This window comes from Bos indicus x Bos taurus, unplaced genomic scaffold (assembly GCF_003369695.1).
Source record: "Bos indicus x Bos taurus breed Angus x Brahman F1 hybrid unplaced genomic scaffold, Bos_hybrid_MaternalHap_v2.0 SuperScaffold_100278, whole genome shotgun sequence".
Classification (NCBI taxonomy): Eukaryota; Metazoa; Chordata; class Mammalia; order Artiodactyla; family Bovidae; genus Bos; species Bos indicus x Bos taurus.
In genome coordinates, this window is record NW_020867079.1 from 15,504 (window position 1) to 87,592 (window position 72,089).

Here is a 72,089-nt window from a genome sequence, read left to right on the forward strand (position 1 = left end):
GAGAGTTTGGTTTTATAAGATTCAGAACACCCTTGTATTATAAGCCATAACTAAAGAAGATGTAAAATACAATTTAAAGCAACTGCCCCCAGACAGAAGGATAAATAGAAAGTATTCTGCTGCACAGTGGCTGCATGCAAGGGGCAAAGAAGAGGCAAGTGAAGCAGAAAACAGAACCTCTTCTGAGCCTAAGAGGAAAGGTGGCAGCAAGAATGGAAGCCCAGGTAGATTGGGTGCACAGAGCCAAGCAGAAGGGTCTGATGTCCAATGTGGCCATTGCTGCCTTGTTCTGTTTCCACTGATCAGAGAAGCTCCCAGATGCTTTCCAGAAAGTAGCCCGGGGATGAGTATAGAGACTGAGTAGGGCCGTAAATGATGCAAGATAGAGCTCCCCCATTGAAATTCAAGGTCACTAACATACTGCCTTCATTCCTCATGCTCCCTCAGGCTCAAGATTCCCATGATGCCCCTCTGTGGTCCACACAAACCCACCCTGAGGCCCCGTCACGCTGACTCTCATCATTTCAGCACAAATGTGGGAAGGACCCACCTGTGACACACATGCCCCAGAGTCCCCACCAGAGCTCAGAAACGGCTTCACACCCTTCCCCTCCCACACCTGAGGGCAGCTGTGGACCAGTCCACAGCCCGGTCACATCCCCACTGGGAGAACACCTCATCCTGGTCAGCAGACATAGCTTCTCTGTCCTTGAGACTCAGGTAAATGAAAACGGAGAAAGTTCAATTGAACATATGTTTTTCTCCCTCTAAATATGCTAATATTAATCCATTATTTTACAATAGTCACTTATTTGCCCTGTATTCCTCTGACTTCCAAGCCTCCATCTGTACATGAACCCCATCTCCTCTGGATGCTTAAAACAGTAGTGATAATAACTGATTATAAATATCAAAACCAGAATATAAACTCAGGGACTGGAGTAGGAACAGGATCTGCTCAGTCACTAGAGTCGATGCTCTACTCCCCGTGAGTCCCAGAGTCACCATTCCCTACCCAGTTATGGACTCTGCAGCATCACCAGAAACCACCGGACAAACACCTAGAACACAGGACATGCTTCCTGGAGTCCAGTCATTCCTCCCACAGGATGACACAGGGATGTGTTTAGTGAACCAGGTACACATGATCTCACCTCGGGATTGAGATCTCGTAGGTAACATACTGTTAGGGACTCCATACCCCATTATAAGGATGGAGTGGGCTGGAAGGAGAGGTTAACCCAGGGCTTGCAGGCTGTGTCCAGGCAGAACCCTGTACCCCAGAGCTGGGATGCAGGTCAACATGGACCAACTCACCCTCTGATGAAGGTTTATCTTCTCTGACACATAAGGAAATCTCAGTGTCCCATCTCATCCAAGATTTCAAGGAGGAAAGCTTTAGGGAGGACACTAAACTTGTCCACGTGAACTTCAGGGGTCAGAACAGGCTCAGGAACCAGTCTGCCTGGCCTGACTCAGAGCTCAGCCACATACCATGTGTGTGACCTTGAACAGGATCCTTACACTCTTTGTATAGTGGCTTCGTCTGTAAAAGAAGAGTTATACTTGTGTATAGACGACAGAGTTTTGGTTAGAATTAAATGAGTTGGCATTAGTAAGAGATATAACTAGTCAACAATAGTACATCATCTTGGCAGAAAAGCAATATCAGGGCCCCTCTCTCCATCCCATCCCAGGAACCCCAGGACTCTAGAACAGGAATTTAATTCTGTTACCTGGAGCCTTGACTGGAGCTGTCAGAACTCTCCCAGGAACCACATGCTGTGACGGTGATTGGGGCCAGAGTTGTGAGTCTTCCACACATCGCCCCTTCTCTCTGTGCCCCAGAGAGAGGTTCTACTGCTCATAAACCTCGACCTTATCAACTGTGAACCTCATGAATTAAGTTGTTTACTTGCTAATTTTACTTTATAAATGGACTTGGTAAAGTTCTGTGTCTAATTCACCTCCTTATCCCCGATGCCTGTTAATTAAAAATCCTAAATGATACCTATTGTATACCTGAATGAATGAATGTCAGCCAGGTATTTTACACGAATCATTTCAATCCAAAGAAATCTTTTGAGATATAATTTAACTTGATGTGAGGACTTAACAGCACAATGCAAGTTGTGTCGCTTGTTGTAATGATATTTATATGATTAAATGGTATAAACTATGTATTGGTTAACTTCTACACTTTTCTACAATGAATGCAGTAAATTGAAATACCAGAAACAAGGCTAGCCCCATTCCAAGAGCAGTGCTGAGAGAGCCAGTTCTAAACATGTATAAACACTGCGTCTTTATGTATCTGAAGATAAAGAAGACAAACCTCAGCACACTGACAGGTGAACACCATGAAGCCTCCTGTTCTGGTCTTAATCAGATATGGCCATGTGGTCCGGATGTTTATATATTTATCATTTGGCATATTTTCAGTTCAAACCACACATAACTGTAACAGGAAGAAATTTTGTTATAAAAAATTTTAGTTTAACAGCTCTATATTGAATTAGAAGTGCAGAAGTAAAGAGCAGGAAGAATCCTGTTCTTTAACTTAGACTAACTGTTTATTCAGTCTTATGGATTGTAAAGCAATACAATATGTAGCATTATTATTCCCAAATCACCATGAAAATATGGAGGTTTCAGAGGTTCAGCAATCTCTTTGCTAGGAAAGTTAATAATTAAATATCCTTGGTAGAGGGACATTTTGGGGACCAATCAGAGGGACTAATATACAAAATATTTTTGAATTAAAAAAGAACTATATGACCTTAAAAGGAAACAATTAATTGAGTTGTTACACAAAAGTACTGGAGACCCACCTTACCATCTGTGTTCCTTGCATGGCTGGACCAAGATTTGTAAAGGCTTCTTTACTAAAGACAACTTCTTCACAAGGGCATGTGATGAGCTTGGTCATGAGCTGGTCATGAGCTGACTGAGGTCCAACCCATCATCTCTGTTCAACCCTTTATAATATATGACTGGCAACATCAAACAAAGTGTATGGCACTGAATTGGCCTCATTCATTCCTCCATAGTGCAACATCAAATACCCAGAGACCAGAGCAGATCAAAGCTACTAAATCAAAGACAAGCATATTCTAAGTGGTGAGCAAGCAGACCAAGGGCCCTTCCCTGCTGCTGTTGGAAAGGAAGAAGCCCTCCCACCCCAGACACCATCTGTGGGAGGAGAGACAAGAAGATGCCTCCTGAAATAGAGGAAAACCAGTCTTAGCAGGAGCTGGAACTGGATTTGACAAGATAATTATTAACATAAATCCAAGCTAACTTGGGGGACAAATTTCAAATGGGAGAGTCTATGTTAACTTCATGGAACTTTCAGTCCATGTAAACACCCCTTGCTATTGCACAAGATGAAATCAGTTATAAAAATAGCGAGTATTACATTTATGCATATTTGAATCTAGAGGACACATGTTCAAGCCCACTACAGAAAGAAAATATGTATAACTTCCTTTATTTTTAAAAGCACAGAGCTGTCATTTCTGGAAATACTTTCTAATTCTTCCAGTTCAGAATTACTGCTGTGTCTATTTAATCTGTAAAAACTTTCTTTTTGTCTCTAAAGTGGTATTTTTTGGGAGCAAGTATTGTGTCTTGTTCTTCAATGCCTCCATAAGGTCAAGTAAAGACACATAGAAAGAGCTTAACAAATATCAGATAAGAAATGAATGCATGAACAAATGCTGAACAATCACCCTGCAGTTAGTGATACTGAGTGGGGAAGGGAGAAGGGCAGGGGAGACACAAATCTGATTAATCCCATTCGAACAAGCTGAAGTGGAATAAGGAGTCAGAGACACACCAAAGGAGCCAGATAGAAATTGCCTTCAAATCCCACTCTGAGAGGGTCAGATCACGTTCAATCTCTGCACAAATCTCTGCACAATCTCTGTACCTAAGAAGCTTCTCCAAGGTGAGAAAAAACTGACAGCACTGCTCTCAGGAGTTCTACTGAAGGATGTAGATAGACAGTAATACTTGTCAAATAGCTGTACTTCTACTCCCCGGTGACTCATTGTGGCCAATGAAACGTGGGCGGTGTCACCTGTGTCACTTCTGAGTGGAGGCAGGAAAAGCCCAAGTGTGACTTTCTAGTCTCTCTCTTTTTCCTGCCCCAGAAGCTGCATGTTCCAGATGGTGCATGTGCGAGAGCCTCACAGACCACAGATGTCTGTAGGTTGTGATGAGTGTGTGTGTATGTGTGTGTCTGTATATGAGTTTGTAAGTATGTGTTCACTTGTATATGTGTGTGTGTGTGTGTGTGTGTGTGTGTTGCCCCTGAGATTTGGGGGTCACTTTTTCCAGCAGCAGAACAGAGTCTCTTCTGATGGATACCAAGGAGAAAGAAGACTTGAAGACAGAATCTGTCACATGAAGCAGGTCCTTTCCTAAATCTCTTCCTTCTGTGTCTTCGTCTTAAGCTACTCCCTCTGATCTCACCTTGCTTCCTCTGTTGGGCTTGGTTGTTTCTCAGTCACCATTTCTGATTGACCAACACCTAGATCCAAGTCCTGTTTAAGAGCACCTGCCCCTAGTGCATCTCCTGTTCCCTTTACATCACTCGATGCTGACTATCAGGCTCAGTTTCCCAAATTTGACTCTTGGCATCTCGACATTCATCCTTAAACAGCTCTTCTTTACTCTGAGTTAGCCTATCCATCATCTTTGATCCTGTTTTTGCCTTCTACCAATTCTATACTAATGAAAAGGCAGCATGTATTTCTAAGCCATGTAAGTTTTTTTTTTTTTTTTTGATTTCCTGAACACATCTGATTCCTGAGTTTAGTGCTCCATGCAGATAATTAACTACTTCACCTTTGGTTAAGAAATAATTTTGCTGAATTTTTCCCCTCAACTCAAGAAAATGGCACATTCAAAACCTATATTCTTATGAGCACAGCCCTAGGGCTCCCCTCACAGGACTTGGAAGGGGCACGTGTAAGGAGAGGCTGTTAGCTTCATGATTAATCCACCCTCTGTTCAGAGTTGATGTAATTGCCAACTCCAGAGCTATTGAGTTTTTGTGGGTGGTCATTCTTAAGCCACTTAAATCCAAGATTAGTGCCACTGGAATGGCACTCAGAGTTCAAAGGCTGAGTGGTTGCTCAGATTTGAACTCCATGACCTGATGCTCTATTGCACATGGAGCATTGGTGCAGCTGAGTCCAGTCTGAGGACCAGCCTAAGAACACTGGAAATACAGCAAAATGTGCTCCTTCTTTAACATCTTAAAGTCTGTGAACAGATTCTCTTTTCCTTATTATCGAATCCTTCCCCATCTGGGCATGCTATCCAAGGCTCCTACAGGCTACAGGCATCTGCTGAGGCCCTGCCAGGGCCCAGGATTGGAGTGAGGCCTGTACCTGAGTATAAGCTCTGTATTTCCACTCTCTATAAGTTAATAGATGCTCATCTAAGGTTTATTGAATGATTGAATGGCACTATACTAGATATTTAAGAGAAATTATCTTAACTATGAAGAACTATTTTTGAGGACATTATTTAGCTAATTGACATTTTTGTTTTAAGGATAAATGTTTTCAGCAATTAACAGGCCAAAATTTGATTTTCAAAAAAGAATGTGCATATCACCACCAGATACATCACAACAAACACTATAAACCTCTATCTCTAAGGATACACAAGACAAACCACAACACACTCACATGTGGCTTCTTATTAAGTCTTAATCAGACCCAACAGAGGAGACAGGGTATTTGGATGATTTATCACTTGGAAGTTTTTCAATTAAAACCACACAGGAACATCACAAGAAGAAAATTTGCAATTAAAAAAGCACAGCCACACCATCTATATGACATAAGGAAGGAGATGAGGTGCAGATAGAGTTCTTTGGCTTAAAATAACAAACAGACTACTTAGTCTTTCACTTTGTAAAAGGAAGGTCCTCTGGGGCTGATACTGAAGGATGTTGTAGAGACCACGATAACTTGACTTTTCTGTACAACAGTTAGAACTGTGAACTGATCGTTTTGGATAATGATGTGCTTTGATTTTTCTCTCTCTATTTTTTGTGAATCTCCTGTAGGTTTTTACATGTTTGTTACATGGCTCACATAAAATATCTTAAAGACACAATAGTCTATATTTTACTGATAACAAATTAATTTCAATCGCATACAAAAGCTCTACCTTTTGATCCTCTCCTATACTTTCTGCTTTTGATGTCAGAATTTATCTGTATTTATATTGTATATCACTAATAAAATATTTTTCTCTATAGTTATTTTAATGCTCCCCTTAAACTAGAGCTAACTGGTTAGCACACTACCATGCTCAGTGTTAGAATATTCGGAATTGCATTACATATTTACATTTACACGTCTGCTGTATATTTTCACTTCTTTAATATAATAATTAGTATCCTTCATTTGGGTTTCCCTGGTGGCTCAGAGGTTAAAGCATCTGCCTGCAATGTGGGAGACCTAAGAACTCCCCTCAGCAATCTTCTAAGACAGAACTCTGTTGGTAAACTCCCTCAACTGTTATTTTTGGGGGAAAGTTTTTAACGCATCTTCATTTCTGAAAGACAACCTTCCTGAGAAAAGTATTCTTGGTTTGCAGGTTTTTTTTCTTTCATCAGTTTGAATATATCATCCCTTTCTCTCTTGGCTTGTCAGCTTTCTTCTGAGAAGTCTGCTGATATTCTTAAGGTTCTTCAGAGATTTTGTGTGTGAGAGAGCATTTGCTTTTATCTTGCTGCTTCTAAAATTCTCTCTTTGTGTTGATTACGAAGCAATGTGTCTTGGAGACAATCATTTTGAATGAACTCTGAGGAGTGACCTATTAGCTACATGAACTTGGATGTCTAAATCTCATCAGATGTGGAACTTATCTGGTATTATTTCTTTAAGTACAATCTCTGTCCCTTTCTCCCTCTCTTCTCCTTCTGGGACTCCAATAATGTGCAGGTTGTTACTGTGAATGTTATACCATAGTTCACACAGGTTCTTTCACAATTTTTTCATTCTTTTTTTCTTTGTCCTCTGGCTGGTTAGTTTAAATTTTCTTGTCTTCTGCCTCAAAGATTCTTCTGCTATTGCTGATGCTTTCTGTAGCATTTTCCATTTTGTTGCATTTCATTCATTGTAATCTTAAAAAGAATTTCTGTTTGATTCCTTCTCTTTTTCTGCCTCATTGCACAGCTTCAGGGATCTCAGTTCTCTGACCAGGATTGAATCCAGGCACAGCAGTGAAAGGATCGAATCCTAACCACTAAACCAACAGCAAACTCCCTGTTTGCTTCCTTTTTTTATGATTTCTGTCTCTTTAAAAAAAAAAACAAAAAAAAAAAAACACAAAAACTGAATTTATTCTGTGGAGTGACTCAGAGCCCGTGCACAACAAGTGCTGAGCCCATGCTGTAGGACCCGCAAACCACAAACAGGAACCTGCATTCTGCAAGCACTGAAGCCTGAGCTCCTAGAGCCTGTGCTCCAAACAAGAGAAGCCGCCGCATAGAGAAGCCTGCTGTCCACAAAGAGAAGTAGTGCCTGCTTGCCGCAACTAGAGAAAGCCCATGTGCAGCAACAAAGACCCAGTAAAGCCAAAAATTAAAAACAATAACAATAATTATAATAAATAATTTTAATCTTATTTTGTTCACATATTCTTTACCTGAATTTGATTGTTTATCTGTGTTTTTTGGAGTTCACTGAGCTTCTTGGTGAGTATACTTTATTTCTTTCATCGTATGTCATTTATTTCATTACTTCCCAATGGTGAATAGCTACGTGAGCTGCCCTGGGAGAAGTCCTGGGTATCTTCCCATCCCTAAGAACAGCCTAGAACTATGAAGACTGTAAGCATGACTTGTAGATCTGAGCACTGGACACCATGCAGAGCCATCAACCAGGGACTGGGTCGTTCAGCTCACAACCAGGCCATCACTCTCAGGTCTTATATAAGTTCAGCAGCCTCTCCACATGTCCACAGTAGAATTGGGGGCAAGGGGGTGTTGTGAAATGTAATACTTGGCCACTCCTACATGACAGCTCTCTCTACCCTGAAGAATCACAACAGTATCACATTTACATTTTCAGTAGTAACCAGATTAAAGCAATCTTGAAACAGTGTGTTTTCAGAGAAGCCCATTAGCCTTAAATTCTTTATTTAAGTTCTAGATTTAATTCATCAAGAGATGGGAATATCAGAAAACCTGGCTTGCTTCCTGAGAAATCTATATGCAGGTCAAGAAGCAACAGTTAGAACTGGACATGAAACAACAGACTGGTTCCAAATCCAGAAAGGAGTATGTCAAGGCTGTATATTGTCGCCTTGCTCATTTAACTTATATGCAGAGTATATCATGAGAAATGCTGGACTGGATGAAGCACAAGCTGGAATCAAGATTGCTGGGAGAAATATCAATAACCTCAGATATACAGATGACACCACCCTTATGGCAGAAAGCGAGGAAGAACTAAAGAGCTTCTTGATGAAAGTGAAAGAGGAGAGTGAAAAAGTTGGCTTAAAGCTCAACATTCAGAAAACTAAGATCATGGCATCTGGTCCCATCACTTTATGGGAAATAGATGGGGAAACAGTGGCTGACTTTATTTGGGGGGCTCCAAAATCACTGCAGATGGTGATTGCACCCATGAAATTAAAAGACATTTGCTTCTTGGAAGAAAAGCTGTGACCAACCTAGATAGCATATTAAAAAGCAGAAATATTGCTTTGCCAACAAAGGTCCGTCTAGTCAAGACTATGGTTTTTCCAGTAGACATGTATGGATGTGAGAGTTGGACTATAAAGAAAGCTGAGCGCCAATGTATTAATACTTTTGAAGTGTGGTGTTGGAGAAGACTCTTGAGAGTCCCTGGACAGCAAGGAGATTCAACCAGTCCATCCTAAAGGAAATCAGTCCTGAATGTTCTTTGGAAGGACTGATGCTAAAGCTGAAATTCCAATACTTTGGCCACCTGATGGGAAGAACTGACTCGTTGGAAAAGACCCTGATGCTGGGAAAGATTGAAGGTGGGAGGAAAAGGGGACGACAGAGGATGAGGTGGTTGGATGGCATCACTGACTCAATGAACATGAGTTTGAGTAAGCTCTGGGAGTTGGTGATAAACAGGGAAACCCGGCATGCTGCAGTCCATGGGGTCATAGAGTCGGACACGACTGAGAGACTGAACTGAACTGAACTTCTTTTAAGAATTCAATCATATCAGATCGCTCCATCCACATCTTTGAAACATAAATAGACAAACGTACTTGATCTTCCCATCTATATCCCTTTTTCTAGATCCCCTCTGCCTAGGTCTCCACTTTCTTGCCCTCTTGTCCCACGTGAATACAGGGTGTGGGTGAGCAACAATTTGCCATCCATCAATTAGGGAGAGAGATGAGCTGATATAATTCACTCAGAAGGATAGATAATTGGACAGACAAGAAATGGTAATGTCCTGAAGAAAAAGTACGAAGGTATGGAAAGAATGGATTCATAAGGATTTGATAACCGACTAGACATGGGAGAGAGCAAGGGGGAATCTACATCTGCTTGAGAAATAAACAGATAAAGTAACCTAGGGAATGAGAGATGAAAAAGGGAGAGGTAGTTAGGTAGAGTTAGAGTTTTAATTGGCCCGTGAACACTTAGGCAGGTTAAGGAAAACTGTATCCCTTTTCTCCAAAGAGCAAACTCCAACTTTGAAACTCACATCCAAGTCTGGTGACCAAGAACAGGTTAAAACAGGTGATGTGACATCTCAAGGAGAACATACAGGAATGTTCAGGATTGGGTTTTTTTCATGAGTTTGTGAAATAAAAATATCTCCTGCCATATCAATAAACAAGAAATGTCACAGACATCAATGATTTCTGGTCTCCAGTTGTGAATGAGGGCTCCCAAAACTGATCCAGGGGATGCTGCCACCCCTCCATGGTGATTGCTGAGGAGCTGGGGAAAGCAAGAAGCAGCCATCTGCCACTCCTTAAGGGGAGCAAGGATTGGCCCCAGATAGCTGAGCTGCATATGGAAGGATTGAATCAAGTGAGTCCAGAGGCTTGCATCTTCCCAGAAACAGAATGCTAAATTCCTTAACTTGGTACCTGATCTTTGATGTTCAGACTGCCTCTCCCTTTGTTGCAAACTTGTATATAACCTGACTTCCCTTTCTGCCTGCTTGGAGCAGTTTTCTCAGAGCTACCGAGATGCTGTCTCCAGGGCTTAGACTCCTAAGCATTCCCACCAAATAAAATAACTCTATAAGGTTCTGACTACATTTTCTGGTTGGCAAATTCATCTTGCTAGGAAGGAGAGTGTGAATGTGGACCAAGTTTAGATGCTTTTTCTAGGTAAGGGTGACCTGGAACATTTGTGATCCCAGGCAAAGTCTCATTAGCCTTTGAAGAAGGTGAGAAAATATGGCAGTGCACTCATCGTGTATTTCCTTTGAGGAAAATGGTGTTTGAGGACCAACCATCTAAAAGCATTTGATATGGAACTTGGTAATTATTAACAAGCAAAAGAAAAACTTACTTTAATCAGAATATTTCATTTTGAGCAATTTCCATATAACACCATCACAGGTCAGCCTCTATTGAAATACAGGCAATTAGAATATCTGACGGAGAAGGTAATGGCAGCCCACTCCAGTACTCTTGCCTGGAAAATCTCATGGATGGAGGAGCCCAGTAGGCTGCAGTCCATGGGGTCACAAAGAGTCGGACACGACTGAGTGACTCCCCTTTCACTTTTCACTTTCATGCATTGGAGAAGGAAATGGCAACCCACTCCAGTGTTCTTGCCTGGAGAATCCCAGGGACAGGGGAGCCTGGTGGACTGCCGTCTATGGGGTCACACAGAGTCGGACATGACTGAAGTGACTTAGAAGCAGCAGCAGAACATCTGAGGCATCATCTTGTATTTAATACAACATCACAGGAAAGCCACTGTGGATGTTCCCGGGACACTGAGTTCAACATCATCGTACCCAGGGTCCCCTTTCTCCCCCTGGAGTAGGCAGGGGCTCTGTTCTCCTTTCCCAGGATCAGCTTCCTTTCTAGAGACATTTAGAGAAGAACCTGAAAGAGCAAAGAGAAGCATAATTAGAACGGAGACAAAGGAACTGGACAGTGTGTTGGAAGCCTGTTAAACAAGTGATGATGACAAAGCATCCCTGGGACCCAGGTGTGGGCAGGAGGCTCAGACTATTTCACACCAGTTACAGTGCGGATGGATCCAGGCTGTCCTCTCAGATCCGGTCCATGTGGTCTCTGGGGCCTCAGTTCATATGGAAATTCTGCATCACAGGAGACCTGTGCTCACACAGGAGCTCTGGGAAGATCTGCTTCCAGGCTACACACTAGCAAGGAGATGCCCAGGAACAGTAAGAGCATAACAACAAATTTAAATGTTCTCCTCTCACAGCTGACAGATGTGAAATCACAGTGAGAGGGAGAGTGGACACAGGGAAAATCTGAGTTCCTCACTCATAAACCAACTCTGCTCTTAGTAGCCTTGATGCATGTTCCCAAATGTCCACAAAGAGTATCACAGGAGCATCCACAGATGGCCCCTCCCAGGGACCACACAGGCCCTCAGATGGATAAATACTCTCTTCCAGAGAAAAAGTGTTTTCTCTTGACAACTGAAATATCTGGAGGAAATTAGACCTTAGCTGACCATCAGCTCCGAGTCAATGATCCACCAACATGGCTTAATGTTAAGGCCACCATATACCATAGACTTTGTATATGTCATTGCAACCTTATACACAGACCTCATCTTAAATTATCAGATGACTCACAAATTTCAATACTGCAATACATTTTTAAAATTTCTGTCTTTCATGTTCAGGGCAGCACAGAGATGTTATCAAAACACTTGTCTATTTTTGGATTTGGTAAATATGCTCAATTAATCTGTAAGCTATCTATTTCTTTTGACTACTACACAATGTTTGTGGGATTTTAGTTCCTTGACCAGGGATTGAACCCAGGCCCTAGCAGTGAAAGTGCAGAGTCCTAACCACTGGATTACCAGAAAAGCCCCTAATCTATAAATTTTAATGTAGTTATATCACAAATAAAATGAAAATTTATGTTGCACTATGGGGACATAAATGCCAAAAGTAGAGTGATTCCTCACCCCCGAGGGAGTCTGACAGCATTAAAGATGGCATATGGTTGAGAAGTGAAGTGCTAGTTACTCAGTTGTGTCTGACTCTTTGCAACGCTATGAACTGTAGCCCACCAGGCTCCTCTGTCCCTTGGATTCTCCAGGCAAGAATACTGGAGTGAGTAGACATTCCCTTCTTCAAGGGCTCTTCCTGACCCAGTGATCAAACCCAGGTCTCCTGCAATGCAGTTAGATTCTTTACCATCTGAGCCATCAGGGTGGCTCATCAAATGCATGAGATATCCATATTTTGAAACTGCAGAGAGGCTGGGCATTGAGGAGCTCAAATTCACCTTTTCCAGGACAAAGACCAAAGATTTCAGGGGATCAGCTAATCTCCCCACTCACCTGTCTGAGACCTCATCCCATCTTCCTTCTCTGGGAGCACTTCCTCCTCACTCCCCTGAGAGTCATGAGGAGCCCCAGTCACTGATACCTCTCCACCATCATCGTAATCCTCACCAAGGGCAACAGTCCTCTGATCTGGTGCTTCTGAGGGCAGAGCAAGGGTCAGATGAAACCACAGTAAGGGGGTTGGTCTGAGAAATACCTAAGATCCTTCTGACCCAGAGTTTCTGAGCTGCTAGAGGCACCAGTCACTCCTTGTTTTAAAAGATTTTTTTCTCTAAGACCATGTTTCATTTTGATGTGTCCATAAACCAAAACATGATTTTACATATCTTAATATTTCCTGTTTGAAAAATATATATTCCAAAATAACTGTCTTACCATTGAGCATTACTCAATTATTTTAACAAATTGTGCTTTACAGAAATTACTTTTAAAATCAATGTGTGCCTGTTGTGATTCTGGACACAGAGAGCCCCACCCCAATGTGAGACATCACAGAACAGTCAGAGAAAGGGAAGGACGGACCCCATCTGGACACAATGGATGCCTCTGGTCCATCAAATGAAGACTGCTCCCCTTGCATCTCGTCTCTATGAGGGAAACTCTCCTCCCCAAAGCCCAGCTGAGGTAGGTCTACCTCTATTACCTGGAGCAGATATGGAGTCATTGTTGTCCTCACCATCTGACAGGAGGCCTAAAGTGGAGACAAACATCACACAACACACAGAATGACCCTCCCCACACTCACGGGACCTGTGTTAAGACTGGGAAGGGGCAGACCTGGATCCTGCAGTGTAGATGGGGGCTGGGGGCTCATGAGGCTCTGAGAGGCCACCCTGCCACTTTGGAGAGCTGCCTCTATAAGCCTGGGGCACACCCGTGGGATCTGTGAATGCTGAGAAGATGTTCACAGCCAGTGGGAGGTGACAACCAGAGGTCCCAGGAAGGCAGGCAGAGACACCCACCTGGGCTGCCCTGAAGACCCTCCTTCTGAGTCATGAGGTAATCAGGCTCCTCATACACAGCTTCAGCAAGAGCATCTTCATAGCTGGATAAGGCTGAGAGATCCCCTAGCAGGTCAGAGATGCGGCCCCAGACACCCTGATCCAGCAGACCCACCTTCATCTCCCCTATGCTCACACAGAGGCTGCCTGGACCTCAGCATCATCTCTTACCCTGTGCACCATGTTGGCACCTTCTCCCCTCATCTGACCTGAATCCACAGCTCAGCCCTGACTCTTTCTGGTCTCACAGGAGAGGCCATGACATATGAGAGTTCACACCCCAGTCCTAAGAACCTCTGTATGTTCAGCCCTTAGAGCTCAGCACAGAGCACGTGGAGCTCTACAGACTCAAAACAGAGACCGGCCCAGGTTCCCCTCCTCACACCTGCCCCATCTCCTGCCTGCACACACTCTCCCTGGTCCCCAGTTCGCCCTGCAGCCCCCCTCTGCACTCTGCTCTCCATCTGAGCAGCTGAGTCACCAGGATGATGAGGACCAGGAAGAGAAGAGACCCCAGGATGAGGTAGAGGACCCCAGGCAGGGAGAAGATGCCAGGGAGAGGATTTGAGGCTGGTCTGGCCCCCAAGGAAAGCAGGGCAACAGGGTGTGAAGAAGGCCCTGGGCACAGAGAAACCCCCTGTACCAGCATTTCTGGGGGCTCTGGATGATGGTATCCTAGCCTCAGACACAAATATACCAATAGTGACTGGGCTCCTCCAGGTCTCATCCTGAGACAAGTCAACTCCACTCTGGCTAGTGTGGCCCCGATGCAAAGCCGGGGATTGTCAGGGAGCTGCCCTGCCGAGACAGCCTCTGAGGACCTGGCTCATCTCTTCTCCTTGGGCATCAAACAGTCCTGAGACCCGCACCTCACTGCTGAGGAGCAACACTCAGGGGGAGGTAGGAGAATGGGAGAACTTTAGAATCTGCACCACCGGAACTAGACTCTTGGATCCTGGGCCTGAGAAACATGTGGCCCTGGGAACCAAGGCAGGGGTGTTCCCCATCATAATGCCCCAGCTCCTTCCCAACAGCCAGGACTCCGTAGGCTCTTTCATCTCCGGAGTTGTCAGAGAGCCCACAGAACAGGTTACCAGAATCTGAGTATTCTCCCCTGCCCATGGATGGACCACAGTACCTGCTGTAGTCGAGGGCAATGTTGTCCTTGCACCTAAAGAGAAAAACAGGAGATTGGGTAAAGGGAATTGGCCAGATCACAGGGTAACCCATTTTTCCCTCCTGAGCCCTGAAATCACCACCTCAGTCTCCATGACATCAGTGTCCAGTCCTCCCAGCTTCACTGTGCTAGATCAGAGCCCTAGCACCCAGACACTCTCTGAACACAAACTCCCCACCACCCATGGTCCAGCCCGCTGTCCCCGTGCTGCCCCAGCTCGCCCAGGGTGGACCCCGAGTCCCTCACTCACCAGAGCACCTCACACCAGCATCCTCCTCGTGCTTGCAATCGCTCTGCCCCCAGGGCTACACAGCACAGTCCCAGAGGGAAGACTCCCGGCCCCCGCACCACACCTTGTCCAGCCAGATGCTCCCATTTCCAGGGCCAAATGCTGCAGACCGCATGGCTTCCAGGGCCTGGCCACAGCCCAGCTGCTGACACACCACCTCAGCCTCTGTCAGGCTCCAGGAGTCATCACACACGGTGCCCCCAGGAGCCGCTGTGCCAGACCTCCACCCGCCCTGAGCACTCGCTGTCTCCTCCCCTGAGCCGGAGCTTCTCTCTGTCTGAAAAGGCAGCAGCCCCTCCTGTGACTGCCCTGGTGGGAGGAAGAAGCCCCTGGAAGCCACAGGGGAGGGGGCTGACATACCTGTGCAGGGGACAGCAGTTGGACAGCTCTTTGGTCTTCTTCCTGCACACAACGGGGAAACAGTGGATCAGGGACAGCTGGGGGTGGTCCTGTCCTCACATAAGATTATCTAAGGTCTGACTCAGTGCAAATGACATGTGAAAACACAGGCTCATTATCTACTGGTCTGAGACATTCAGTGCATGTGACCATCAGTTGAAATAACTGTAACTGTTCATCATTTATTGGTCTCCACACTCCACAACAAATACAAACACACACAGACACAGGCACATAGATATTTTGTAGACTCAACTTAAAATCTTCACTTAGACTGGAAAGCATAAATCACTCTAACAACATCCTTTGGGGTTGAGACAGACACAGAAACACAGTAAGTCACCTGCACACGAGATATAGGCTTCCTCCTTTGGAGAGCAGGAACTGTATTTCCAAGGGTCAGAAGGACACTGCCAGAGAGAGGTGTCAGTTTTCTGACACTGGATTCCATCTACCCACCGGGGTCTAGAACCTTCTCTAAGGGCAACAAAAGTGTCGAGGGTTCCACTGTCCCCACAGCCAAGCTGTCTGCAGATCATAGACACAGTGACGTCATATATGGGGTTATGGCAGACACTGCCCCAGGTCCCGTTGTAGGAAACTTCCAGCCACCCAGCACACTGCTGGTCCTTGCTCACCATCCTGAGGGACAGGAACTCTAAGATTGAAAGAGAGGAGACAGGACACAGTGAGCACTCCGCTCAGGGCTCTGGGTCTTCCTGTCTCCCAGAAACTGTGACCATACATCCCTGACCCAACTGCGGAGATGCCCACTAGTTGACAAGACTATTGACAGGGTAACAGGCAGGAAGGCCAGAGGTCTCCAAAAGAGGAAATAGCCTGCAAGTATCAGACATTTTTATCTCTCTTAAGCAGCAGGAGGAAACAAACTAGTGATATTTTTTCCATCTCTATACAAATTTAAAAGGGGGTTTCTCTTAAAATACTGTATTGCCATAAGGACACCTGGTTTTGCCTGAAGTTCTCAAACCTAGAGATAACCAATGCCTTTTTCTTATGGAAATGTTTTTCTTAAGCTTGCAGATGACACCACCCTTATGGCAGACAGTGAAGAGGAACTAAAAAGCTTCTTGATGAAAGTGAAAGTGGAGAGTGAAAAAGTTGGCTTAAAGCTCAACATTCAGAAAATGAAGGTCATGGCATCTGGTCCCATCACTTCATGGGAAATAGATGAGGAAACAGTGGAAACAGTATCAGACTTTATTTTTGGGGGGCTCCAAAATCACTACAGATTGTGACTGCAGCCATGAAATTAAAAGACGCTTACTCCTTGGAAGGAAAGTTATGACCAACCTAGATAGCATATTCAAAAGCAGAGACATTACTTTGCTAACAAGGGTCCATCTACTCAAGGCTATGGTTTTTCCTGTGGTGATGTATGGATGTGAGAGTTGGACTCTGAAGAAGGCTGAGTGCCGAAGAATTGATGCTTTTGAACTGTGGTGTTAGAGAAGACCTTTGAAAGTCCCTTGGACTGCAAGGAGATCCAACCAGTCCATTCTGAAGATCAGCCCTGGGATTTCTTTGGAAGGAATGATGCTGAAGCTGAAACTCCAATACTTTGGCCACCTCATGTGAAGAGTTGACTCACTGGAAAAGACTGATGCTGGGAGGGATTGGGGGCAAGAGGAGAAGGGGACGACAGAGGATGAGATGGCTGGATGGCATCACTGACTCGATGGACGTGAGTCTCAGTGAACTCTGGGAGTTGGTGATGGACAGGGAGGCCTGGCGTGCTGCGATTAATGGGGTCACAAAGAGTCGGACATGACTGAGCAACTGAACTGAACTGATGCTAATATACTATGCATTTACCCCAAGCTCTGTCTTCAAGTTGGTTCCGCCTCTTGGCTCAGAACCTACTTGACAAACCAGTACGTTATACTCAGGTATTGTTCCCCTAATCTATGTAAATGAAACTATTTGTATGGTGGTCTGCCCTTCTTCAAGATTCAAGTTAATCATTTTATGGCCCAGGATAAGCCATTTGGTGCCAAGATTATCCCAAAATGCATCTTATGGGTGAGGGGCCTGGTGCCATTCTGAATTTTAAGACATTCCTTTCTTTCTTTAACAGACTGCTAGTGACTATGTAACATCCAGCTGAAGACTAGCAGAGGGGTACTATTTCTGCCCCCTTCTGATGCCTATGTCAGAAGCTTTCTCTATCTCCTTTATACTTTAATAAAACTTTATTACACAAAAGCTCTGAATGACCAAGCCTCGTCTCTGGCCCCAGATTGAATTCTCCTCCAGGGGCCAAGAATCCCGGCATCTTTGCATGATTCAACAACAACCTTTCACTATCATTGCTTCACTTCTACCTGACTTTGTCCATTTGTGTCTGTCTTTCTATTTCTACCACGATGATGTAGTGGATACAAACAGAGAAAGACCTACCAGGGCACCTGTGGGATGGAGAACTGACTCCTGCCTCCTGAAAACAAACTCTTAAAATGGTTTGTGAATGGAATGTGATGTGGGTATTTGGGGAGGAATGCAAAATAACGGAGCCACAAATGTCCACATACCAATCCTTAGTACCTGTGAATATGTACCTGACCTAGCAAAAGGAACTTTACATATGTAACAAACTTAAGGACCTTGGGATGTTTAGACCCCAGTTTAAACACCTCCTTAGCCGCACTATCCTAGAAATGGACAACCCTTCCCATTTCCAGTCAGAGGGAAATGTAAGTGAGGAAGAATGGTCAGAAGAAGCGCTGTTGTTGAAGAAGTAAGACCCAAGCCAAGGAATGAGACCACACAGAAACCAGGAAAGGCTGGGAAAGGGGTCCTCCAGGAAGAACACAGCCCTGTGGACACTGGGATGTTGGCCCACAGAGATCCTCATCAGACTCCTAGCATACAGAACTGAACAGAGTAAGTCTGTACTTTCATTACATCATCCACAGGATCTCCAGACTGTCCTACCACAGTAGGGAGAGCCCTGCTTTAACGTGGAAACTGTCAGAAACGGCTCTGCCAGGAAACACTGCTGAGAAAAAAGGACCACAGTCTCAGCTGCTGCAGTAGGAAGTGAAAGCACCTCGTCTTCACGTCTGCTGGAAACACAGGCCCCATGGGAGGAAGCCTCCTTCTCTAGTCCTTTCAGCATCTCTCCTTCAGGGCTCAGATCCCCGTCCTCCAGAGCCCCACCCCTCCCCCAAAGTGTGGACAGTGTGAAGTGCTGACCTCAGCAGATGACCCCCGCGTCCTCCTTGTGTCTGCAGTCATGCCGCCCCCAGCCCTGGGAAGGACACCTCCACACATGGGACTCCTTTCCTGTGCACTTCAGGTCGTCCAGCCAGATGGGCCCTGATTCTGCCCCAAAGTGAGCAGACCTCGTGGCATTGAGGGCTTGTCCACAGCCCAGCTGCCTACATACCACGCGGGCATCGTCCAGGTCCCAGCCGTCATCAGAGATGGTGCCCCAGGAGGCCTGGTCAAGGATCTCCACTCTCCCGGCACAGTGACCACCCCCATCAACCAGGCGGAGCTGTCTGCTGTCTGAGGAGAGAGAAATGGGAAAATGGGGTGGTGACGGGGGGTGAGGGGGGTGAGGGGACAGTGGGTAAGAAGGGTCTTCTGTCCTGTGGGACCCTCACCTGAGCAGTAGGGGGCGCTCTCCTCTGAGGCTTCAGAGCCTGCTGGTTCGGACACAGAGTCATTGCACTGGGGAAGCACCTGGGTCTGGTTTCCTGCAGAGACACCAATGATCAGAGGGCTGGGAGGGTTAACGTAAAGAAAACTAAATTAAGGTTAAAAAATGACCTAGCAGTGGAGCCTGAAATGAAAGCTGTGGCATATCAGTAAAGTTATCATAACTTTAGTATCCACTTTCTCTATGGAGAATTCTGCTTCTGACAGTGCCATAATTTGGGTTTAAGCCAAGTGTTGCACTAAGAATGAGTTGAATAAGGTGTGTTACTCCTAAATCTATCCCTAAGTAGAAGCAGCAAAACAAAATCCTTTCTGAAGAATTTCTACAATTTTTCATCTTCAATGTCTATCATTTAAACAAATACAAAAAGAGATTTCTCGGAAACTCAAGAGGCAAAAGGAAACATCGGAAAGAATATCCCAGGGTATCCAGCTATTAGAGTTACCAGACAGAGAATTTATTTGATTTTGTTAATTTATTATTTTTATTACTGGAAGATAATTGCTTTACAATGTTGTGTTAGTTTCTGCTGTACAACAATGTGAATCAGCCAAAAGTATACATATATACGCACCCCCTGAAGCCTCCCTCCCTCCCCATCCACCATCCCACCCTTTTAGGTCATCACAGAGCATCTAGCTGAGCTCCCTGTGCTATATAGCAGCTTCCTGCTACCATCTGTTTCACATGTGACAGTGTATACATGTCAGTGCTACTCTCTCAATTCATCCTGGCCTCTCCTAACCACCACAGTGTGTTCCCATCTGTTCTCTAGGTCTTCATCTCTATTTCTGCCCTGAAAATAGGTTCACCTGTACCCTTTTTCTAGATTCCATTGACAGAGAATTTAAACAGCCATGATTAAAATGCTCATAAAATTAACTCACAAGATATGTATCTTGGAAAGGAAATGATTACAAAAACAAAAATTCTAGAGATAAAAAACTTAATAGCTGGAATTAAGAACTAGAGAACAAGTGTATCTCAGTGGTAGATCAGCATAAGGTAGAAAGAGTACAATGGAAGATCAGAGGACAAATATTTCTCTATTTAGAAATGCTGGTCACATGGTAAGTGTCCCAGTTATAGTGCTGTAAAACAAATTCCCCCCAAAACTTAGCAACTAAAGCAAAACATATATACTTCAGTTTGCTTATGATTTCCTGGGTGTAATCTGAGAAAGACTCAACTTGGCAGTTCTGTCTTGGGGTTTTTCATGTGGTTGCACTTACATGTCATCTGGGGCTGAAGTTTGCTGAGACTTGACTGAACTGTGGTTAATAACTGTGGAAATTCCCTGAAGTATTTTAGGGATAAAGGGACATCATGTCTGCAACCTAATTCAGAAAGAGTTTACATATTTAGGGACAAATGGAAAAGGAGGGGGACAGACAGAAAAAGAGAGGGAGACAAACAGAGAGATAAAGATAAAAGCAAAATAGGACTTGCAATTCAAGATGGCAGAGTAGAAAGAATGAATATGAAATAGAAAAAGTGAAACATACTAGATAAAAGTAAAAGATCATGTTTCACTTTTTCTATTTCATATTCAGTGCTCCCATTTCATTTAGTTTATATTCTCCAATTTCTCCATCTCTTTTTTTTATGTTCTTACTCAAGCCTTTATCAAGTGTAGTAGAAAAGCTTTTGTACACATGTATAATTATGTATAATATGTATATTTTAGAAAACATAAATTTTTGCCTAACTAAAAAGTTTATGACATTTTGATTCCACTTGTTTGACTTAGTATGACTAGAATGCTAGATTTCTAATTTAAAAATAGATATGCAACAAGTAACAGTGGTTTACTGTACAGCATAGGGAACTATAGTCAATATCTTGTAATAACCTATGATGGAAAATAATTTCAAAAATAATAATGTGTATTTGTGTAACTGAATCACTTTGCTGTGCACCTGAAACATTGTAAGTCAACTACACTTCAATAAAAATATATATTTAAAATATATGTATTTTTTAAAAAGATTAAAGCAAAATACTAATATTGGGAAATCCAGGTAAACATCATCTGGGAATTTTTTTTTTTTTTTCCCAAATAGTTTGGGATTTTTTTTTTAACTTTACAAAATTGTATTAGTTTTGCCAGATATCGAAATGAATCCACCACAGGTATACATGTGTTCCCCATCCTGAACCCTCCTCCTTCCTCCCTCCCCATACCATCCCTCTGGGTCGTCCCAGTGCACCAGCCCCAAGCATCCAGTATCGTGCATCAAATTTAGACTGGCAACTCATTTCATACATGATATTATACATGTTTCAATGCCATTCTCCCAAATCTTCCCACCCTCTCCCTCTCCCACAGAGTCCATAAGACTGTTCTATACATCAGTGTCTCTTTTGCTGTCTCATACACAGGGTTATTGTTACCATCTTTCTAAAATCCATATATATGTGTTAGTATACTGTATTGGTGTTTTTCTTTCTGGCTTACTTCACTCTGTATAATAGGCTCCAGTTTCATATTCTTACAACTTTTCTGTAAGTCTCAAAAAAAATATTAAAAGGTGAAACAAGTCCAAAAAATTCATTCTTAGGACACTTTTACACACAAAAAAATATGAATAGCATCAAAAACAAAATGCCTAAGAGAAAACCTAGTAGAAGATGGGCAAAACCTCTGAGAGAAATTCAAGACCTAACTGAATGGAGGGATATATGATGTCAATGAATTGGGAGACTCAAAATTGTTAATCATCCTCAAATTTATACATAGATTCAATCTAGTCACAATCAAAATACATTTAGGGTTTTTTTGGGGGGGAGGTGAAAAGTGACAAGCTGATTCCAAAACTTATACAAAATCCAAAAGGCCTAGAAAGACCAACACAGTTGGCAAGAAAAGAAACAGTGTTAGAGGAGTTAATAAAAAGTAACACTCATAAATTAAAATCATTCAGACAGTGTAAAGATACAATACTTAAGAAATACAGTATTGGTGCCAGGACAGACAAATAATACAATGGAACAGAGTAGACTGTCATAAAGGACAGACACATATGCCCTTCTGCTTATGACAAAGGTGACACTGCAATGGGAAAAGAGCCTGTTCAGTAAAGGATTCTGAGTCAGTTGGATGTCCATATGAATCCTGGAGAAGGAAATGGCAACCTGACCCTTGTCTTACACAGATATCAATCCCAGAAGAAATGTACAATTATATGCAAGAGAAAGTAATTAAATTGCTATAATATTTCACCATGGAATATCTACCTTTTGAGACACAGATGCAAGAACAGACATTTGGACTCACTGGGAGGAGTTGTTGTTCAGTCGCTCAGTCATGTCTGATTCTTTGCGACTTCACGGACTGCAGCACACCAGTCTTCCCTGTGGTTCACCATCTCCCAGAGCTTGCTCAAACTCATGTCCACTGAGTCAGGGATGCTATCCAACCATCTAAACCTCTGTCGTCCCCTTCTTCTCCTGCTTTCACTCTTTCCCAGCATAAGGGTCTTTTCTAATGAGCCAGCTCTTCGAATCAGGTGGCCAAAGTATAGGAGCTTTAGCTTTAGCATCCATCCTTCTAATGAATATTCAGGACTGATTTCCTTTAGGATTGATGGGTTTGATCTCCTTGCAGTCCAGGGGACTCTCAAGAGATTTCTCCAACACCAGAGCTCAAAAGCATCAATTCTTCAGCATTCAGTCTTCTTTATGGTCCAACTCTCACATCCATACATGACTACTGGAAAAACCATAGCCTTGACTAGACAGACCTTTGTTGGCAAAGTAATGTCTCTGCTTTTCAATATGCTATCTATGTTGGTCATAACTTTCCTTCCAAGGAGTAAGTGTCTTTTAATTTCATGGCTGCAGTCACCATCTGCAGTGATTTTGGAGCCCCCCAAAATAAAGTCTGACACAGTTTCCACTGTTTCCCCATCTATTTGCCATGAAGTGATGGGACCAAATGCCATAATCTTCATTTTTTGAATGTTGAGTTTTAAGCCAACTTTTTCACTCTCCTCTGTCACCTTCATCAGGAGGCTCTTTAGTTCCTCTTCACATTCTGCCATAAATGTGGTGTCTCTGCACATCTGAGGTTACTGATATTTCTCCTGGAAATCTTGATTCCAGCTTATGCTTCACCCAGCCTGTCATTTCTCATGATATACTCTGCATATAAGTTAAATAAGCAGGGTGACAATATATGGCCTTGGCACACTCCTTTCCCAATTTGGAACCAGTCCATTGATCCATATCCTGTGGTCACTGCTGAGTTTTCCATATTTTATGGCATATTGAGTGCAGTATTTTCACAGCATCATGTTTTAGGATTTGAAATAGCTCAGCTAGAATTCCATCTAGCTTTGTTGGTAGTGATGCTTTCTAAAGCCCATTTGACTTTGTACTCCAAGATGTCTGGCTCAAGGTGAGTGATTATCTGAGTTATTAAGATTATCTGGGTCATTAAGATTTTTTGTGTAGCTCTTCTGTATATTCTTGCCACCTCTTCTTAATATCCTCTGGTCTGTTAGGTCCATATTATTTCTGTCCTATATTGTGCCCATCTTTGCATGAAATGTTCGCTTGGTATCTCTAATTTTCTAGAAGAGATCTCTAGTCTTCCCCATTCTATTGTTTTCCTCAATTTCTTTGCATTCTTCACTTAGGATGGCTTTCTTATCTCTCCTGGATATACCTTGGACCTCTGCATTCATATGGGTATACCTTTCCTTTTCTCCCTTGCTTTTCACTTCTATTCTTTTTTTTTTTTTTTTAAATAAAAATTTTAACTCGTGGTCCGCGGCGGCTCTGGCCCAGACCGCGACCCCCACGGAACAAAAACGCACTCCCCAGCCGTCTCCTTTCTCTCATCCACTTCTATTCTTTTCTCAGCTATTTGTAAGGCCTCCTCAGACAGCCACTTTGCCTTTTTGCATTTCTTTTTCTTGGGGATGGTTTTGACCACCACCTTCTGTACAATGTCATGAACCTCTATCCATAGTCCTTCAGGCACTCTATCAGATCTAATCTCTTGAATCTATTTGTTAACGGGGGGATGATTTGAGAGAATACCATTGAAACATAATCATTACCATATGCAAAATAGATAGACATTGAGAGTTTGATGTATAATGCAGGGCTCCCAAATCTGGTGATCTGTGACAATCTGGAGGGATGGGGTGGGGAGGAAGATGGGAGGAGGGTACAGGATGGAGGGGACAAATGGATGCCTATGGCCGATCCATACTGATGTATGGTGAAAACCATCACAATACTATAAAGTAGTTATCCTCCAATTAAAATAAATAAATTTTAAAAAGAGAAATTACCTTTTTAAGCCAGTTTTCCCTCACCATCTGCTCTTAGGGACATTTCACTCCAGGAGCATCCTAAGTACCAGTAGCCTTTCCCTCTCTCTTACCTGAGCAGATCACAGAGGCTGTGTTGCCACGGGAAAAGTCAGGATGACTCAGAGCAGTCACAGGGCAACTCCACAGGAAGGACTCAGCCCCTGAGCAGTGAAATCGGGCTGTTGATATCCTATCACCTCCTTCCACCAAGTGTGATCCTCCGGGGGTGGAGATGGCCACTCCACAGCCAGGCTGACGACAGACAACATTGGCATTGGCCAAACTCCAGTGGGAGGCACAGAGCACTCTCCATTGTCCAGAAATCTTCATCTCCACCTGCCCCTCACACTGAGAGGAGCCGTTTGTCATGAGCCGGACTTCTGAATATGCTGGATATGAGATAACAGAATTTCAGAAACATCTCATGATTTCTCACCTGAACAGAATGTGCAGAGAGGTTAGTCCTGACCTACATCTCACCTGAAAGGACAAGCTGAACAGCTCCACTGTGGTGACAAGTGCCCTCTGGACAGGGCACTCTGGGGCAGGACCAGAGCTTAGGCTCCTCCCCCTCACACCTGAACTCTTCAGCCCAGACCCGGCCATCTGACTCTCTGAAGAGCTCATGTCCCAGGACAGACACAGCCTTGCCACACCCCAGCTCTGCACAGATGACTTGGGCAGTGGGGAGTGTGAAGTTTCCATCAGACACTGGGATCCAGTCTTCTCCAGAATAAACTTCTACTCACCCAGAGCAGGGTCCATCTGCTCCAACCAGACGCACAAATCCTGAGAGAAACAAATAAATAAACCCACTGCATGTTCATGATCCTGGCTTGGCAACTGGAAACATGTCACAGGCAATGGTGTGAAAGCTTTTATTTTCCAGGACTGAGGCATGAAGAGAAAATTTGACAGTGTCAGAATTGCATTTTCATGGGCGAGTTTTGGAAGAGAAATCCAGAAGGATTTGCAGAGTCAGTTTGGAATGGCTGAATTCCGAAAACCTATATTTGATGTTGGTTAGGATGTGAATTCCTCATTTAAGGGTCTGGAAACTATAGGGCCCAAGGAAACTGCACTGCAATGGGCATCAGACTTGGGTGCAGAACTGAACTAACCCAGAGTGAAATAGGTCCTTGGGATTCAAGAGTTTAGAGAACTGAGATCCAGACAAGGTTAGAAGGCCATCCTGACATTTCTGGGGCTAGAAGTCCAGCCGGATTTTTCTCAGGAGTCAGTACTCAAGTCACTGATACAAGGGAAATCAACTGAGAGATCTGAGTGCAGGTCAATCTATAAACAGACTTATGACTCATGGAAGGAAAGCTAGATATTATAAGAAGTCTACTTCTTATGTTTCCCATGTATTTCTCATAATCTCTGATGGTGAAAAATTCCAAGAATTTCTTATCCAACTTGAATTGTGAAAAGAAATTGTCCACAGATGAGTTTGAATATGAAGAAAGGTCAGAGTCATAGGAGAAAGGGTTGGTCCTAGCCATCTTTCAAGAAAGCCTAGGATTTACCAATGAACCCAGGAGAGAATGAGTTCTCAGTGGGACTATACAAGATGACTAACTGTGTTGATTAGTTCATATTACTGGTTTTCTTCCAACACATGAGAATCTTAGCAAATGCTATGGAGTGGAGGTAATTTAATGTTTTTAAATTCTATCTATATGCTAAATGGTGCTTCCCAGGTGGCACTAGTGGTAAAGAAGCCCCCTGCCAATGCACAAGTTCAATCCCTGGGAGGAGGGCATAGCAACCCACTCCAGTATTCTGTCCTGGAGAATCCCATGGATGAGGGAGCCTGAAGGGCTACAGTTCATAGAGTCACAAACAGTCAGACATGACTGAAGAGACCTAGCATGCACTCATATGCTAACTGCAAACTACTTTCCTATTTCTTGAGAAATAGTCATCATGCTGTAAAAAAAAAAAAAAAAAAGGAGAGGGAGAATAAGAGAAGACAGAGCAAACAGCCATATATAATTTACAGATTTCTACATTACAAAAGCCTCGATATGGATGAAAGAAAGATTTGGGGAAAATATTTGTCCAGCAAGTTTTTAACACACTTTACCCCTTCCATTTGCTCCTTCCATCTATGACTTAACCCTGTTTCCCTTTCCCATTTCTCCCACTGCAGACAAGAGAAAACAATCCTAAGAGCTACAAATGGATGGAAAAGAGACTCTGAAAGGGAAGAACTTCTGTAGGAGTGGAGTGTGGGTGGGATGAGGGGTAGGTTAAACTGGGAGTGGATGGAGTATGAAACTGAAAGAGGGAGACTAAGGGAAAGACTCACAACATGATTTGACCTTCAGGGACCACATTTTGGATAGAGGAAAGGTAACCTAATGAAAATAATAAAACTTCTCATCATAAAGAACAATTTTTAAATACATTTGCCTGATTTCTGACTGTGCTTATAATTATTTATGTACACAGTGGAATTCTTTTTGGTAAAGGACTCTGATTTCATAAGTATGAGAACATTGAAGGTTCAGAAAGAATATTTCAACAGAATAAAAATCTACTATAGAGAACAGGAGAGAACAGAAAAGACACTATAGAAATTAATGAATCGAAGGACCAGCTTGACCACTTATCCAAGAGGCAATGGTGAGAGCCAGGATGATCTGTTAGCCTTTGTTACTTACCCACTTTCAACTCCCCAGCCCAGGTTAGGACATCTGGTGTGGTCTGGCTGGGAGCTTGGTCATAGGATACACATTCTAATTAAAACATTTTTACTTAACAGGTTGTTAGTTTCTATATCAATCCCATGAGATTACAAATTTAAAAAGAACAAGAAAGAAATATTTCTTGTATGCTATTTCATATACCAAGATACATGCTAAACACTCACATATATGCTGAATAATCAATAAAGTCTTATACACATCACCATAGATACTTCTGAGACATATTATTATTTATTTATTTTCTACTTGATTTTAAATTTTATATGAAGGGATATGTGTGTGAAAATTGTAAGAAAATTTGTGCAATAGGAGGCTGGTGTGAGTGGATAAAGGTATTAAATATAATAAAAATACATCCTTGTCTGGTCTCTTGTTGTACAGACCTCCTGTATCCTTAGGCACACGTAGCATCCTCCACACCACACCTGGACCCACAGTGATGCTCAGAGAAACCTATATGGCCTTTGACATCTCCCATTGCCCTTCTTTTTCCTCTTAGCTACTATAAGTCTCCTCCACCTTCTTCAAAAATTACAGGTGTCCTCTTACTCCTATTCCTATCAAACAAGCCCCCAAACACAATTCTCTTATATCATTGAAGACATCAGGTATAAAATATGATTTACTACCACAAAACATAGGAATTCATATTTTATTGCCTATATCTTTGACTTGTCAGTGTGTGGCTAAGTGTTCCTCCAAAATTTTGGTTAATACAGAGGCTTTAAAGAAAAAAAAAGAACAGACAATCCTTTCTAGTAACAATGAAAGGAGAACCCAGACTCAGAACATTTCATCCACAACTCTATTGTCCTACCAGTCAAAGAGCTATGACTATTCAAATCTAAAATTTCAAAGGGGACTTGCAATTTGGCACAAATCCATAAGTTCCTCTCCGATTTGTTTGATGATGTCCCCCGTGCCTCCACTCCTACTAACCTAGCACAAAAATGTGTCTCGCACTATATATACAGAAAGGACTCCATCCTGGAAGGTACAGCCTCATTCTAGCCCTTTCCTCCCATGGGCTCACTGTGCAAAGCAGGTGCATGTGGTGATTTGCAAATGTTTCACTCTTCCAAAAGTAAATTGTATAAAAATGAGTATCAATTTTCATTGGGATATAGATTAAGCTATATCAGGTAAGATCACTGGAGAAGAAATAGCAGAGACTTGTAAGAGGAAAGTAGCAATAAATGAAGCCCATCAGGAAATCAGTCCTGAATATTCATTGGAAGGACTGATGCTAAAGCTGAAACTCCAATACTTTGGCTACCTGATGGGAAGAACTGACTCCTTTGAAAAGACCCTGATTCTAGGCAAGATTAAAGATGGGAGAAGAAGGGGATGACAGAGGATGAGATGGTTGGATGGCATCACCGACTCAATAGACATGAGTTTGAGTAAGCTTTGGCAGTTGGTGATGGATAGGGAAGCCTAGCATGCTGCAGTCCATGGGGTAGCAAAGAGTCAGACACCACTGAGTGACTGAGCTGAACTGATCACTCACAGATACTTTATGCATTCAAGGAGGATATCTCAGACGTCTCTAGCCTACACATCTATTGCCCTGGTGATTAGACACCAGCTTCCTTGGAGCTTTCTGTTCTTTCAGTCAGTGGGCAATTCACTGATCATACCTGAGCAGATAACTCCTGCATCCTCCTCATGACCGCAGTTGTGCCGCCCCCGGCCCTGGGAAGGGCACTGCCACACGTGGGACTCCATTCTTTCACAATACACATGATCCAGCCAGATGGGTATTGATCCCGCCCCAAAGGGAGCAGACTCCATGGCACTGAGGACTTCTCCACAGCCCAGCTGCCTGCACACCACACGGGCATCATCCAGGTCCCAGCTGTCATCACAGATGGTGCCCCAGGAACCCTGGTGAAGGATCTCCACTCTCCCGGCGCAGGGCCCGCCCCTGTCCACCAAGCAGAGCTGTCTGCTGTCTGAGGAGACAGAAATGGGGCAATGGGGTGCTGACCAGGAGAGGAGAAAGATCTTCTGTCCTGTGGGACCCTCACCCGAGCAGTTGGGGGCGCTGTCTTCAGAAGCTGATGCTGCGGAGTCATTGCCCTGTGGAACATTTAGATCTGGTTTCTTATGGAAGTGATAAGAGCATAACAAGGATGAAAATGGACAAAAACAGGAAATATTACTACTAGGTAGTCTGAGACAGATGGTGTTACAAGATCCTATCAGAGTTAACATTCTGATTTGTAGAGCTCTGCACAGAATCTGAGAAACATTTACAGGAAATGTTGGTCTCTCTACCCTGAGGGGTTAAATGAGTTCAGAGTCACAGGATTAGGCTGGTAGCTGTATGTATTCTTTATAAGCTACACACTCTTGGTCATTGACTTTAGAGTCAGGCAGTGGCCTCATCAGAAGCCTCGGGGAGCAGCCATCAATCCTCTATCATTAAAATCGTTCTCCTTGGTATAGTCATGAGAACTGAAAAACAAATGGTCTGTGAGATACCATGGTTTACCCCAGAATAGTTCACTTATGATTCTAAGCTTCAAACTCCAGATCTGGATACTTAGTTTCAAAAAAATATAATCTCTCTGAGTAGATTAAACAACCCTGCGTGAGAGATTATGTCAGAAGATATTGACTGACATTGGCCAGATTCCACTGGGAATCACAGAATGTAGCTTCTTCTCCCAAATGAATATAATCACTCCTTGGACTTTGTGTCAGGAATTGCTATTATCTAAAATTTGGAGTTATTTGTTCTCTAGGGTAAAATATGTATTTCTAACTCTCAGAGCAAAAATATGTTATATTCCTGCTTTGAAAGCCTTTGAACAAACAATATTGACAGACACACTGCATTATTCTCTCCTTTGATACATAACCAGTCATGGAAAGAAAGGTTAAATGATGTCTATCACTGTCGTAGTTTAAGTAAGTGAAAAGTAGAGAATAAAACCTCAAATTCTGTACTTCCATGAAGAATGGAAGAGAAAGCAGGCCAATGGTCTTGTTAGACACAACTTTAAATGGTGGAAATTTTCTTTAAGTAAAGGTATCACTGGAAAAGACTCTGATGCTGGGAGGGATTGGGGGCAGGAGGAGAAGAGGATGAGAGGATGAGATGGTTGGATGGCATCACCAACCCGATGTACGTGAGTTTGAATGAACTCCAGGAGTTGGTGATGGACAGGGAGGCCTGGCGTGCTGCAATTCATGCAGTCGCAAAGAGTCAGACATGACTGAACGACTGAACTGAACTGAAAAGTATCAGAAATTTGTGGACACAACATGGACTAAATATGTTAAAATTCTCAAGAGTGGAGATCATGTAATACGTTTCAATGTTAGCCAAGGATCTACAGCTTCTTTTTCTCTGGAGGAATTTCCCAATTTGGTGCCTGGATTAATGGCTCAGAATTTGGGCTCAGAGAAACACAGGACTCCTATTTGGACAGAGAAGCCAGCATAATTTGGGGTTACCTGGTGGTGAGACAGAATTGGAGACCTGAAAGCCTTTCTCACACAACAGATTTTTTTCCTCGAATATGTGCTCATTATACAAGCCATGAAGCTGGCAGGAAGCCAAAGATCTATGTCAAAAGTCTTGGAGAGCAGAGTAGATATTCTCTCATTCTCTTGGGTGCTGAGCTACCAAAATATCTCAACCAAAATCTTTGAAGGCCCATGCCACATGGACAGAGAGATAAGAGGTGGATTGAGTGCTACCAAAACCGCAACCTAGACTTGTTACAGCTCAGTTCTCAGTTGTGTTTATATATTTGAGTGATCTTCAACCCTTCTCTTACTTGCTTAACAAAACAGAATATGAATCCTCTCAAGGGTTAGAAAATGTATCTGGAGGATCATTTTTTCAATGCTGAAGACATGGGATGACATGACATATTAACAAAGTGAAATAAAAAGAAAATAAGAGAAGGCAGAGACTCACATGATAGAGGTGCTGGAGTTAGCAGATATAGATTTTAACTAAGATCAATATATCGAGGAAAAAAGAGGAAATGAGAGAATAAATGGTGAAAAGATGAAAAACATTAACAACTTATTATAACTATAAAAATCAAGGAACAGCTACCAACTGAAAATAAAATGTCTAGAGAGTTGAATTAGTAAGTTTAGAAGAATTTTAGATAGAAATCAACACAGAATTACTGACTTAGAGGAGTCCTAGAGATGAGAGATGAGAAGAAGGAGGAGTGGGATAGGAGGAGAAGAGAAGCTAAGACAGAGGGACAGAGCAGCAGAAGTAATAATTGAAGATATAATAACTGATAATTTTTTAAAAAATGGATGGATGGGCATGAAAACTCCCACACCTAGTAAAGCTGCTGAAAATCAAAGGAAAAAGGAAAATTTGGAATAATAACAGATATGTTTAATACAAAAGAAGGGGGAAAAGAGAGGAAAAAAGAACATAATGCATGTGGGTCAATTAAAAGGAAATGACAGATACTAGCCCAACAATACCAATAACTGCACTTACAGTAAATTGATTACTGCTGTTGCTAAGTCACTTCAGTCGTGTCCAACTCTGTGTGACCCCATAAACAGCAGCCCACCAGGCTCCCCCATCCCTGGGATTTTCCAGGCAAGAGTACTGGAGTGGTAAATTGATTAGATACTTCAAATTAATGCCCATCTTGATAAAACCACAAAATCCATGTAAATGCTACCATGAAGATATTCAGCTTATATATGAGGGTAAAGAAAGGTTGAAAGTAAAATGATGGGGAAAATGTACATACTGTGTGAATCCTAACTGTAAGAAAACTGGAATAGCTATATAAATGTCACAGAAAGTAGACTTCAAAGCAAGATGTGCTAATTGAGTTAAAGAGGGTATTTTCATGATTATAACAGGATACACCCTTAATGAAGATATTATAGATATTAAAATCCAAGAAAATGTCAAAACATTGCTTTGAAATATAGAATAATACTTGACAGAATGAAGAACAGAAATAGACAAAATCATAATCAAAATGTGGGGACTTTAACATGCATTTTGCAATAGCATGCAGACCAAGTGTACAAAAAAGAATGAAGAACATAGCAGATGTAAACAACAGTTAGCTAAATAACATATATAGAGCAATACACCCAACAATGAAAGAATTTGTTATTTACATTATTGTAAATTCACTGGAAAATTTCATTCTTAAATGATCATCAGTTCAGCTCAGTTCAGTCGCTCAGTCGTGTCTGACTGCAACTCCATGGACTGCAGCACGCCAGGCCTCCCTGTCCATCACCAACTCCCAGAGTTTACTTAAACTCATGTCCATCGAGTCAGTGATGCCATCCAACCATTTCATCCTCTGTTGTCCCCTTCTCCTCCCACCTTCAACCTTTCCCAGCATCAGAGTCTTTTCAAATGAGTCACTTCTTCCCATCAGGTGGCCAAAGTATTGGAAATTCAGCTTCAGCATCAGTCCTTCCAATGAATATTCAGGACTGATTTCCTTTAGAATGGACTGGTTGGATCTCCTTGCTGTCCAAGGGACTCTCAAGAATGAAACGAGTCACCAGTCTAGGTTCGATGCATGGTACTGGATGCTTGGGGCTGGTGCACTGGGACGACCCAGAGGGATGGTATGGGGAGGGAGGAGGGAGGAGGGTTTAGGATGGGAAACACATGTATACCTGTGGCGGATTCATTTCAATATTTGGCAAAACCAATACAATATTGTAAAGTTTAAAAATAAAATAAAATTTAAAAAATAAAAAATTAAGAATTAAAAAAAAAAGAGTCTTCTCCAACACTACAGTTCAAAAGCATCAATTCTTTGTTGCTCAGCTTTCTTTATAATCCAACTCTCACATCCACACATGACTACTGGCAAAACCATAGCCTTGACTAGATGGACCTTTGTTGACAAAGTAATGTCTCTGCTTTTTAATATGATGTCTTGGTTGTTCATAGCTTTTCTTCCAAGAAGTAAGCATCTTTTAATTTCATGGCTACAGTCACCATCTGCAGTGATTTTGGAGCCCCCCAAAATAAAGTCTGTCGCTGTTTCCACTGTTTCCCTATCTATTTTCCATGAAGTGATGTGACCGGATGTCATGATCTTAGTTTTCTGAATGTTGAGCTTTTTCACTCTCCTCCTTCACTTTCATCAAGAAGCTCTTTAGTTCTTCACTTTCTGCCATAAGGGTGGTGTCATCTGCATATCTGAGGTGATTGATATTTCTCCCAGCAATCTTGATTCCAGCTTGCGCTTCATCCAGCCCAGAATTTCTCATGATGTACTCTGCATAGAAGTTAAATAAGCAGGGTGACAATATACAGCCTTGACTTACTCCTTTCCCTATTTGGAACTAGTCTGTTGTTCCATGTCCAGTTCTAACTATTGCTTCCTGACCTGCATACAGATTTCTCAAGAGGTAGCTCAGGTGGCCTGGTATTCCCATCTCTTGAAGAATTTTCCAGTTTGTTGTGATCCACATAGTCAAAGACTTTGGCATAGTCAACAAAGCAGAAGTAGATGTTTTGATGATCACGTGATAGAACAAAAACCTTCAGAGAATTGAATTTATACAGAATATTTACTTTGACCAGAGTGAAATTAAGTTAAGTATTAATAAGAAAATATACTTAGCCATTCCTACTGAGAAAATTAAGAAATATTCTTCCAAAGAATTCCTGGGTCTGGAAATAACTTTCAAACTTGAAAATATTGTGAAATAATGGTAACAAAGATATGCTGTAACTAAATTCTTCCAATGCAACTAAAGTAGTGTCTAAGGGAAATTTATACCCTAGATTTAGAAAAGAGGGGAGACAGAAAATGTAAAAATGTAAGCTTTCATTTAAGAAGCTAGGATATGAGAAATAAAGCCTAAAGAATGTATAAGATTAGAATTAATAAAGAAAAAAATAAAGTTAATCTAAAAAAGAAAGAAAGTAAGCATAAGACAAAGACAACAGAGGAAAGCCATTCAAACATGGCTCACTGAAAACTGATCAACACTGCGCAATACTAATCAAGAGCAGAGAGAAAAAACTTAATACCAGAATGAAAAGGCAAATCACTATAAATTATACAGATTTTTTGGTCATAGTTTTGAGGTGCAATATACACATTTAATGTGGATAAATATCCAGAAGAGTTCCAGTTTCTCCACAACCTTGTCAACATTTGTCTTTTTTTAAATTAGAGCGATTTTGACAGGTGTAAGATGACATCTCATTGTGGTTTTCATTTACATTTATCTGATGATTAGAGATGTCAGTATATTTTCATATACCTGTTAGCTATTCATATGTCTTCTTTGGAGAAATGGCTAGTCCCTGACTAATTTTTTTAATCAGTTTATTAGAGGTTTTGCTGCTGTTGCTTTTGTTTTGCTCTTGAGCTGTAGGGTTCTTATATATTTTGCAAATTAATCCCTTATATGATTTGCTATAAGGTGCCTTTTCACTCTACTGTTGTTTCTTTTACTGTCGTGCTGGTGTTCAGTCATTCAGTCATGTCCAACTCATTGCGACCTCACGGAGTATAGCCTGCCAGGCTCCTCTGTCCATGAGATTTCCCAGGCAAGAATACTGGAGTGAGTTGCCATTTCCTTCTCCAGGGGATCTTCCTGACCCAGGGGTTGAATCCATGTCTTGTGTGTCTCCTCCACTGGCAGGTGAACTCTTTACCACTGAGCCATCTGGGATAATCTCACTTGTCTATTTTTACCTATTCTTTTGGTGTCATACCCATGAGATCATGAGATAATATATTTTTATTTTGAAATTATAAGTAAAAATACCACATATCTAAAGTGTAATTCCTAACTGGTGACAGTATTACACCCATACACAGCAAAATAAATTTATATGCAGTAAGGTTTTAAATATTATTTAGTGGAATTATAAAATCATTTGTAGAAAATAAACTTGATTAAAAGTTCTTTTGAGATGAAGAATGGCATTTGAAACATTGCAGTAAAGGCATAGTCAAAAAACTAAAACATTACAAATTTGATCACATAACCTCCCATATACATATACAAACCTAAAATCATACACAAAAGATGGGGAAATATTTCCAAATAATGTAAGAAAAATGGTAAATTATGTTAGTTTATAGAGTTCTTAAAAATAAATAAGAAAATTTGTAAACTATTCTAGAGAAAAAAATTGAAGATAGAGAAAGATATCTGAAACACCTATAAATATTTACTTATTAATCACTCTCCACATTCAATAACAAATATAAACACAGGCGTCTACAAAGGCACACACACACACTAACACACCCCTGAATGAAGGAAAGACCTTGCATACTTTAATTCCCCTGTGTTTATTCTATTAGGACAGTGCTTACACATTGTATGCACTCATTCAACAAGTATGGATGGAGAACATTTTCTAAATACCATGATAGTGAAGTGAAGTTGCGAAGTTGCTCAGTTGTGTCCGACTCTTTGCGACCCCGTGGACTGTAGTCTACTAGGCTCCTCTGTCCATGGGATTTCCAGCCAATAGTCCTGGAGTGGGTTGCCATTTCCTTCTCCAGGGGATCTTCCCAACCCAGGGCTCAAACCTGGGTCTCCCGTGTTGTAGACAGATGCTTTACCATCTGAACCACCAGGGAAGCTGGACAAATACCATGATAAGTGCTTGTTAAATATTTATTAAATAAATGAGCAGATGAATAAAATTCAGTGAAATATATTTTCTTTAAATCAATGCTAATCAACAAATAGTGAAGCAAATATAAATTAATGATAATGGTTTATGAAAATAAAGTGTATTAAAGAAAATTAGTCCATAAACACAGAATAAATTTATATTTAAAATTTCACTTACATAATTTTTAATATAAATTTATTTATTTTAATTGGAGGCTAATTACTTTACAATATTGTTTTGGTTTTGCCATACATCAACATGAATCTGCCACGGGTTTCAGTGGAAAATTGTTAAATAGATTCTAAACTACTCTCATCTATTATTCAATATGACATACGCACAAGAGAATATTTCTGTAGTAAGAAGAACCTCTGTAAGGGAATATACAGATTTACCAAGTAGACTTCAGAAAAAGATAGACAAATAGCTACTGAGTAAAGCAAAACCCTCCTTGCTATTCTTTGGACCTCTGCATTCAAATGGGTATACCTTTCCTTTTCTCCTTTGCTTTTTGCTTCTCTTCACAGCTATTTGTAAGGCCTCCTTGACAGTCATTTTGCTTTTTTGCATTTGTTTTTCTTGGGGATGGTCTTGCTCCCTGTCTCCTGTACAATGTCATGAACCTCCGTCCATAGACCATCCGGCACTCTCTCTATCAGATTTAGTCCCTTAAATCTTTTTGTCACTTCTGCTGTATAATCGTAAGGGAATTTATTTAGGTCATACCTGAATGGTCTAGTGGTTTTCCCTACTTTCTTCAACTTAAGTCTGAATTTGGCAATAATGAGTTCATGATCTGAGCCACAATCAGCTCCTGGTCTTGTTTTTGCTGATGGTATAGAGCTTCTCCATCTCTGGCTGCAAAGAATATATAATCAATCTGATTTTGGTGTTGACCATCTGGTGATGTCCATGTGTAGAGTCCTCTCTTGTGTTGCTGGAAGAGGGTGTTTGCTATGACCAGTGCATTCTCTTAGCAAAACTCTGTTAGCCTTTGCCCTGCCTTCATTCCTTACTCCAAGGCCAAATTTGCCTGTTACTCCAGGTGTTTCTTGACTTCCTACTTTTGCACTCCAGTCCCCTATAATGAAAGGGACATCTTTTGGGGGTGTTAGTGCTAGAAGGTCTTGTAGGGCTTCATAGAAGCTTTCATAGAAGCTTCATAGCTTCAACTTCAGCTTCTTCAGCATTACTGGTTCAGGCATGCTGCTACTTCTGTTAAGTTGCTTCAGTCGTGTCCGAGTCTGTGTGACCTCATAGACGGCAGCCCACCAGGCTCCCCTGTCCCTGGGATTCTCCAGGCAAGAATACTGGAGTGGGTTGCCATTTTCTTCTCCAATGCATGAAAGTGAAAACTGAAAGTGAAGTCACTCAGTCGTCTCCATCTCCCAGAGACCCCATGGACTGCAGCCTACCAGGCTCCTCCGTCCATGGGATTTTCCAAACAAGAGTACTGGAGTGGGTTGCCATTGCATAGACTTGGAATACTGTGATATTGAATGGTTTGCCTTGGAAATGAACAGAGATCATTCTGTCATTTTTGAGATTGCATCCAAGTACTGCATTTTGGACTCATTTGTTTGCTATGATGGCTACTTCATTTTTTCTAAGGGATTCTTGCCCACAGTAGTAGATATAACGGTCATTTGAGTTAAATTCACCCATTCCAGTCCATTTTAGTTCGCTGATCCCTAAATTGTCTATGTTCACTTTTGCCATCTCCTGTTTGACCACTTGCAATTTGCCTTGATTCATGGACCTAACATTCCAGGTTCCTATGCAATATTGTTCTTCATAGCTTTGGACTTTGCTTCTATCCCCAGTCACATCCACAGCTGAGTGTTGTCTTTGCTTTGACTCTGTCTCTTCATTCGTTCTGGAGTTATTGCTCCACTGATCTCCGGTAGCAATTTGAGCACCTATCAAATTGGGGAGTTCATCTTTCAGTGTCCTATCTTTTTGCTTTTTCATACTGTTCATGGGGTTCTCAAGGCAGGAATACTTAAGTGGTTTGCCATTCTCTTCTCCAGTGGACCACATTTTGTCAAGACTTTGCACCATGACCCATCCATCTTGGGTGGCCATATTGGCATGGCTCATAGTTTCACTGAGTTAGGCAAAGCATGGTCCATATGATCAGATTGGTCAGTTTTCTGTAATTGTGGTTTTCAGTTTGTCTGCCCTCTGATGGAGGAGGATAAGAGGCTTATGGAAGTTCCCTGAAGGGAGAGAATAGCAAGGAAAGATAAGAAGCCTTCCTCAGTGACCAGTGCAAAGAAATAGAGGAAACCAATAGAATGCAAAAGACTAGAGATCGCTTCAAGAAAATTAGAAATACCAAGGGAATATTTAATGCAAAGATGGGCTCAATAAAGGACAGAAATGGTATGGACCTAACAGAAGCAGAAGATATTAAGAAGAGGTGGCAAGAATACACAGAAGAAATATACAAAAAAAGATCTTCATGACCCAGATAATCATGATAGTATGATCACTCACCTAAAGCCAAACATCCTGTGGAATGTAAAGTCAAGTGGGCCTTAGGAAGCATCACTACGAACAAAGCTAGTGGAGGTGATGGAATTCCAGTTGAGCTATTCCAAATCCTAAAAGATGATGCTGTGAAAGTGCTACACTCAATATGCCAGCAAATTTGAAAACTCAGCAGTGGTCACAGGACTGGAAAGGGTCAGTTTTCATTCCAATCCCAAAGAAAGGCAATGTCTAAAAATGTTTAAACTACCACACAATTGCACTCATCTCACGCACTAGCAAAGTAATGCTGAAAATTCTCCGAGCTAAGCTTCGACAGTACATGAACCATGAACTTCCAGATGTTCAAGCGGGTTTTAGAAAAGGCAGAGGAACCAGAGATCAAATTGCCAACATCCGTTGGATCATCGAAAAAGCAAGAGAGTTCCAGAAAAACATCTGTTTCTGTTTCATTAACTATGCCAAAGCCTTTGTGTGGATCACAACAAACTGTGGAAAATACTGAAAGAGATGGGAATACAAGACCACCTGACCTGCCTCTTGAGAAACCTATATGCAGCTCAGGAAGCATCAGTTAGAACTGGACATGGAACAACAGACTGGTTCCTAATAGGGAAAGAAATACATCAAGGCTGTATACTGTCACCCTGCTTATTTAACTTCTATGCAGAGTACATCATGAGAAACACTGGGCTGGATGAAGCACAAGCTGGAATCAAGATTGCCAGGAGAAATAGCAATAACCTCAGATATGCAGATGACACCACACTTATGGCATAAAGTGAAGAAGAACTAAAAAGCCTCTTGATGAAAGTGAAAGAGGAGAGTGAAAAAGTTGGCTTAAAGCTCAACATTCAGAAAATGAAGATCATGGCATCTGGTCCCATCACTTCATGGCAAGTAAATGGAAAACAATGGAAACAGTGACAGACTTTATTTGGGGGGGAGGGCTCCAAAATCACTGCAGATGGTGACTGCAGCCATGAAATTAAAAGATGCTTACTCCTTGGAAGGAAAGTTATGACCAACCTAGACAGCATATTACAAAGCAGAGACAGTACTTTGCCAACAAAGGTCCGTCTAATCAAGGCTATGGTTTTTCCAGTAGTCATGTATGGATGGGAGAGTTGGACTATAAAGAAAGCTGAGCACCAAAGAACTGATGCTTTAGAACTGTAGTATTGGAGAAGGCTCTTGAGAGTCCCTTGGACTGCAAGGAGTTCAAACCAGTCCATCCTAAAGGAAATCAGTCCTGAATATTCATTGGAAGGACTGATGCTGAAGCTCAAACTCCAATACTTTGGTCACCTGATGCGAAGAACTGACTCATTGGTAAAGACCCTGATGTTGGGAAAGATTGAAAGGGGGAGGATAAGGGGATGACAGAGGATGAGATGATTGAATGGCATCACTGACTCAAGGGACATGAGTTTGAGCAAACCCCAGGAGTTGGTGATGGACAGGGAGGCCTGGTGTGCTGCAGTCCATGGGGTTACAAGGAGTTGGACATGACTGAGTGACTAAACTGAACTGAAAGTAAAACTGTCTGCAATAGACTCAAATAGATATACTGAGAAAGCTAAGTAATCAGAGGAAACAGAAATTACAAACAAAACACCAAGAAAAAGGCACAAAAGCCTGAAACTGAAAGAAATATACATAAGTGTAAAATCTACCTGTTAAAAAATATCAGAATTAATGTATTCTTTCCACATCATCCTATCAAGCCTCCTACCCAATCTATACAGAGATCCTCTGAGAAAGTGATGGCAGGATTTCTTCGAGGTGGTTACTCACTTTCAGGGTCAGAGACTTAACCACCTCCCACTTTCTGGTGCTTTACTGTAGGAAAAATATCATCAATAAAAAGATTTAACAGTTTAATGCTTCTTTAGCCTTCAAGTGGAAAAGACAAAGAGATGAGGCAAGAGAGGCAAGGGGTGGTGAATGTATGTTTTTGAAATATCTATCACCACATTCTCTCAGGCAACACCCAGCATATCATTCAAGATATATCTGAATGGGTGTGTGTGTTTGTGTATGTAGGAAAGAGAGAGAGAGAGAGAAGTGTTGCAGGGAATAAGCACTTTGGTTTGAATATCTGTCACCCCCCAACATTTATTTACTTCATTCAGCACTTGCTGTTGAAATCCCAGTTCCCAGTGTAATGGTGTTAAGTGGTAGAACCTTCTCAGACTCTTCAAAAAGCAGAAGAAAAGAACACTGCCAAACTCATTTTATGAGGCCAACAAGGTTCTGATATCAAAACCAGACAAGAAATATCTCTGATAAACAGAGGGACAAAAATCCTCCACAAAGTATTAAAAAACATAATTCAATCATGCATCCAAAGGATCATGCATGATGATCAAGTGAGATTTGTTCCAAAGGATGCAAGGATGGTTCAATATTCACAGATTAATCAATGTGATACACCAAGTAAACAAAATGAAAATGAAAATCATATCCTCTCAGTAGATGTAGAAAAAACATTTGAAAACATTAACATCCATTTCTGATTTTAAAAACCTCTATAAAGTAGATATAGAGGGATTATATCTCAATATAATAAAGACCATATGACAAACTCACAGCTAACCTCCTACTCAACAGCAAAAAGCTGAATATTTTTTTTCTGAGATCAGATGCAAGACAAAGATGCCTAATCACCACTTTTATTCAACATAGTTTTGGTATTCCTAGCCAAAACAATCCGGCAAGGAAAAAAAATAAGGACACACAAATCTGAAAGGAAAAGGCAAAACTGATGCTATTTGGAGATTTCATAATATTATATATAGAAAACCCTAAAGTCCCCACCAAAATCTGTTAGAACTAATACACTCAGTGAAGTCGCAAGATACAAACTTTATATACAAAAATCAGTTGCATTTTGATACAAATTGCCATAAGGAAAAATTAAGAAAACGATTCTATTTACAGTTGAACAAAAAACTGATAAATTATTAGGAACAAATTTAACCAAAGAGGTGATAGTCCTGTACAATGAAACTCTAAGACACTGATGAAAGATAGTGGATTTTGTTATCAAAATTCCAAAGGAAATTTTCACAGACATGGAACAAACAATCTAAATTTTGTATGGAACCACAAAGGACCCTGAATAGCCAAAGCAATCTTGAGAAAGAAGAACAATATTGGAGGTGCCATGTTTCCTGATTTAAAACTACATTTCAAAGCTGTATTAAGCAAAACAGTATAGTGTTGGTATAAAAATGGGTGCAGAAATCAACAGAATAGAATAGAGAGCCCAGAAATAAACCCAAATACATACAGTTAATTAATTTTTGACAGAGGAACTAGGAATATGCAATGCCGAAAGGACATTCTCTTCAATAAATGGTGTTGGGAAAACTGGACAGCTACATGCAAAAAATAAAACTGGACCACTCTCTCGTAGTATTCACAGAAATTAATTCAAAATGGATCAAAGACTTAATCATAAGTCCTGCAGCCATAAAAATCCTGGAAGAAAAAGTTATAGACATCAGTTTTGGTGGTGGCTTTTTGGATTAGGCAACAAGAGCAAAACTAACTAAGTGGGATGACATACAACTAAAAAACTTCTGCACAACAAAGGACACCATCAGCAAAATGAGGAACTTAGAGGGCAGTCCAGTGGTCAGGACTCAGTGCTTTCACTGCCACGGCCCAGATGAAATCTCTGTTTGGGGAGCTAAGATCCAGTAGGGCATGCAGGTTGGTAAATATATAAATAAAGGGCAAAGATATCGTGCTGAAAAATATTTTTTTTAAAAAATGGAAAGACAATCTTTAGTATCAGAGAAAATATATGCAAAATGTATTTCTGATATGGGTTAATATGTGGAATACATAAAGAACTCATATAACTCAATAGCAAAAGAATACAGTCTCATTTAAAAATGGGCAGAGGACCTGAATAGACATTTTTTCAAAGAAAACATACAGTTGTTCATGAAAAGGTACATGAAAAGATATACAACATTACTAATCATCAGGAAAATGCAAATCAAAACCACAATGAGATATCACCTCAGAGTTGTTTTTATCAAAAAGACAAGAAATAACGAGAATTTTTGAGACTGTGGCGAGAAGAGAAAGCTTGTGCACAGTTGGGGGAAAGATAAGTTGGTGCAGCCACCACGGAAAACAGTATTAAGGTTCCTCAATAGAAACTCAGACCTAAAAATAAAACTGCCATGTGAGGTAGTAATTTCACTTTGGGGTATTTACCAGAAGAAAATAAAAACACTAACTTAAAAAGATATGTGCAACTCAATGTTCATTGCAGAATTATTTAAAATAGCCAAACAACATTAAGCCTTTTTTGATGGATGAATGGATAAATAAAATTTGCTATGTACATATATCCAGCCATAAAAAAGAAGAAAATCTTGCCATTTGCAACATGGATGGAACTTGAGGGCCTTATGCTAAATGAACTAAGTCAGATAGAGAAAGAAAAATACCATTTAATCTTATTTACATGTGCATTATTAAAAAAAAAAAAAAAAAACAGAAGAATGAGTTCAGAGATGCAAAGAACAGTTTGGTGGTTTCCAGAGGGTCAATGTGGTCAAAATGGAATGGGTGAAGGTAGCCAAAAGATACAAACTTCCAGGTCTAAAATTAATGTCATGAGGATGTAATGTACAGCATGGTGGCTACAGTTAACCCTGTATTTTATACTTGAGAGTAGGTAGGAAAATACATCTTAAAGTTTTCATCATAAGAAAAAAAATTGTAACTACATGTTGTGATGAATATTACTATACATGTGTTGATTATTTACCAATATGTACAAATACGTAAATAGTATGTTGTACACTTAGGACTAGTACAATGTTACAAGAATTACATCTCAAAAATTTTAACAATCAAGGTTGGAATATGTGAATTAAATTAGTTCCATCCTTACCTGATTTAGGTTTCTCTGGTGGCTCAAACGGTAAAGAATCTGACTGCAATGTGGAAAACCGATTTTGATACCTCAGGTCAGGATGATCCCCTGGAGAAGGGAATGGCAACCCATTCCAGTATTCTTGCCTGGAGAATTCCATGGACAGAGGAACTTGGCAGGCTATACAGTCCATGGAGTCACAAAGGGTCAGACACAACTGAGTGACTAACATTTTTACTCAATGTCATCTTTGTGGACCCAAATTAAACTTAGATTACTAAAATATCACTTAGATTTTAAAATATCAAATCTCACTGCATCCTACAGGGTTGGGACAGACACACAGAAACATGTAGTGAGTCACCTGCACACGAAATATAGGCTTCCTCCTTTGGAGAGCATGAAGTGTAATTCCAAGGGTCAGAAGGACACTGCCAGAGAGAGGTGTCAGTTTTCTGACAGCGGATTCCATCCACCCATCGGGGTCTAGAACCTTCTCTGAGACCAACAGAAGAGTTGAGGGTTCCAGTGTCCCCACAGCCAAGCTGTCTGCAGATCATGGACACAGTGATGTCTTCCATGGGGCTGCAGCAGACACTGCCCCAGGTCCCGTTGTAGAAAACTTCCAGCCACCCAGCACACTGATGGTCCTCACTCACCATCCTGAGGGCCAGGAACTCTAAGGTTGAAAGGAGAGGAGACAGGACACAGTAAAAACTTTGCTGGATGTTCTAGGTTTTCCTTTCTTCTAGAAATAGTAAACATTCATCTCTGACCTTGTTCAAGAGATACCCACTAGATGACAAGACTAACATCGCCTCCCTTTTAACTGACTTTGTCCATTTGTGTCTGTCTTTCTATTTCTACCACAATGGTGTAGTGGAAATGAACTGAGAGGAAGACCAAACTTTGTGGGTGCTAGTGAGGGAAGGAAGCTAAATCCTGCTTCTTTACAAAATCTTTAGAGTATATCAAAGTGATGTGATGTAGATACTGGGGAGATAGGCAGAATAATTAACCCCAGAATGTCCACATCCCAATCTCTGCAACTTGTGAATCTGATACCATATCTGACAAGAGGGATTTACAAATGTGATTAAGGTAAGGACCGTGGGATGGTGAGTTTAAGCTAGAATATTGTATTAACAATGTGAGCTGAGTCTAACCACATCCTTAGACCCACTGTCTTTAAAAGTAGAATACTTTTCTTAGCTCTGGTTAGAGAGAGGGATGTGACTCTGGATAATGGTTGAAGACAGGCAGCATTGCTGATCTGAAAATGGATGAAGGGGGCTATGAACCAAAGAATGTAGGCAGTTTCTAGAAGCTTGAAAAGACAAGAAACAGATTCATCCCTAAAGCCGCAAAAGTGATGCAGCACTGCTAAAGCCTTGATCCCAGCCCAGTGAGATCCATGCTGGACATCTAAGCTACAGATCAGATCAGATCAGTCTCTCAGTTGTGTCTGACTCTTTGCGACCCCATGAATCGCAGCACACCAGGCTTCCCTGTCCATCACCAACTCCCGGAGTTCACTCAGACTCACATCCATCGAGTCAGTGATGCCATCCAGCCATCTCATCCTCTGTCGTCCCCTTCTCCTCCTGCCCCCAATCCCTCCCAGCATCAGAGTCTTTTCCAATGAGTCAACTCTTCGCATGAGGTGGCCAAAGTACCGGAGTTTCAGCTTTAGCATCATTCCTTCCAAAGAAATCCCAGGGCTGATCTCCTTCACAATGGACTGGTTGGATCTCCTTGCAGTCCAAGGGACTCTCAAGAGTCTTCTCCAACACCACAGTTCAAAAGCAGAAGTAAGGCAGTAAACACATACTGTTTTAAACCACTAGTTGGTATGTTGTTACCTAAGCAAATGAAAACTAGTACTGTGGGTTTAAATTTTTTGTATGTAACTGGAGAGAGAGCCCTGCTTTCAAGAAAACCTGTGAGAAAAGGCTCTGCCAGGAAACACTGCTGAAAAGAAAGGACCAGAATCTCAGCTGCTGCAGAAGGAAGTGAAAGCACCTCATCTTCATATCTTCTGGAAAGACAGGCTCCATGGAAGGAAGCCTCCTTCTCTGGTCCTTTCAGCATCTCTCCCTCAGGACTCAGACCCCCTTCCTCCAGGGCCCCACCCCTCTCCCAGCCTGTGGACAGTGTGCAGCGCAGACGTGAGCAGATGACCCCGGCGTCCTGCACCTCCACACGTGGGACTCCTTTCCTATGCAGTTCAGGTCGTCCAGCCAGATGGGCCCTGATCCTGCCCCAGAGTGAGCAGACCCTGTGGCATTGAGGGCTTCTCCACAGCCCAGCTACCTGCACACCACGCGGGCATCAGCCAGGTCCCAGCCATCATCACAGATGGTGCCCCAGGAGCCCTGGTCAAGAATTTCCACTCTCCCGGCGCAGAGAACTCCTCCGTCCACCAGGCGGAGCTGTCTGCTGTCTGAGGAAGGAGAAATGGGACAATCGGGCGGTGACCCCAGGGGTTGAGAAGGGTCTTCTGTCCTGTGGGACCCTTACCTGGGCAGTAGGGGACGCTCTCCTCTGAGGCCGCAGAGCCTGCTGGTTCAGATACGGAGTCGTTGCACTTCAGCAGCACCTGGGTGTGATTTCCTGCAGAAACAGCAATGATCAGAAGTCTGGAAGGGTTGAATAATAAGAAACTGTTAAAGGAAATAATGACCTAGTGATGGAGCCTAAGATGAAAGTTGTGACCCAGTAGTAAAGTTATCATAATCTTAGTGTTCACCTTCTCCAAGGAGAGTTCTGCTTCTGACAGTACCACAATTTCTGTTTTAACCCAAGTGTTGCTGTAAGAATGAGTTAAGTAAGATGTTTTGTCGCTAAATCTATCCCTGAGCTGTGCTTAGTCACTCAGTCTTGTCTGACTCTTTGCAACCCTATGGACTGTAGCCCTCCAGGCCCCTCTGTCCATGCTGATTCTCCAGGCAAGAATACTGGAGTGGGTTGCCACACCCTCCTCTAGGGGATCTTCCAAACCCAGGGATGTAACCCACGTCTCCAGCTTTGATGCTTTACCATCTAATCCACCAGGAAGCCCAAATCTACACCTAAGTAGAAGCAAAACAAAATTCTTTCTGAAGGAGTTCTACAATTTCTTCAATATCTATCTTTAAAACAAACACATATAAAATAGATCTCATGAAAAACAGAAAGGAAAAAGGAGATACTGGAAAGAATTTCCCAGGGTTTTCAGCTGCTAGAGTTATCTGACAGAGAATTTAAATAGCCATGATTAAAGTGCTTGTGGAATTAAGCACTTTTTGTGGAGAAACGCTGGGCTGGATGAAGCACAAGCTGGAATCAAGATTGCCAGGAGAAATGTCAATCACCTCAGATATGCAGATGACACCACCCTTATGGCAGAAAGTGAAGAGGAACTAAAAAGCCTCTTGATGAAAGTGAAAGAGGAGAGTGAAAAAGATGGCTTAAAGCTCAACATTCAGGAACTAAGATCATGGCATCTGGTCCCATCATTTCATGGGAAATAGATGGGGAAACAGTGGAAACAGTGTCAGACTTTATTTTGGGGGGCTCCAAAATCACTGCAGATGGTGACTGCAGCCATGAAATTAAAAGACACTTACTCCTTGGAAGGAAAGTTATGACCAACCTAGATAGCATATTGAAAAGCAGAGACATTACTTTGCCAACAAAGGTCCATCTAGTCAAGGCTATGGTTTTTTCTGTGGTCATGTATGGATGTGAGAGTTGGACTGTGAAGAAAGCTGAGTGCCAAAGAATTGATGCTTTTGAACTGTGGTGTTGGAGAGGACTGTTGAGAGTTCCTTGGACTGCAAGGAGATCTAACCAGACCATTCTAAAGGAGATCAGCCCTGGGTGTTCTTTGGAAGGAATGATGCTAAAGCTGAAACTCCAGTACTTTGGCCACCTCATGCGAAGAGTTGACTCATTGGAAAAGACTCTGATTCTGGGAGTGATTGGGGGCAGGAAGAAAAGGGGACGACAGAGGATGAGATGGTTGGATGGCATCACCCACTTGATGGACGTGAGTTTGAGTGAACTCCGGGACATGGTGATGGACAGGGAGGCCTGGCGTGCTGTGATTCATGGGGTCACAAAGAGTTGGACACGACTGAGCAACTGAACTGAACTGACCTGAACCTAGCTTACTTTTACTAAAATGGACAATAACAGCAGAACACTGACAAATAGAAAAACACTGACAAATAGAAAAACACTGAGATAAAGATTAGATATATAAAATTGATAAACACCTATACTAACATCTAAATCCCCAAGAACAAAAAGAGATGCCAGGGTAGAGTAGATTGAAACTTTTAATTTATTGAAAGGAAAAAAAAAATTGCCAATCTAAAATTCTACACTCAAAACCAGTCTCTCAAGGAATAAAGACCTCAAATGTGCCATTACCAAAATGCTGATGTAGGAAACAGCAGCCTCCATCCTCTTTTAAAAAAAGACCAAAAGGTAGACAGTGATCAGTAATAAAAACAGCTCCAGAAAGATCTGGAGTACTCTAAGAAGTTTGACCATGCCAAGACACTGTCATTTTGGTGGCATCATTCCATCCTTCAAACCAGCATCACTCAGAGTCTCTCTCACCAGGAGAGTAAGAGCAGACTGAGTAACCAGTGTCCCTAGCCTTTGGGTGCCGGGGACCAGCCCCGGCTGATCCAGGGTATTCGAAGCGGGGACGGCGTCGGCGAGGATCAGGAAACAACTGCTTAATTAAACGTTAATTAAGGATATAAAGAGTAATAGAATGAGGATAGCTCAGTGAAGAAATTCAGTGGAGAAAAGAGGCTGAAATAAGGATAGCTCAGTGAGGAAATTCAGTGGAGAAAAGAGGCTGAATAATTCAGCCAGAAGGTAAGAGAAAGAACGACATGGTGAGACCAAGTTTCGGTGAACAAGGCCCGCACTTTATTTTCCAAAGTAGTTTTTATACCTTAAGTTATGCATAGAGGATAATGGGGGAAGGGGTAGAGTCCTGCAGTAAGCCAGGCTTTCTTCCTGCAAACTTATCATATGCAAAAGTTTAGGTGATTTGCATCATCTTCTGGCCCGGAGGCCTTTTTCTCTAAAGGTGATTATTCTCAAGTCAGGCGCCAGCCTCCAAAAAGCATTAGATAAAGTTGCATTCCTACAGAGCAAAGGTGTGGTGGGCTATAACAAGAAAAAGAATTAACTCAAGGGTCCCAGGTTACAAACATTAAAGCTACTATTTACACCAATTATATTAATCAATACACTGCCAGGGACACAGCAGGTAAGGGATATGGAGACTTAGCAGCAAACATTGGCCCAACAAGTGAGAATCCCTTCACCAATACAATTTCTAATCAATCTTTAGACTGCTCAAAGGAATCTGTATTTAGACAGTTTAGAACATCTCATGCCTCTCACAGTTTGGAGGCTCTGAGCAATCACATGTGGCCGGAAAAACCTATTCAGGCAGGCTAGAGGACTTCCAAGGGAGTTTGTAGGTTGAAACACTGTCACACCCAGGAATTATTAACTGGAGCTATAAGCTAACTCTTTTTTCAGAGAGGTAGTGGGGGACAGCCCCCCATAAAGTCAGAAGTGTAGGTGAAAGCACAAAGCAGAAAGTAGGCAGACTCTGGTTTTGGGGGTAGATTGCTCGAGAATTTCCAGGGAGACTCCTGAGGCTTGATCCCGCCTTTGCGTATGCCAAGCCTCCTTCCTCATGACCTTTGCCAGAGGCGGAGCTCGCTCCCCGCATTTGGGGGCACCATATGAAAGTCCTGCTTCAGGTTCACTTCATGCAGACCTGCAAAGCTGAGCCAGTCTTATAGAGATGGCTAGGCATAAGAAAGAAGAGCAAAGGACCAATAGCAACCACATGGCAGGAGAAATCACAGTCCACAGTGACCAGCTCTACAGACAGATGCAGCAGATTTTACCCCTGAAAGAATTAATAACAGCACAGATGATTGTTTCCAGTAGTCAGTTATGTATGGATGTGAGAGTTGGACCATAAATAAGGCTGAGCACCGAAGAATGGATGCTTTTGAACTGTGGTGCTAGAGAAGACTCTTGAGAGTTCTTTGGACAGCAAGGAGATCAAACCAGTCAATCCTAAAGGGAATCAACCCTGAATATTGATTGAAAGACGGATGCTGAGGCTGAAGGTCCAATACTTTGGCCACCTGGTGCAAAGAGCTGACTCGTTGGAAAAGACCCTGATGCTGGGGAAGACTGAAGGACAAGGAGAAGAGCAGCACAGGATCAGATGGTCAGATAGCATCACCAACTCAATGGACATGAGTTTGAGCAATGAACCATTGTTGGTCTCAGTCTTTGCTGCCTTCCTAGGCCTTCTCACAACCTGAGCACCTGCAACCATCATCTCCCCCCACAGAGGCACCTGCAACAGGCCCTTAAAGCCTAATGTGTGCACACCATTGGCTCTGGCCACCACCACTGCTGGTCATGATTTCTAGGCTTTGGAGCCAGAGGCACTATTGAGGATACCAACAACCATTCCAGTGACGGCAAGCCCCCTGCAACACTTGCAAAACACCACACAGTTGTCAATGCTGTGGACATCAGCAGCCTGAGCCAAACGGATCTCATGTCCTCTCAGACCCAGTGCCACCTTATGCCTCTGCTTTTGGCACCCTGCTGAACATTCCAGTGTTCCCCTACCCAGAGGTGAAAGGCTTTCCCTACTGAAATCATAATATAGACTCTGGTACAGATGACTGCTTTTTTAAATGTGCAGACATCTACAAGAGAATAAGACATCAAAAAGAATCAGAGAAGCAAAATCCCACCAAAGGAATACAGTAAACCTCCTGGGAAACTTGTTCTGGGATGGTGGAGGAATAGGACAGGGACACCACTTTCTCCCCCACAAATTCATCAAAAGAACATTTAAACACCGAGTAAATTTCACAAAACAACTTCTGAATGCTGGCAGGGGACATCAGGCATCCAGAAAAGCAGCCTATTGTCTTCATAAGGAGATTTTGAATTTTTGCTTTTTGGTATTTGTTATCAATTTTGTACCTATATTTAATAATTTTTGTGACTTTTTTTTTCTCTTTCTTTTTCTTCTTTTCTTTAACATTGTATTTTTGAAATTCCAAACTCTACTCTAGATTTTTAAATTTTGCTTTTTGGTATATTTTATCAATTTTGTACTTTTAATAACCCAATCTTCAGTACCCATTTTTACTTGGGAGAAAGATTACTGGCTTGACTGCTCTCTCCCCTTTGGACTCTCCTTTTTCTCCACCAGGTCGCCTGTGTCTCTTCCCCAACCCCTCTCTGCTCTGCCCAACTCTGTGAATTTCTGTGTGTTCCAGAAGGTGGAGAACACAGGGAACTGACTACTGGCTGGATCTGTCTCTCTCCTTTTCATTCCCCCCTTTTATCTTCCTGGACACCTCTGTCTCCTTCCTCCCTCTTCTCTTCTCTGTATAACTCCGTGAACATCTCTGAGCAGTCCAGTTGTGGAGTGCACATAAGGAAGTGATTACTGGCTAGCCTGCTCTCTCCTCTATTGATTCCACCTCATCTCATTTGGGTCACCTCTAACTCCCTCCTCCCTCTTCTCTTCTCCATGTAACTCTCTGTGTGTCCCTCACTGTGGATAAACTTTTCATCTTTAACCTAGATGTTTTATCAATGGTGTCATATAGAAGGAGAAGTTTTGAGACTACTGGAAAAAAAGACTGAAAACCGGAAGCAGGAGGCTTAAGTCCAAATCCTGACTCCAGGGAACTCCTGACTCCAGGGAACATTAATTGACGGGAGCTCATCAAACACCTCCATACCTACACTGAAACCAAGCACCACACAAGGGCCAACAAGCTCCAGAGCAAGACATACCACGCAAATTCTCCAGCAACACAAAAACACAGCCCTGAGCTCCAATATACAGGCTGCCCAAAGATACTACAAAACCATAGACATCTCATAACTCATTACTGGACACTTCATTGCACTCCAGAGAGAAGAAATCCAGCTCCATCCACTAGAACACCGACACAAGCTTCCCTAACCAAGAAACCTTGACAAGCCACCTGTACAAACCCACACACAGCGAGGAAACTCCACAATAAAGAGAACTCCACAAACTGACTGAATACAGAAAGGACACCCCAAACTCAGCAATACAAACAAGATGAAGAGACAGAGGAATACCCAGCAGGTAAAGGAACAGGATAAATGCCTACCAAACCAAACAAAAGAGGAAGAGCTAGGGAATCTACCTGATAAAGAATTCCAAATAATGATAGTGAAAATGATCCAAAATCTCAAAGCAAAATGAAATCACAGATAAATAGCCTGGAGACAAGGATTGAGAAGATGCAAGAAAGGTTTAATAAAGACCTAGAAGAAATAAAAAAGAGTCAATATATAATGAATAATGCAATAAATGAGATCAAAAACACTCTGGAGGCAACAAATAGTAGAATAACAGAGGCAGAAGATAGAATTAGTGAATTAGAAGATAGAATGGTAGAAATAAATGAATCAGAGAGGAAAAAAGAAAAATGAATTAAAAGAAATGAGGACAATCTCAGAGACTTCCAGGACAATATTAAATGCTACAACATTCGAATCATATGCATCCCAGAAGAAGAAGACAAAAAGAAAGACCATGAGAAAATACTTGAGGAGATAATAGTTGAAAACTTCCCTAAAATGGGGAAGGAAATTATCACCCAAGTCCAAGAAACCCAGAGAGTCCCAAATAGGATAAACCCAAGGTGAAACACCCCAAGATACATATTAATCAAGTTAACAAAGATCAAATATTAAAAGCAGCAAGGGAAAAACAACAAATAACACATAAGGGAATTTCCATAAGGATAACAGCTGATCTTTCAATAGAAACTCTTCAAGCCAGGAGGGAATGGCAAGACATACTTAAATCGATGAAAGAAAATAACCTACAGCCCAGATTACTGTACCCAGCAAGGATCTCATTCAAATATGAAGGAGAAATCAAAAGCTTTTCAGATAAGCAAAAGCTGAGAGAATTCAGCACCACCAAACCAGCTCTCCAACAAATACTAAAGGATATTCTCTAGACAGGAAACACAAAGAGGGTGTATAAATTCGAACCCAAAACAATAAAGTAAATGGCAATGGGATCATACTTATCAATAATTACCTTAAACGTAAATGGGTTGAATGCCCCAAACAAAGACAAAGACTGGTTGAATGGATACAAAAACAAGACCCCTATATTTGTTGTCTACAAGAGACCCACCTCAAAATGGGACACATACAGACTGAAAGTGAAGGGCTGGAAAAAGATTTTCCATGAAAATAGAGACCAAAAGAAAGCAGGAGTAGCAATACTCATATCAGATAAAATAGACTTTAAAACAAAGGCTGTGAAAAGAGACAAAGAGGGTCACTAAATAATGATCAAAGGATCAACCCAAGAAGAAGAAGATATAACAATTATATATGCACCCAACATGTATATGTAAGACATATACTAACAAGTATGAAAGGGGAAATTAACAATAACACAATAATAGTGGGAGACTTTAATACCCCACTCACACCTATGTATAGATCAACTAAACATAAAATTAACAAGGAAACACAAACTTTAAATGATACAATAGACCAGTTAGACCTAATTGATATCTATAGGACATTTCACCCCAAAACAATGAATTTCACTTTTTTCTCAAGCGCACATGGAACCTTCTCCAGGATAGATCACATCCTGGGCCATAAATCTAGCCTTGGTAAATTCAAAAAAAACTGAAAGCATTCCAAGCACCTTTTCTGACCACAATGCAGTAAGATTAGATCTCAATTACAGGAGAAAAACTATTAAAAATTCCAACATATGGAGGCTAAACAACAAACTGCTGAATAACCAACAAATCACAGAAGAAATCAAAAAAGAAATCAAAATTTGCATAGAAATGAATGAAAATGAAAACACAACAACCCAAAACCTGTGGGACACTGCCAGGAGCCGGTGAGGCATTCCACTCGTGACAAAGGTCATGAGGAAGGAAGCTTGGCATAGGCAAAGGCGGGATCGAGCCTCAGGAGTCCCCCTGGATATTCTCGAGCATCTACCCCCCAAAAAACCAGAGTCTGCCTACTTTATTGCTTTGTGCTCTCACCTCTGACTTTACTGGGGGCTGTCCCCCACCACCATCTTGCTCTCTCTGTCAAAGAGTTAACTTACAGCTCCAATTAATAAAGTTCCTGGGCAATAAGGAGTGTTTAAATCCAAACCCCTCAGATGGCTCTCTAACTCGCCTGACAAGTTTACCCGGACTCCCACAGCTATGCATACGATTGTTTACAGTCTCCCAGCCTCGAGAGACACAGGAAGCTTAAGATATTCAAATAGCTTAGAGCCTCTTAGAGAGTTAGAAACTGTCAGAATAAAACTAGTAAAAGATTTCATTGATGAGCCAATGCTTGCTGCCAAGTTTTCACATCCCCTGAATTGTATCCTTGAATATGTATTAATTAATAGTTGGTATATAGAAAAAATAAGTAGTGGCCTTGGTGTTAGTAACTTTAGACCCTTAAGGTAATAAATTCTTTCCTTTGTTGTAAACCCATTACACATCCACCCTATAGGAATGCAATTTTATCTTCGGAAGATGGCACCAAACCTTAAAATAATTACTCTTAGAGAAAATAAGTCTTTGTTGATAAGTCCTTGTCAAGAGTCATAAAATGTTAATAGGTCTTCTGGCCAGAAGATGATGTAAATCACCTAAACCATTTGTATATGATAAATTTGCAGGAAAGGAACCCCTGGTTTTTGATAAGGATCAAAAACTGCTGACTTTGCATCCCCTATTATCCTCTATGTGTAACTTAGGGTATAAAAACTCCTGTTGAAAATAAAGCTACGGGCCTTGCTCACCAACGCTTGGTCTCCCCATGTCATTCTTCCCTTTAACTTCTGGCTGAAGTCTCCGTCTGGAGCACGGAGGTCCTCTGCGGCCATTTATTTGCCTGGGCTTCTAAGACCCACTCGAGAAGGTGTCTAAGGTGGGGCACCTTCTGCTATTCGAGAGGGCGCCTGCGGCCTCCGTGGTCAGGGCTAACCTGGTGTCACGGGTTATATTGATTTTCTGCGTAAACCAAGCTACTCAGCCTCTTTTCTCCACTGAATTTTCCTACTGAGCTATCCTCATTCTATTACTCTTTACATCTCTAATTAGCATATAAATAGTTGCCTAGGCCGTCTCTCCTTCGAATACCCTGGATCAGCTGGGGCTGGACCCCGGCAGGACACTGTAAAAGCAGTCCTAAGGGGAAAGTTCATAGCAATACAGGCATACCTCAAGAAACAAGAAAAAAGTCAAATAAATAACCTAACTCTACACCTAAAGCAACTAGAAAAGGAAGAAATGAAGAAGCCCAGGGTTAGTAGAAGGAAAGAAATCTTAAAAATTAGGGCAGAAATAAATGCAAAAGAAACTAAAGAAACCATAGCAAAAATCAACAAAGCCAAAAGCTGGTTCTTTGAAAGGATAAATAAAATTGACAAACCATTAGCCAGACTCATAAGAAACAACGGGAGAAAAATCAAATCAATAAAATTAGAAATGAAAATGGAGAGATCACAACAGACAACACAGAAATACAAAGGATCATAAGAGACTACCATCAGCAATTATATGCCAATAAAATGGACAACGTGGAAGAAATGGACAAATTCTTAGAAAAGTACAACTTTCCAAAACTGGACCAGGAAGAAATAGAAAATCTTAACAGACCCATCACAAGCACGGAAATTGAAACTGTGATCAGAAATCTTCCAGCAAATAAAAGCCCAGGTCCAGATGGCTTCACAGCTAAATTCTACCAAAAATTTAGAGAAGAGCTAACACTTATCCTACTCAAACTCTTCCAGAAAATTGCAGAGGAAGGTAAACTTCCAAACCCATTCTATGAAGCCACCATCACCCTGATCCCAAAACCTGACAAAGATGCCACAAAAAAAGAAAACTACAGGCCAATATCACTGATAAACATAGATACAAAAACCCTTAACAAAATTCTAGCAACCAGAATCCAACAACACATTAAAAAGATCATACACCATGACCAAGTGGGCTTTATCCCAGGGATGCAAGGATTCTTCAATATCTGCAAATCAATCGATGTAATACACCACAGTAACAAACTGAAAAATAAAAACCATATGATTATCTCAATAGATGCAGAGAAAGCCTTTGACAAAATTCAACATCCATTTATGATAAAAACTCTCCAGAAAGCAGGAATAGAAGGAACATACCTCAACATAATAAAAGCTATATATGACAAACCCACAGCAAACATTATCCTCAATGGTGAAAAACTGAAAGCATTTCCCCTAAAGTCAGGAACAAGACAAGGGTGCCCACTCTCACCACTACTATTTAACATAGTTTTGGAAGTTTTGGCCACAGCAATCAGAGCAGAAAAAGAAATAAAAGGAATCCAAATTGGAAAAGAAGAAGTAAAATTCTCACTGTCTGCAGATAACATGATCCTCTACATAGAAAATCCTAAAGACTCCACCAGTAAATTACTAGAACTAATCAATGAATATAGTAAAGTTGCAGGATATAAAATCAACACACAGAAATCCCTTGCATTCCTATACACTAATAATGACAAAATAGAAAGAGAAATTAAGGAAACAATTCCATTCACCATTGCAACGAAAAGAATAAAATACTTAGGAATATACCTACCTAAAGAAACTAAAGACCTATATATAGAAAACTATAAAACACTGGTGAAAGAAATCAAAGAGGACACTAGTAGATGGAGAAATATACCATGTTCATGGATGGGAAGAATCAATATAGTGAAAATGAGTATACTACCCAAAGCAATCTATAGATTCAATGCAATCCCTATCAAGTTACCAACAGAATTCTTCACAGAATTAGAACAAATAATTTCACAATTTGTATGGAAATACAAAAAAACCTCGAATAGCCAAAGTGATCTTGAGAAAGAAGAATGGAACTGGAGGAATCAACCTACCTGACTTCAGGCTCTACTACAAAGCCACAGTCATCAAGACAGTATGGTACTGGCACAAAGACAGAAATATAGATCAATGGAACAAAACAGAAAACCCAGAGATAAATCCACGCACCTATGGACACCTTATCTTTGACAAAGGAGGCAAGAATATACAATGGATTAAAGACAATCTCTGTAACAAGTGGTGCTGGGAAAACTGGTCAACCACTTGTAAAAGAATGAAACTAGAACACTTTCTAACACCATACACAAAAATAAACTCAAAATGGATTAAAGATCTCAACATAAGACCAGAAACTATAAAACTCCTAGAGGAGAACATAGGCAAAACACTCTCCGACATACATCACAGCAGGATTCTCTATGACCCACCTCCCAGAAAACTGGAAATAAAAGCAAAAATAAACAAATGGGACCTAATTAAACTTAAAATCTTCTGCACAACAAAGGAAACTGTAAGCAAGGTGAAAAGACAGCCTTCGGAATGGGAGAAAATAATAGCAAATGAAGCAACTGACAAACAACTAATCTCAAAAATATACAAGCAACCCCTACAGCTCAATTTCAGAAAAATAAATGACCCAATCAAAAAGTGGGCCAAAGAATTAAATAGACATTTCTCCAAAGAAGACATACAGATGGCTAACAAACGCATGAAAAGATGCTCAGCATCACTCATTATCAGAGAAATACAAATCAAAATCACTATGAGGTACCATTTCACGCCAGTCAGAATGGCTGCTATCCAAAAGACTACAAGCAATAAATGCTGGAGAGGGTGTGGAGAAAAGGGAACCCTCTTACACTGTTCTTGGGAATGCAAACTAGCACAGCCACTATGGAGAACAGTGTCAGATCAGATCAGATCCGCTGGATCATAGAAAAAGCAAGAGAGTTCCAGAAAAACATCTATTTCTGCTTTATTGACTATGCCAAAGCCTTTGACTCTGTGGATCACAATAAACTGTGGAAAATTCTGAAGGAGATGGGAATACCAGACCACCTGACCTGCCTCTTGAGAAATCTGTACGCAGGTCATAAAGCAACAGTTAGAACTGGACATGGAACAACAGACTGGTTCCAAATAGGAAAAGGAGTTCATCAAGGCTGTATATTGTCACCCTGTTTATTTAACTTATATGCAGAGTACATCATGAGAAACGCTGGACTGGAAGAAACACAAGCTGGAATCAAGATTGCTAGGAGAAATATCAATAACCTCAGATATGCAGATGACACCACCCTTATGGCAGAAAGTGCAGAGGAGAACAGTGTGGAGATTCCTTAAAAAACTGAAAATAGAACTGCCTTATGATCCAGCAATCCCACTGTTGGGCATACACACTGAGGAAACCAGAATTGAAAGAGACACATGTACCCCAATGTTCATCACAGCACTGTTTATAATAGCCAGGACATGGAAGCAACCTAGATGTCCATCAGCAGATGAATGGATAAGAAAGCTGTGGTACATATACACAATGGAGTATTACTCAGCCATTAAAAAGAATACATTTGAATCAGTTCTAATGAGGTGGATGAAACTGGAGCCTATTGTACAGAGTGAAGTAAGCCAGAAAGAAAAACACCAATACAGTATACTAATGCATATATGTGGAATTTAGAAAGATGGTAACAATAACCTTGTATACGAGACAGCAAAAGAGACACTGATGTATAGAACAGTCTTGTGGACTCTGTGGGAGAGGGAGAGGGTGGGATGATTTGGGAGAATGGCATTGAAACATGAATAATATCATATATGAAACGAGTTGCCAGTCCAGGTTCGATGAACGATATTGGATGCTTGAGGCTGGTGCACTGGGACGACTCAGAGGGATGGTACGGGGAGAGAGGAGGGAGGAGGGTTCAGGATGGGGAACACATATACCTATGGAGGATTCATGTTGATATACGGCAAAACCAATACAATATTGTAAAGTTAAAAAATAAAATAAAAAGAAAAAAAATAACAGAACTATTAAAAAAAAAAAAAAAACCTCCTGTAACCAGCTCAAAGTAATGGAGATCCAGGAATTACCTGATGAAGAATTCAAAATAATACTTCAAAAGATGATTAGAGTGTTACAAGATAACTCAAATATTTAATGATACCAATAAAACAATGCAAATAAAATAAGAACAATAAAGATATATAAAATATTTTTTTAAAAAAGAACTAACTAGATATTTTGAAACTGAATAATAAATGAATGGGCTTCCCAGTTGGCACTAGTGGTAAAGAAGCCACCTGCAAATGCAGGAGATGTAAGAGACTCGGGTTCAATCCCTGAGTCCAGAAGATCCCCTGGAGGAGGGCATGGCAACCCACTCCAGTGTTCTTCCCTGAAGAATCCCATGGACCGAAGAGTCTACAGTCCATAGGGTCACAAAGAGTCAGACATGACTGAGGTGACTTAGCATCCACACAATATAATGAGTAATCTTAAAAGTTCAATACAGAGATTCAACAACAGACTTGACCGAGGGAAAGAAAAAGAAAAAAGAATCAATGAGTTAGAAGAAAGATCAGTTGAAAGTATCCACGCAGAGAAGCAAAAAGAGAAAGAAAGGAATATAGAAAGCCAGTGGGAACTATGGACACCATAAAGAGGAACAATGTATGCAACGGAGTCAGGGCAGGAGAAGTGAGGGAGAAAAGAATTAAGGGCTGAGGACCTCCTGGTGGTGCAGTGGATAAGAGTCCACCTGCCAGTGCAGGGGACATCAGTTCAATCCCTGGTACAGGAAGATTCCACATGCCGCAGAGCAACTAAGCCAGTGTGCCACAGCTACTGAAACCTGTGCACCTAGAGCCTGTGGTCTACAGCAAGAGAAGCCACTGCAGTGAGAAGTCTGTGCACTGCTTACCACAACTAGAGAAGTCCTGTATGCAAGGAAGGAGACCTAGCACAGCCAAAAATAAATAATTAAAACAGAAAGGAGAAAACACAGGCTGAGAATTTCCCAAACCTAGGGAAAGATCTGGACATCTAAGTTCAAGAAGCTAATAAGTCACCCCAAAATTTCAATCCAAAGCAACCTTTTCTAAGACTCACAGAGTTAACTGTCCAAATGCTAAGACAAAGAATTCTAAAGGTCTAAAGAGAAGAAAAAATTCTGTCACCCAAGAGGACTCCCATAAGGAGATCAGCAGATTTGTCCAAGGAAACCCTGCAGACCATGAAGAAAGATTAACACATTCTACCCTCACTCAGTGGAAAGCAGATCCAGGGAGGGACAGGAGAGGGCACGAGAGAAAGTGCTCCCTACAGAGTCATAGCAGATCCTGGGAGGGGAAGGGACCGTCCCATGCCGCAGCACATCAGGAAATATCACAGGGACCGGGGCAGGGACTTGGGAACTTATACACCTGAGGCTGTGCTTCAACTGATCTCTACAGACAAAAGGTCCCCTCTCCTGGCTGCAGGCTCCTCTGCTCCACAATGAACACCTGGTGGGAACAGGTGAGGCCAGCAAGCAGAGCCTCTCATAGAGCCCAGTGCTGGGCAGACAGGGCAACAAGCAGAGGGGAGCCCAGGGGATGGGGGAGAGGAGCCAGAGAGAGGCAGGCAGGTGCACCATTATCTCTGATCTGGTCACATGCAGCGGCATGACACCCAGCCCTGTGGACACCCTGTGTGCTTCACAGACCAACGGACTCAGTCCCTGCTCAGCAGCCCTGTTCCTGTCACACAGACAGGCTGTACCACCCCTTACACACACATGTGCACACACACACACACACACATCACACACCCTCACACACTCCTCACACACTCCACAAACACACACACTCTTCACACCCTCACTCACACATTCTATTTACACACACACACACAGCTTCACATACACACACCCTCACACATTCCTCACATACTCACAGACATACTCCTCATACCCTTACAAACACACACCCTCACATACTCCTTACCTTCACACACACACACATACAGAGCCTACAGGAGCACAGACACAGGAAACACGGGGACCCAGCGGGAATGCTCACACACCAGGCACATGGAGTGTGTGGGAATAGCCCAGAGTCCCATCTGAGGTCAGTGGCTGGAACTTCCACACACTGGGAGCCATTGGGACTTCTAGAGCTCCCTGAGAACAAGGGAGACAGTGGAGGGACTCAGGCTGACCCAGGTAGGTCCAGGCCAAACCTCACTGCTCTGTAAAATCTGCCACTATGACCAGTGGACCCCCCACAGGAGAAGGACCAGTGTTCACAGTCAGCGTGGCTCCTTTTTGACCAAAAATACTGAGACCATGGCTCCACAGATCCAGACACCTTTCCTCTCACCACAATGTCCACTCCCTGCTGTGGACCCAGGACAGAGGGGCAGCCCTTACCTTGACCACCCACCATGGTGCCGAGGAGGAGGACACAGAGTCCCCGCAGGGAGAGGTGTGTGCCCAGAGCCATCCTGACCCCACGTCCTCAAGATCACAGTCCCAGCTGCAGGATAAGCCTGTGAGGAGCATCAGGATGCTGACTGGGTCTATATAGACCACCCCTTACACCCTCCCTCCTGAGAGCCAATAGCAACACCTTTCACCATTTCAGCCACTATCGGAGGCTGCATCTGCCCCTTTCTGAACACCAATGAGCTTCTGAATCTTCCACATCTCCTTATATGAGCAGCACAGTCCTTTGACCTCCTGCTTCCGTGGTCCTGGGAGCCAGGTCCCATGACCGGGACTGGGATAGAAAAGATGCATCAAAAACCATGAGTGCCTTTCTCTCTCCTAATCACCCTGGTCGACATCTGCAGACTGTAAGATCTCACAGGGTCTGGGTGTGGGATCTGTTGACCCATGGAGAATATCTTTTGTACAATCAAGTAATGATTTTCCCCAGCACTGAGCTCAGGGTGGAAGCAGAGACCTACAAGAAGTTTTGAAATACAATATTTATCAGGTCAGCAGAAAATGAGGGCCAGGAGTACATGAATTCACAGGTGACTGTGGAGGCATGAAGTGAGACCCATCAAGTTGGGGGGATGAGATTGCAGGTCTTTTCCCCCTTCTCAGAATGATCTGGTGATTGGGTCCTGGAGCACGTGCCTGCTTGCTCAGTCGTGTCTGACTCTTTGCAACCCCTGCACTGTAGCTCGCCAGCCTCCTCTGTCCAACAGATTTTCCAGGCAAGAGTACTGGAGTCAGTGGCTATTTCCTTCTAAAGAGATCTTTCTGACTCTAGGATCAAAACCATGTCACCTGTGTCTCCTGCATTGGCAGGTGGGTTCCCTATAGGGACGTTCAGACATGTTAAATCTCTGTCCCTTTATTGCATTTCATTTTATGTGAAGTATCTCTTTCAGCTATTCACCAAAAAATGTTTATGGAGAGAAAGAGATTGCTGTTTAAGGAAACAAAGAGAGGAGGAATCATCACTGAACTCTAGTCTTCCAAAATTGTAGCAGGGATCTCTAGAAGAAAGCACGGAGCTTCCCTGATGGCTCAGCAGTAAAGAATCCGCCCGCAAAGCAGGAGATGTGGGTTTGATCCCTGGGTCAGGAAGATCCCCTGGATAAGGAAATGGCAACCCACTCCAGTGTTCTTGCCTGGAGAATTCTGTGGACAGAAGGGCCTGGTGGTCCTTTCATGTCCAGTGCAGTCCATCGCATTGAAGAGAGTCAGACACAACTAAGGAACTAAACAACAACAAGAAAATTACAGTTTATAAAGACTAAAGTTTTCTAAACTTCACATTTATCCCCCTCATAAGCTGAGAGTATGGTTTGATAAGATTCAGAATACATTTGTATTATAAACCATAACTACAACGATGCAAAATGTAATTTAAGGCAACAGCTCCAGACAGAAGGGGAAATAGAAAGTCTTCTTATACATGATAGCTGCATGTGATGGGGAAAGAAGGGCAAGTGAAGCAGAGAATAGAAGGGGTTCTTGCTTCCTGGAACCATCAGTTGACCCCACCTTCTCAGTTTTGCATTTAAGAAGAAAGGTGGCAACAAGAATGGAATCCCAGGTGGGTTGATGGGACAGATACAAGCAGAAGGGACTGATGTCCAGTATAGCCACTGATGCCTTGTTTTGTTTCCACTGATCAGAGAAGCTCTCAGATGCTTCCCAGAAAGTAATCCTGGGATGAGTATAGAACAGAGAAGGACCATAAGAGATGCAAGAGAGAGCTCCCTCATCAAAATTCAAGGTCACTAATGTGCTGCCCCCTTTCCTCATGCCCCCTCAGGCTCAAGATTCCCGTGATGCAGCCCTGTGGTCCAAACAACCCCAGACTGAGGCCCCCTCATCCTGACTCTTCCTTTTCAGCACAGACGTGGAAGGAAGCATCTGTGACACACAGGCCCCAGGGTCCCCACCAGAGCTCAGAGACAGCTTCATGAGCCACACACACATGCCCACCTTAATGTCTCAGCCTGGCCAACACCCAGGGCAGCTGCTGGCCATTTAACAGCCCTGCCACATCCCACACCAGAAGGACCCTCATCCTGGCCCGCAGACACAGCTTCTCTGTCCTGTAATACCCATCCTTTCTTCTTGAGACTCAGAAGAAAAGATAATTAAACACAAGCTTTCCTCCCTCTAAGTATGTTAATATTTACCCATTATTTATACAAGATTCACTTCCTTGTCATCTGGTCCTCTCACTCTCAAGCCCAGTGACTGTACCTGAGCCCCATCTCCTATATCTGGACCTTTAACACATCAATGATAAAAACTGATTATAAATATCAAAACCAAAATTTAAAGTCAGGGGCTGGAGAAGGACCAAGATCTGCTCAGTTACTTAGAATTGATGCTCTACTCCCTCTGGGCCCAAAGTCATCATTCCTTACCCAGTTATGGACTCCACAGCATCACCAGAAACCACGGGACAGCCACCTAGAACACAGGACGTGCTTTCTGGGGTTGAGTATCCCTCCCACGGGATGACACACAGATGCATTTAGTGAACAAGGTACACACGGTCTCACTCACCTTGGGATTGAGATCTCACAGGTAAGACACTGTTGAGGGTTCCAGACTCTGTTGTAGGGAAGGAGGGGCTGGAAAGGAGGGGCTAACTCAGGGCTGGCAGGCTGTTCCCAGGCAGCACCCTCTACCCCAGAGCTGGGGGTGCAGGGTCAACATGGACCAACTCACCCTTGGAAGAAGTTACTTCTTCTGTGACACATAAGAAAATCTCAATGTCCAATCTCATTCTCATTTTGATATTTGGCAAAACTAATACAATTATGTAAAGTTAAAAAAAAAAAAAAAAGATTTGAGAAGGAAAGTTTTAGAGAGGACACTAACCCAGCTGTGTCCACAGTGAACTTGAGAGAGTGGAAGGCAGGGGTGAGGAGAACAGACTGGGGAGCCAGACTGCCTGGTCTTGACTCACAGTTTAGCTGCATGCCATGTGTGGACCTTGAACAGGGTTCTTACACTCTCTGATTAGTAAAAGGAGGGTTGTGATCATGCCTAGATTACTGAGTTTTGGTGAGGACTAGGTGAGTTGGCATTAGCATGTGATATTACAACACTAGTTCACAGTAGTACATGCGCTGATGCTGATTTGCTCAGTCATGGCCGACTCTGCAACCCCATGGACTGTAGCCCACCAGCTTCCTCTGTCCATGGAATTTTCCAGACAATAACAGTAGTACATAGTAGCAGTATTATGTACTACTGTTATCTTGCCTTCCTGATGACTCAGATGGTAAAGAATCTGCCTGCAATACAGATCTTAGTTCGATCCCTGGGTCAGGAAGATCCTCTGGAGAAGGAAATGGCAACCCACTTCAATATTCTTGCCTGGGAAATCCCATAGGCAGAGGAGCCTGGAAGGGCTACCGTCCATTGAGTCGAAAAGAGTTAGTCATTACTGAGTGACTAACACACACACACACACACACACATACACACACACACACACACACAGTAGTCGTAAAGAAGCAGAGTTAGGGCATCTCCCACCATCTCGTCGCAGGAATCCCAGGACTCTAGAACAGGAATTCAATTCTGTTACCTGGAGCCTTGGCTGTGGCTCTTGGAATTCTCTCAGGAACTATAGGCTGTGATGGTGATTGGTGACAATCAGAATTGTGAGTCTTCCACAAATCACCCCTTCTCTCTGTGCCCCATGCAACTGGTCAAGAACCTCAATCTTACCATCGGAGAGCTTTTGTGAATTAAGTTGTTTACTTAATCATTTTACTTTATAAACTCGAATGTACTTGGCAAAACATTTTGCATCTAATTCCCCTTCATATCCCCAATGCCTGGCTAATTAAAAATCCTAAATGATGTCTTTTGTGTACCTGAATGAATGAATGTCAGCCTGATATTTTATACAAATCATTTCAATCAAAAAGAAATCTTTTGAGAAATAATTTAACTTGTGAGGATGTAACAGCACAATGCAAGCTGCATCATTTGTTTTAATGATATTTCAATACTGTTAAATGGTATGAGCTATATATGGTTCACTTCAACACCTTTCTGCAATGAATGCAGTAAATTACAATAACTAGAAACAACCTCGGAGAAGGCAATGGCACCCCACTCCAGTACTCTTGCCTGGAAAATTCCATGGACAGAGGAGCCTGGTAAGCTGCAGTCCATGGGGTCTCGAAGAGTCGGACACGACTGAGCGACTTCCCTTTCACTTTTCACTTTCATGCATTGGGGAAGGAAATGGCAACCCACTCCACTGTTCTTGCCTGGAGAATCCCAGGGACGGGGGAGTCTGGTGGGCTTCCATCTATGGGGTCGCACAGAGTCGGATATGACTAAAGCGACTTAGCAGCAGCAGCAGCAGAAACAGCCTAGCCCCAGTACAAGAGCAGTGCTGAGACAGCCAGTTCTAAACACGTGTAAATGCTGCAAATTTCTTTGTATATCTGAAGATTAAAAAAGACAAGCCACAGTGCACTGACAGGTGAAGACCATGAAGCCTCCTGTTCTGGTCTTAATCAGATATGGCCAAATGGTCAGGATGTTTACGTATTTATCATTTGGCACATTTTCAATTCAAACCACACACAACTGTAACAGGAAGCAATTTTGTTATAAAAAATGTGAACAGCTTCCGTGTTGAATTAGAAGTGCAGAAGCAAAGAGCAGAAAAAATCTTGTTCTTTGACTTAGGCTAACTATTTGTCCTCATGGATTGTAAAGAAATACAACATGTAGCATTATTATTCCCAAATCACCATGAGAATATGGTGGTTTCAGAGGTTCAGTAATCTCTTTGCTAGGAAAGTTAATAATTAAACCTTCTTGCTTGAGGAAAATTTCCTCAGGACCAATCAGAGTGACTAAAATACAAAATATAAAGAGGCATACAACTCTAACAGAAAATTATTAACTGAGTTGTTATACCAAAGCATTGGAGACCTGCCCCACCACCTGTGTTCTTTGCATGGATGGGACCAAGGTTCGTAAAGACTCATTTACCAAAGACCACTTCATCACCAGGGCATGAAGGAAAGCAAGGTTATGAGCTGGTGTTGTCCAGCCCATCACCTCTGTTCAGCCCTTTATAGTCTGTACCCATCAAACAAAGAGTGTGGCACTGAATTGGCCTCATTCACTCCTCCATAGTGCAACATCAGATACCCAGAGACAAGAGCAGATCAAAGCTAAGAAATCAAAGACAAGCAGATTCTAAGTGGAGAGCATGCAGACCAAGGACCCTTCCCACTGCTGTTGAAACAAAGAAGCCCTCCCTCCCCAGACACCATCTGTGGGAGGAGAGACAAGAAGGTGCCTGCTTAAATATAGAAAATCAGTCTGAGCAGGGAGCTTGAACTAGAAATGACAAAACAATTATACAATGAACCCGAGCTAAGTTGAGGGACAAATTTTAAATAGGAGAGTCTGTGCTAATGTTATGGAACTTTTCAGTCCACACAGACATCCCTTGCTAGTGCACAAGATAAAATCAGTGATAAAAAGAGTATATTACATTATGTATATTTGAATTCTAGGGGACACATTTTTAAGCCCACTACAGAAAGAAAACTCATAAATCTTCTCGTTTTTAAATGCACAGAGTTGTCGCCTCTGTGAACTCTTTTTAATTTCTCCAGCTCAAAATTACTACTGTGTCTATTTAATCTATAAAATCTTGCCCACTGTCTTAAAAGTGGGGGCTTCTTGAGAGCAAGTATTGTGTCTTACTCTTCAATATCTCTTTAAAGTCAAGTAAAGACACATAGAAAAAGCTTAACAAATAGTGGATAAATAAAGAAATGAATGCATGAACAAATGCTGAAAATCACCCAGAGTTAATGATACTGAGCGGGAAAGGATAGGGGAGACACAAATCTGACTAATCCCACTCGGCACAGACTGAAGTGGAGTAAGGAGTCAGAGACACACCAGACAAAGGAACCAGATAGAAAATGCCTTCTTCAAATCTCACTCTGGGGAGGGTCCAATCACATGTAATTTCTGCACAAGGCTGTAGCTCAGAAACTTTACCAAGGGAAGAAAAAACTGACAGCATTGCTATTAAGGATGTGGCATCGACAATAATACTTACCAAATAGCTGTTTTCTAGCTCCCAGTGACTCATTCTGGACAATGAAGCATGGGTAGTGTCACATGTGTCTCTTCCAAGTGGAGACATGAAAACCCCATGTGACTCTCTAGTCTCTCTCTTTTCTGCCCCAGAAGTTGTGTGTTCCAAATGGTGCACATGCGAGCTGATAGTGCCTCACTGACCATGGTACATGTGTAGGTTGGTAATGAATGTGTGTATGCATGTATGTGTTGCCTCTGAGATTTGGGGGTCAGTTGTTCCAGTAGCAGAAAGAGGTCTATTCTGGACAGATCCAAAGGGGAAACAAGACTTGAAAAAAAAATCTGTCACATGAATCAGGTACTTTCCTGGATCTCCTCTTCCTTCTGTGTCTTCATCCCAAGCTACTCCCTCAGGTGGTCAGCTTGCATCCTCTGTGGGCCTGGTTGGTTCTCAGTCACCATTTCTGATTGACCAACAACTAGATCTAAAGTCCTGTTTAAGAGCACCCACCCCTGGTGCATCTCCTGTTCCCTTTATATCACTCTGTGCTGACAGTCAGGCTCAGTTTCCCAAATTTGTCTCTTAGATCTTGACCTTCATCCTTAAACAGCTCTCCTTTGCTCTGAGTTAGTCAGTTCATCATATTTTTACTTTCCACCAATCCTGTACTAATGAAAAGGCAGCATGTACTTTCTAAACCTCTTAGTTTCTTCTTGATTTCCTGAACAAATCTGATTTCTGGATGGAGTGCTCCATGTAGTTTAATTAATTTCTTCACCTTTGGGTAAGAAATAATCTTGCTGAATTTTTTCCCCCTCAACTGAAGAAAATGGCACATTCAAAGCCTATCTTCTTGGACCATGTTACCGAAAGTATGTGTGTGAGGTCTGGCTGCTCACTGCTTAAAAGGCCAGTATACAGGGCAGGTTGGTGGAAAAGAAAGTTTGCTTTATTTCATATGCCAGCAAACTGGCAGGAGCAGTGGCAGCCATCTGTCAAAGGCCAACATTCACCCCCATGACAGAGGCAGCAGTGAGAGTTTTATAGACAAAGTGGGAGGGGGTTACATGCAGAAATAGTAGAGTTCATCTTCAAATTGGTCATGAGTGGTCTGACTAGTGTCATCTTGGTTACTTTCAATTCAGTTCAGTCGCTCAGTAGTGTCCAACTCTATGTTACCCAGTGGACTACAGCACACCGGGCTTCCCTGTCCATCACCCAACTCCTGGAACTTGCTCAAACTCATGTCCATCAAGCTGGTGATGCCATCCAAAACATCCACTGGTTGTTTTAGGTAGAGTTGATCTTAGTGCCTGGGTTGTACTTGTTCCAATGTCTTTGTGGTCAGGTTCTCAGAATTGTGGATGCTCAAGTCCTGGGTACAGTGTGGTCATCATGTAGTTCACTGCTCCGCCTGGTGTTTTGTGTCTATAAGACAGCTCACAGGACACGGCTCAGAATATCATCTATAACCCTTGAGAAAGAACTAAAGGTCCTTGACTGTGCTTAATGACTACATTATTATTATTTAGTCTCCTCTGACTGTTTTCCTTTGTTTCCACGTTTCTCGCTTCTCCAATTAAACGTATTCTTTGACTAAAGTTTTCCACAGGCAAAAGGCAGGCAGAAGACACGGTGAGGGGGCAAGGATCATAGAGTCCTCTCTGCTTCAACCGCAGCCCTAGGCCCCCCTCGGGATTTGGGAGGGGCTGGTGCAAGGAGAGGCTCTGAAGAACACACTACATTAACTTATGATTAACCCACCTCTGCTCAGAGCTGATGTAATTACCAACTGCAGAGCTATTGAGTTCTTGTGGGTGGTGATTCTTAAACCACTGCAACCTAAGGTTAGTGCCTCTGGGGTGGCACTCAGAGTTCAAAGCCTGAGTGATTGCTCACATTCAAAGTCTATGAACTGAGGCTCTATTGCACATGGAGCTTGGTGCAGCTGAGTCCTGCCCGCAGACCAGCCTCAGAACACTGGAAAATACAGCAATGTGTTCCTCCTTTAACATCAAGACTCTGTGAACAAACCTCTTTTCCTTGTCATCGAATGCTTCCCAATCTGGGCATGCTAACCAAGGCTCTGCAGTCTGCAGGCATTTTCTGAGGCCTTGCCAGGGCCCAGGATTGGAGTGAGGCCTGTGCCTGTGTATAAGCTCTATATTTCCCCTCTCTATAACTTTACAGATGCTCAACTAATATTTATGAATGGCTGAATGACACTGTACTAAATATTGAAGATAAATTGTCTTAAGTATAAAGAAATGTTTCTGAGAACATCATTTAGATAATATTTTTTTAAGGCAAATGTTTCTGACAATTACCAAGGCAAAATTTCATTTTTCAAAAATAAGCAGCTATCACCACACAATATGTCACAACGAACACTGCAAATTTCTATCTCTAAGGATACACAAGACAAACCACAAAGTATTCTACATGTGGCTTCTAATAAGTCTTAATCAAACCCAACTGAGGAGACAGGATATTCATATGATTTATCATTGGCAGTTATTTCATTAAAACCACACAGCAATATCACAGGAAGAAAATTTGCAATTAAAAAAGTACAGCTGCACCATCGATATGACATACGGAAACAGATGAGGTGCCCAAAGACTTCTTTGGCTTAAAATAACAGACAGCTTAATTAGTCTTTCACTTCTCGAAGGAGAGTCCTCTTTGGCTGATCTTGAAAGATGATGTGGAGACCAGGACAACTCAAACTGTTCTGCACAACAGTTAGAACTGTGAATTGATAATTTTGGATACTGTTGCTCTTTGAGTCCCCTTCTTGTCACTTTTTGTGATCTACTGTAGGTTTTTACATTTTTGTTACCACATGGCTCACATAAACCTTCTTAGTGGGACAACAGTAAATACTACACTGATAACAAATTAATTCCAATGACATGCAAAAGTTCTACCTTTTTATCCCCTTCTACGCATTTTGTTTTGGATGTCACAATTTACCTCTCTCTATATGTATATCCACTAAAAAATATTTTTCTCTATAGCTATTTTAATACTTTCTTTAGACTAAACCTACCTGATTAGCACACTACCATATTACAGTGTCAGAGTATGCTGAATTGGATTCAGTATTTAAAAGTCTGTTGTATATTTCACTTCTTTCATATAAAAATTAACATCCTTCATTTAGTTGAGGAACTCCCGTCAGCAATCTGTAAGACAAGCCTTAATGTTGTTGAATCCCCCTCAACTGTTGTTCGTTTTGGGAAAGTCTTTATATCGTCTTCATTTATGAAAAACAACCTTCCTGAGAAAAGTATTCTTGGGTGGTAGGCTTTTTTTTTTTTTTTTTTTTGCATAAGTTTGAATATATTATCTTCTCTCTCCTGATATTTTTAATTTCTTTTTTGTGAGCATTTACTTTTCTCTTGCTGCTTATAAAATTCTCTCTTCTTCTTGATTACAAGCAATGTTTCTTGGGGATGATCATTTTGAATGAACTCTGAGGAGTGACCTATTAGCTACATGAACTTGGATGTCTAAATCTCATCAGATTTGGGACTTATCTGGTATTATTTCTTTAAGTACAATCTGTGTCCCTCTCTCCCTCTCTTCTCCTTCTGGGACTCCAAGAATGTGCAGGTTGTTTCTGTGAATGTTACCCTAGAGTTCACACAGGTTCTTTCACACTTTTTCATTCCTCTTTTTCTTTGTCCCCTGGCTGGGTAATCTCCATGGTCCCGCCTTCTAAGTTACAGTCTTTTGCTGTTGTTGATGCTCTAGGTAGCATTTTTCATTTTGTTGCATTCCATTCATTGTAGTCTTAAGCAACTGATCCAACAAGTCCATCCTAAAGGAAATCAGTCCTCAATATTCATTGGAAGGACTGATGCTGAAGCTGAAACTCCAATATTTTGACAACCTGATGTGAAGAACTGACTCATTAGAAAAGACCCTAATGCTTGGAAAGATTGAGGGCAGGAGGAGAAGGGGACGACAGGGGATGAAACAGTTGGATGATGGCATCATCGACTCAATGAACATGAGTTTGGGCAAGCTCTAGGAGTTGGTGATGGAGAGGGAAGCCTGGCGTGCTGCGGTCCATGTGGTCACAAAGAGTCGGACACGACTGAACCACTGAACTGAACTGAATCGTAAGCAACTGAATCTCTGTTTGGTTCATTTTTCTGTTTTGTTCCTTCTGTTATTCTCTCTGCCTCAATGCAAAGCTTGAGGGATCTCAGTTCCCCTACTGGGACTGAATCCAAACAACAGCAGTGAATGCATCTAATCCTAACCACTAAACCATCAGCAAAACTCCCTGTTTACTTCCTTTTTTATTGATTTCTATCTCTGTTAAAAAATCTGAATTATTCTGTGATAGTAACACCTTAGCTTCAAAAATTACTGAGCCCTTAGCTCAATAATTACTGAGCCTGAGCTCTAGGACCCGAAAATCACAAAAGGGAGGTGATGCTGCAACCCCTGAAGCCTGGGTGCCTAGAACCTGTTCCACAACAAGAGAAGCCCATGCATAGAGAAACCTGCTGCCCACAAAGAAGAGTAGTGCCTGCTTGCTGCATTTGGAGAAAGCCCATGTGCAGCAACAAAGACTCATGCAACCAAAAATTGAAAACAGTAATAATGATGATGAGAAATTTTTTTAAATCTTATTTTATTCATATATAGTCTTCCTGAATTTCATTGTTTATCTGTGTTTTCTTGGAGTCACTGAGCTTCTTCGTGTGTGTGCCTTATTTCATCATATGTCATCTATTTCATCACTTCCCAAGTGAATAGCCATGTGAGCTGCCCTGGAAGAAGCCCTGGGCATCTTCCCATCCCCAAGCATAGCCTAGAACTATGAAGACTGCAAGCATGAGTGTAGGTTGGAGTCCTAGAAACCATCCAGAGTCATCAACCAAGTAACTGGTGGGTCCAGCTCACAACAGGCCAGCACTCTCAGGTTTTATATTAGTTCAGCAGCTTCTCCACATGGCCACAATGGAATTGCCAGGGGTGGGCGGTGGGGAGCCAGGGGGTGTTGCAGGAGTAGTGTTGTGTAAACGTAATCTTTACTTTGTCACTTCTTCATGCCATCTCTCTCTACACTGAGGAGTCACAGCAGGATCACAATTACATTTCAGTTCAGTTCAGTTCACTCAGTCGTGTCCCACTCCTTGTGACCCCCATGAATCACAGCACGCCATGCCTCCCTGGTCCATCACCAACTCCCACTGTTCACCCAAACTCATGTCCATCGAGTCGGTGATGTCATCAAGCCATCTCATCCTCTTTTTTCCCCTTCTCCTCCTGCCCCCAATCATTCCCAGCATCAGGGACTTTTCCAATGAGTCAAATCTTCACGTGAAGTGGCCAAAATATTGGAGTTTCAGCTTCAGCATCAGTCCCTCCAATGAACACCCAGGAC

At 42.1% G+C, this 72,089-nt stretch overlaps 1 protein-coding gene across 1 annotated transcript; it reads right to left on the bottom strand.

Moving 5' to 3' along the window:
- Window positions 1-10,539: 10,539 nt before the first annotated feature.
- Window positions 10,540-60,607, bottom strand: LOC113888487 (antigen WC1.1-like). The gene is given in 20 exon segments (XM_027535599.1): window positions 10,540-11,088; window positions 12,533-12,667; window positions 13,182-13,229; window positions 13,501-13,593; window positions 13,972-14,352; window positions 14,678-14,710; window positions 14,967-15,204; window positions 15,206-15,282; window positions 15,366-15,407; window positions 15,748-16,062; window positions 18,621-18,935; window positions 19,034-19,126; window positions 24,485-24,802; window positions 24,894-25,202; window positions 28,768-29,082; window positions 43,517-43,831; window positions 44,218-44,222; window positions 45,349-45,595; window positions 45,673-45,765; window positions 60,535-60,607. Coding segments are annotated over 20 exon segments (3,591 nt in total). The 3' UTR covers window positions 10,540-10,942.
- Window positions 60,608-72,089: the final 11,482 nt, after the last annotated feature.